Source organism: Berghia stephanieae, chromosome 5 (genome assembly GCF_034508935.2).
Source record: "Berghia stephanieae isolate SIO BIC M18660-M18661 chromosome 5, UCSD_Bste_1.3, whole genome shotgun sequence".
Taxonomy (NCBI): Eukaryota; Metazoa; Mollusca; class Gastropoda; order Nudibranchia; family Aeolidiidae; genus Berghia; species Berghia stephanieae.
In genome coordinates this window covers 71,624,009-71,677,122 of record NC_088364.1, presented here as the reverse complement: position 1 = coordinate 71,677,122, position 53,114 = coordinate 71,624,009, and the positions used below count along the sequence as shown (strand labels likewise).

The window sequence follows — 53,114 nt, the reverse complement described above, 5'->3', positions numbered from 1 at the left end:
ATTTGTCATCAAAGAGCTCAACAATCTGTTTGAAGATCCCGCTTCTTCTGCCGGGAATTTCCACCTGTCCAACATGTACCCGATGTGGGATAAACCCGAAACCGCAGAGCATCTAGTTGGACCGTGTGTTGTGACGGGCGGATTTGCGATTGTGCAAGAGTGTGGTGAGGAATTTGCTCATTGGGTCGATAGTCATAACATAGTAGTGTGAGCCCCATTAGAAGCTGCTGCTGCCCTCCCTTTTCTTGATGAATAAAACATAACACTGGTAATTAAGTGGATGCACAGTAATCAACACAAATTTTGCAGTTTGTCAATAGTATTGAACTATAGGACCCGTGTGTGTGGGTACACATTATGGTTATAAATCACTCATGACAAGAATATTTGACGTCTACTGTGTTTCAATCGGCTCTTGTTGGTAGTTAAATGACGTGCTCTTTCAAATCAGCCTGCCAATACACAGTGAAATTTATTTTGATATAAAAAGTACAAATAAAGATATTTAGGCCAATTTTTGAATACATATCAATTTCTCAAATTTTTTGGGTCTATGTCAACAACTTAGCGGTGGTTCCATAACACTGGTTGGTGCTATCAATATTGTTTTACTAAATGTGATTTGAAATTTTTGATCATCAGATAATCCTAACATCATCCTAACCTTAATATACAGTTAATTTATTATACTATTTACCTCCCTCTTTTTACGTTTAAAATACAGGGTACGATAAAAAGTGAAAGTTGACCCGATTGATGATGTTGTCTGCATTATAAGTAGATAACTACACGACTCAGAGTTAAATCTGTTTCATTGTCTTAAGAACAACCACTTTTGATCTAAGATTTAACATATACTAAATCAATCGAGGATGTAATCAATCTAACACTGTCACCTTCAATCTGTTGTTCGATTCCCAGTCGATGAAGACTGATTTTTTAGGGATGGTTATTTTTATCTTGTATTTTTCTTTCTTGCTTTGTCTGGCACTGTTCCACACACACTTTACAGATTTTTATCTTACACCAGTGCCTGCTCCTTAATTTCTAAAATCAAATACAGCTCTTTGAACAAATTTTATGAACATGATATTTGTAAATGTCCTCAATTGATGATCAAATGTTTTTTTTTTAATTTATCTACCGGTATCAATAAACATTCAAGTGTGAAAGTTTCCTAAAGCTCGAATTATTATCGTTTGTGATGTATTTCAAATAGAAATATAATGTATTGTTTTAAAGAGGTTTATTCTAATAAGGAAAATAGAACAATTCCAGGCACATTGGCCATCAGGAACAATACGCAAACACGAATGTTTATATGAAAGTGACAAATTAGTGAGTAGGCGCTAGTGTAAGATTTAGACATGAAAAATTGTGTATAAAATAGCGCCAGACAAAAAAAGAAAGAAAATACAAGAATAAAATAACATCCCCAAAAATCCCCATCGTCATCATGGAGATAGGCTGATTTTTTAATCTGTTTTTTTTATCTTTTATTTTTCTTTCTTGCTTTTTCTAACCCTGTTTCATATACACGTTTCCAAACTTAATATGGCAATTTTGTTCTATTTGCATAATAAACATTGGCATTGTGATGATATGTCATGGAGCCTGAGAATCACGGAGTCTAAGAACATAACTTTAGTTTGACTTACAACCGCAATCATGATCTCCAGGCACAGTCTGTTTTGCTTGGCATTTTACCTTAGGTCTGGACTATTCGTCAACTCAGCCACACCACAAAACGAAACTGTGTCCAGCAATTTTATAACCAAAAATCATTCTCAAGGAAATAGCCTGGGTACTAATTTGAATAGTAGTGACGCTGTAAAATTTTACAATAGAAGTGTCCATTTTACAGGAGTTCATCTTGAACCTGCCAAAACAATACTTGGTGGTTTAATGTTCAACAGAATTGAAAATGTAAAGAGAGATAAAACAAGATACAGCATTTTTACCCATTCCAACTTCGACGAAGTGCAGGAAAACATCAAGAGGCAACAAGATCTCCATCGGTCTGCCGGTATTTACAAACAAAATATAGATTACCCTCATTTGTCGATGTCACTGCCAATGCATGGTACACGAGAGGTGATTCAAAAATATCAGTTTAAACATTTGGTAAATACGATGAGGCATAAGCGCTTTGATCAATTAGGTCAAATTTTTTTGAAAACAATGATTTGATAATGCATGGTTTACAAACTTTTAGTAGGATAGATTTGCAAATGAGAGACAATTCACCCAATTTTACGGATCTCACATTTGTGGAGGATGAAGTGTGTAAGCGATATGCTTTGAAACATACCACATGTTTTGTAGACTATTGTGATAAAAGACCAGGCAGATGTGACATTTATGGGAACTGCTGCTCAGATTTTACAATAATCAGAAGAGGTCATGCAATAGGTCAAACTCCAAATGTGAACCGCAATGACAATATCAGTCCTGCTAATTGGGCTATGTCGCGTTTTAGAGGTGGACATGGTAGTTACTGTATGCAAAACAAAAGAACCGAGGAGGACAAATCTACTTTAGTTATTCGCAAATGTCCGCATTACTTTTCTGACGGCGAAAGAAGAAGATTGTGCGAAGAGAATCTTCCATTGGATGAGATCACGATGGAAACGTTTTCAATTGTAACTGACAAGAATACGAGTGTTAACTTCTTCAACAGATATTGTGCCGAGTGTAACGACATATCACCTGTAAGATACGAGTCCTTGATTTTTTATCATTGATTTTGGATAATGTCTTTAGGCTATAGTCTGATTGTTCAAATATCATCATCATCATCATCATCATCATCATCATCATCATCATCATCATCATCATCATCATCATCATCATCATCATCATTATCATCATCATCATCATCATCATCAGCATCATCATCATCATCATCATCATCATCATCATCATCATCATCATCATCATCATCAACAACATCATCACCATCATCACCATCATCATCATCATCATCATCATCATCATCATCATCATCATCATCATCATCATCACCATTATCATTGTTAACTCTCCTTCTATTCCTTTTTGTTATTTATCTCCATCTTTTCCCTAATCCTTGCTACACTACTAACGTTATACAAGCGACCACTTCATGGTTAGGATCCTGTCAGCAAATTGCTTGTTTACTAATATTTTAAAAAATGTTGCTTGAAGCTTTAATCCACACGAAAACAAAAATGACTTAATTCCTCTCTATGTGTTTGATACTTAAGCTGGAACATTTTGGAGGCATCTTCTTCTTCTTCTTCTTCTTCTTCTTCTTCTTCTTCTTCTTCTTCTTCTTCTTCTTCTTCTTCTTCTTCTTCTTCTTCTTCTTCTTCTTCTTCTTCTTCTTCTTCTTCCTCTTCTTCTTCTTCTTCTTCTTCTTCTTCTTCTTCTTCTTCTACTACTACTACTACTACTACTACTACTACTACTACTACTACTACTACTACTACTACTACTACTACTACCACTACTACTACTACTACTACTACTACTACTACTACTACTACTACTACTACTACTACTTCACCACCTCCTCCACCTCCTCCTCCTCCTCCTCTTCTTCTTCTTCTTCTTCTTCTTCTTCTTCTTCTTCTTCTTCTCCTCCTCCTCCCTCTTTTGCTTCTACTTCCTCTTCATGTAAGCTGACTAATTCAGTCAGAGTATTATATAGCTTATACGTTTTCCAAGAAATAATTAGTTGTATTGGATATTTAAGGGTTTTAATAAAGCTATATATATATATATATATATGTATGTGTGTGAATATATATATATATATATATATATATATATATATATAAATTATAAAAACAAAAAAAAATGAAATAATAGTGCTCAATATATTGATAACAGGGGCTATTTATAAAATATGTCAAGACGTTGATCATAATTATACTTGAAATATGATATTTATATATATATGATTCATTAAAGCAATAAGCATTGAATTTATTTTTCTTTGACCGAGTAAAACAGGACAATAATTAATCTTGTAAAGCGTCTTTCAATTATTGGGTATGTCCCCCACTGCCTCTCTATATTCACGTACACGAGAACACAACTTTCACTTCCTGATGGGAGAGAAAGCTCGAAACAATAGTTTGAAGCTTAACATATTTGAGAAAATGGTTTGTATTTTAATTGACAACATTTATTTGGTATTGACCTATTGGCCTCTAAAAGTCTAGTATCTATTTTATTATCTTAGAACTAGCTTGTACTTCATTATGAGGTTATCAAGCTGTATATTGATATCCTTTTGGAGTTACAACTATTCTATATCATTACAAATGGCTACCTATTGGGTGAATATGATATCATTCTAACCGAGCGTCATTCCCAAAGGTATTGAAAGCTATTTAGACGTCTAGTCACTGAAATAGTAGAAAATGGCCGCAATCGTCAATAGTGTAAATATCACTCTCAATCCTACATACAATTTCTAATCACATCCGGTTGATTTCAAAAGTAAACAAGTCTAACAAGTCAGTTATTTTGGAAAGATTTAAACTCCATTGACTTCAACAGACATTTCTGTTTTATTTAAGAGAGTTGCAATTAGTTAATGTTAAACATCAAAATATCATTCCATTGAGGGTCAATCGTTCTTGGTAAAACCCATTAAGAAATATCTGTCACCAGAGCAAAATCTGTTGCTTCATGTTAATGATAATCTGTCCTCTTGCTAATTATCATTAGAAATCAACCAGACCATTATGGTGATAAAAGAAACGAATGGGCACAAGTCGTGGAAGAGACTATAACATCTACATTATTATAAGTTGTTGAAAAAATTGAGCTTTTATATAGAGCATTATCCACTAAATGTGCTCAAAGCACATGTAGTTTTAACATGTAGGACGGGACATGACGCCTGTTAGGCGATATTACAATTTTTCGGACAATGACAACGCTGTTAACGGCCAGATACTCATTTTACACCTGAGTACGGTGAGAGAATGTGAGTAAAGAGCTTTTTTCCAAGGACTCAACTATGCGCTGAGCGCGAGGCTAGAACCCAGGACCTTCCGATCCGAAAGCGAGTGTCATACCACTAGACCTCTTGCTAATTATCATGAAAAAAAAAGAAAGGAATGGACACAAGTCGTGGAAGAGACTATAACATCTTCTACATTATTATAAGTTGTAAACACTTCCTTAACACCGATTTTCTTTTATATTCTTTTCTAAGACAATTTCTTGGAAAATAGGCTTGAATTGCCAGACCTACTTGTACGTCATGAGTGCTCTTAATGGGACAGAACTCATTCGTCTAAGCATGAGTGAAAAGTCAACTTGTACACAGTACCAGGAACCGCCTTTTTCCGACAACACTTCCTGTCTAATTCCATTTTTCTACGAAGATCGGTAAGTATATTCTGTGCAATCTGTTCCTGCTGTCCGGAAATAGTTGTCAAAGTAAGATAAAGTTCGTTTAATTTTTAAAATAATGTAAAAATTTAAAAAACAACAATTTGTTTCTTTAAAATAATTTTGCGTGTTGTGATTGTAAAATCTAGCACTCGTACAAAATCAATCAATTGTTATGTTCAGTAATCGTTTGACATCATCGTCACTTGTCCAGTCACTCACGCCATTTTGCTTGAATTTGTAAAAAGACAAAAATTTATCCAGTTAACGGTCGACGCGTATTTATAAAAGTTGGCCAGAAAACTCGTCCTTCAAATGTCGATCGATTCATCTAAACAATGGATATTTGAAGGACGATTTATGACCAAATTTTTAAATACGTGTCTCTCTAGACTATGGTAGTTGGCTTGTTAACAAAAGCTGGTATATATCAGGCTTAAAGAATTGATAGAAGTTGAATGAATAGTAACTTATGTTGGTGTTTTTAAGTAGTAGTAGAAGTAGTAGCGTATGGCTACACCTCCAAATGTATTTCGTCAACCCAGCTTCTAAAGTCCTCCTCCGCCCTAAGGACGGTTTCGTAGCCACCTTCAAGTTTACTGACTGGACAGTGGAGGATGATGTGATCGCTGGTCTCTGGGGCTGCCTGTTTTTTAAAACAAAGTTGTATGAAATGGATTTATGAATAACATTGGATTACAATAATAGCATATTGAGTTGAATATAGATAGAACGAAATTGACGCCACTCGGCTCTTTGTTATTGTTTTTAGTCACCTATTTTATGAAACGTTCTCACCTTCAAGGTTCCATATAGTTTTGTGTGTTGGAACGTAATATCCGGTTGATGGATGTTGTGATCTTTTTAACTAACCGCAATGCATCTTATGTCCCATCAGTGATATCGTCAGCTCATGCAATCTCACCGGTCATGAAATCATGGAATCAGAAAGTCACCAGGCTATTGAGTATGAATGTGAGAACTCGGAGATGGACTTGCTGCATCGTGTGCTTTCACGCTCGACCGTGTACAAGAATGTCTTCTGCCTCCTTTGCAACAGATTTCTTCTTAGGGTATGTTGTGGTCAAGATGTGTGACCCCCCCTCCCCAAATCAATCTTGATATTATGACAGAATGAAATATACTTTTATAATTTAACATTTTGAAAAGAATACTCTCTGTGATGTCGGTGATATTTTATACATCACATCTTGCCTCGCCTAAATTAGAAAATGCGCAAAATGCATCCCCTCGTGCCATTTCTGCGGACCCCCAAACCCTCCCCCCACAATTCTATTTCAATCCCCCTTCTAGTGAAGTTTGGCTAAAGGACACCCTCCCCCTCCCCCCCCCTTTTTTTTTCTATTATTACCCCCCCCCCCCCGCCCACCCCTCCTTCTATTGGATATACTAAAGTACTCTTTGCCGAAACCCTAAGTCGCTTAATTAACATGATCACTCGAATAAACATAACACTCACACCGTCCAAAGGCCACAATGAATTATACATGTTTTACTAAAATCAAACAAAAATGTCATAATTCGACATATGAAAAATAAAGCTAAAACGAATAAGTAACTAACCAAGCAGAAATATCTATGGTATATTTTGTTGTTGTTGAAAAGAGATGTCCTCCGGTTTTTCTTTAAATCCTCGACGGTACTTGCAAGTTTACTGACACAGGAAGCGAATGCCATGTACATAAAATCCACATGTTAGAAGGTCTGATAGCCGAACGTAATTGTGGGCTTGTTTTAACATTGTTGCAATGGACAATATTTTGCGTTGGTTAATTAGGAGAATTTCTCATAACAAAAAAAAAACGAGTCCATGGTGGTTTTAAATATCAGACCTGCAAATATTATGTAACGTTGCTCAAGTTTCAAAGACACTTTCTTTATTCAGGGACCGATACTGACACAACTGACGACAAACCCAGCCCCATTCAATTCTCTAGTTGGCTACCGGGACACAGAAGTTGAGAATCAGCCAACTTCTCAGGCTGCAATGAAGATGAATGGATGGATCCCGAGGTAATTTCATTATAGCATTCTTTGTGGTAACTTAGCCAGTGGAGCCATACATCGATGGCGAGAGAGGGTATGAGTTATAGGGGGACACGTCTCATTACGTTGATTACTTTGAAGACATATTTGAAGCGTAGCTGATGGTTTATACACTTAGAAAATCACATCTCGAGAGTGACACCCCAACAAATTTACCTTTTCATATTCCTTTATCAAATGATTTTGTTGTATTATTATTATATTCAATTGTCGATAGCTCACTTAAACAAAAGATCAGAAATAACATGTTTCAGAAACATAATCCCATAACATGTCTTACTGAAATTATGCCAAAAATTGAACTTGGGATCGATTTAGAGATTGATTTTTTTATCGATGGATAAACTTTTTTTTGAATGAATACCCAAGTGGAGGTGTTGCTATCTATGTTTTGGATTGCATTGATGCCAATATATTCTCTTTTGATCATCCTATAATTAGTGAAAGTGTATGGTGTGATTTTGAATAAAATAATTTACATATACGTGTAGGAAATATATATAGGTCTCATAATTCAGACAAATTAACTTTCATTGGGGATATAAAAGAAATCTTACAGTCAATAGGTAGTATGAAATTTGATTGCGTAGTCATTGTCGGAGATTACAATTTTCCTATCATTAAATGGACAGAACCATGTCGAACTTTTCCCGAATCTCTTTTTGTCGAGGCAATTAGGGAGGCTTACTTTATTCAGCTGGTGGCACAGGCTACGAGACACCGACTGAACCTACGGCAACCCGTTGTGTATGGCCAGTTAAAATATATACAATCCAGTTATATATATATTTTATATATATATATATATATATATATATATATATATATATATATTACCAGTAATCCCACAACCTTTAAGTTTTAAAAATAACCTTTGTGTGGCACAGAATCGAAAGCTTTCATGAAATCCATTATTAACTTTAAGTTTACCGTTAACATTCCTCCAAAACCCCTTTACATTTAACTTACTCTCAGACTCAATTTTTTCTCAAATGATTTAATCTTTTGTTTTATAACATGTTTTGTTATACGTATTAGATAGTTGGGTTTTTAAAATGCAATAATCGACCCACGAATTACAGCTATCTTAGTTTACATTAATGTGCGAGGATGATTACTGCTTCTTTATATAAGACTTTTTGATTCCTTAGCAGTATTGTATTCTATTAATGTTTTTATTAATTTATTTGTGTGAAATGACCATAGGGTAAATGTAGAAAGGTGTTGTGTACAGAAGGAAAACTCCTCAAGGAAAATCAATGCGTCACCGCTATGGAGGAAATCAAAGGCCTTCCCTACCACATCAGGCTTTGGTTAGTGCCAGAGGAAAATGAACAAGAAAAGAAAACACTCGATATTATGGATATAATATATCTGTGTTTTATTTTGAAGCATAGGTATGTGGCCATTACATGTTACATATACATTATGTTTGCAACGAAAATTAACACAAGATGAACAAGCAAACACTTAACGAGCGATAGCCTCAGCAATGGAAGACCTCTATCTGTCTCTTTCCAATGCGAACATCTTCAACAAGTTGGAAGTCTAGCCTATTCACTTTTGCCTCCAGTGTTTGCTTTTAAGCTTCTCTTAGCCCTTTCTCTCTCTCTCTCTCTCTCTCTCTCTCTCTCTCTCTCTCTCTCTCTCTCTCTCTCTTACCGAAACGATTCTTACAAAAGTTTTGAAAGAAGTTTCTCTCTCACGTATGCTCCATAATTGCCAACTAAATAAAAGACTAAAAACTACAACGTCTAACGATTTAATCCACATATTTGATTATGATTCTACCACTATTGAATACATTTATACGGCGCTAAAAACTTTTATAAAGTTAAAGTCATATTGAAATTCATAAAGAACATATTCATTCCTTGATATGAAAATATCTTAAGTTGCTTCTTAAAATTATTTCATTGTCTCATCTTCCTATAACTCCACTCATGCTTATTATACACTGTTTTCCTCGTCAACAGATCTTTAACATGATAAAGCAAATGAGCACTCACGTCATTTCTTTGGAAGTTGGTGCCATGGCGGACAATTACAACATATCATCAAAGAGTGTCCAAGAAAACCAGGATGTTAAGGCTACAGCATCTGTTAGTCATGAAACAGCCGAACCTAAATCAGTGGAATCGACTCCATATCAAGAGATACAATTGAAAATGCAATTCTACACCAACTAAACAACCACACTCTAAACATTGAAAATAGTAGAGAAAACTTCAGAAAACAGTTCACAACTTTATTAATGCACGGTGATGTATCGAATGAAGGCCTGTACCAAAAGTGTAAGGACTCGAAAGATGTATTATGTTTCATTACCGGATCTAAATTGGATCGTGACAAAACAAACATTCCACCCGCAGACTACGTTGAATGGCAACCGATTTTAACCTGTCCGTATATCGAGATACCTAAAGACCAAATAATTATTACTTTCACAAATAAATTGCTATCATCTTTATTTTTAATTTCCGTGAAAATTAAATTTGGCGATTTAACAATTGAACTTAAAGAACATTTTGAGATGAATCAGGTATCAAAAACTCGTGGTAAGGATGGGTCGGTTTACATTTGTCGAGATTTATTGGACTCCAAAAAAACAATGCAAGACGAATCCGGTTTAACTTAATAATAATGTATGTATTGAATACGGCCTTCGTGACAGCTTCCTTGATTTGTCTGCTTGTCACAGTGATAACCTATTGTCTTTTTCCAAGTCTTCGAACTGTTGCTGGCTGTAACACTTTGGGATTGAGCCTGAGTCTTCTGATTGCACAGCTGTTGGTTTTGGTGGCGAGTAACTTTCCAGATCTGGGGTGAGTATCTGATAATGCTCTCTCAATGTATGCTATCAACGACTCCAAATGGCTTTGTCCAGTGGCATTTCATCGATTCTATAGATTGTTGCAAAACTGAAGCGCGTGCATTTTGGCCTGTATTTTCAATTCGTTTGAAACTTAGCAACGTTGCTCCCATTACTAAAAAACCATCATGAATTTTTTTTGGACAATTAATCAATTTATTCAGGTATAAGTTAGCTTATGAACACCGTATAATAAACTCCGGGGGAACTCAACTACTTACTCTTCTTAGTTCAAAACTTACGCAGCTTTAGTTTGCCTGTTGAACACAACATAATATCATAATGTGTAAAGAAAGTGAACGCAACTTTTAGAATGTGGAGAAAAAATAAAATAAAATTCCACACTCCTTTCATATTCATAACCATCCCAATTTTCAGTTGCGTGTTGTCCTGCTTTGAATCATTTAAAGCAATGGGTTTTGAAATGTAAAATCAACACCGTGAAAAATATTGCTAAAAGACTGTTTTAGTATTTTAAATATGAAGCCAAACAAGGTTACTATTTCAGTGTATTGGAACTGTCATGTTAGAACTAACACATATAGGAAAAATAGGTAAAAACAAGAAATTAGGCTGCAGGGCTTTAGGGTTATGGGCCACCATTTTGAAACGTACTCTACAACATCATAGAAAATTGATAACATAATGTTATATTATTATAGTAATTACTGTAAAATTCTATTATTCAGGTATGATTAATCGAAAACACCTCCAACACAAAAGGAATTTGCGATAGCCTTTTAACTGATAAAGATATATATATATATATATATATATATATATATATATATATATACAAGTATATATATACAAATGTATATATATATTATATATATATATATATATATATATATATATATATATATATATATATATATATATATACAATATATATACAATTGCAAAAAAAAAAGTTAAGAAGGTGGGTTCGCAAGTCTATCGAAAAGTACTTTCCGCCAGATCTTTATAAACAAACAACCCAATCATTGCTGGTCCCTTTGCTCGCTCTACAAAGGACAGGAAATAAACTGTCATATGGATGGAACTGGAATATTCTAATTGGTCAATGCTTACTAACGTTCGAATTATTATAATTAACCTTACTCAGCCTCGAATTGATTATTCTACCTTCATGGTCTCATGACCTCTTGTTTTTGCAAGCTAAAGAAATGGACGCCATTTATTCTATTTTCTTATGACCATTCAATCATTGTCTTTATTCATTATCTGTTTTTTTCTTCTGACACCCATCTGAATACCCAACTGACCACGTGTCAATATGTATTCATTTATACTGTCAATTCACCCAGAAACACTCAAGAAATCCTTTGCATCTCCATCGCGATAAGCATTCATTTTGCTTGGCTGTCTTTCCTCACCTGGTCGTTTCTGTGCTGCCTCCACATGCTGCAAGTATTTACGGCGAGCATTCGATCATCCCGCCACAACAAACAAAAGAAAATCGTGAATTTAGTCGTGTCAATCTTGGTTCCAGCTTTTGCGGTTGTTGTCGTCATTGTGACGTCATACCTCATCAATGATAAGACCGATATCGGATATGGACAACGGCTATCGCGAGGATGCCTGTTCCATAATCGTGAGTTTTGCCTTTAACCATTTTAAAAATTTGCAGCGCGATACCATAATTTCAAAATGTTGTCTTGTGGTATCACACTCACCATCAATCTGTTTCTTTAATAATTTTTGTACCCGTAACACATTTAGTGACTCATCATAATCTTAAGTAAAGTCGAAGTGCAATAGTAAAGCAATTTGATTCGAGATTGAGACGTACTCTGAATTTTTTATCTCACTTCACCCTCGCAGAACTCCTGTGCGTGATATGAACACATTCGGGATATCGTTAAAATTCCTTTTTAAAATGTGTGATATGTTATGTATCTTCGTCATGGCGAGGAATAAATACGATTTCTTAAATTGCCACAATTCGAAATTCCTATTTCTTATCGTTGTAAATCCAAATTCATTTTTCGGAGTCCGATTCATCCCAGCGTAATTCCATTTTGAGATCGAGGGGGGGGGAGGTGGTGACACATTTAAGCTTGCATGGTTATATGTATTATTAGAGTCTGTTGCTTTACATTTCTTCCACTCATTCAATCCCCAGCGTTAGCAATCTATGTGCCCGTGATCACGGTGGTTGTCCTCAACACTGTGTTCTTCACCATTGTCATCGTCAAAATCCGGGCAGTCCGAAGTCTTCAAACCTGCGAAGATTTCCGGAAAGAAGATCGGAAAGACCTCTACATCTACATCAAGTTATCGGCCTTTATTGGAATGTTTTGGACTCTGACTATTCTGGCTGAAGTTTTGGACAGTGATATTTTACGGTCAGTAGTCACACACACAAGTTTCGGCACATATTATATAGTCATCGTCATCTCAATAAGATCACAACCACCACCATCATCATGATCACCATTATCTTCATCATCATAATTATCATCATCATCATCATCATCATCATCATCATCATCATCAAATTAATTTTTAAAAAATGATAAATCAACCCTCTTCTTTGAAGAAGAAAAAAAGACCAATAATTAATTATAACCGGGCAAACAAAATCATAAAATCATGAATCAAACAATCAATATATCGTTTCACCTTTTCATCTGTAACTACCTTCAGGTGCATGACTTAATAGAAGCTGGTAGAATGACATAGATGTGATGGGATAGGTTTAGATAACAGCAACAAAAAATGCTACACAAGAGAGAGAGAGAGAGAGAGAGAGAGAGAGAGAGAGAGAGAGAGAGAGAGAGAGAGAGAGAGAGAGAGATAGAGGGGCTTCAGGCGGCGAACTCTCATGTGGAAACATTATTTGTTGTTCTAGATTTACACAATTAGTGTCCAACGTTAAAAAAGAGCTTTATATAGTGCAATATCCACTAAATGTGCTCAAATCGCTTTACAAGGGGTCCCTGGTCAACAGCAACATTTAACATGTAGAACAGGACATGACGCCTCTTAGGCGATATTACAAATTTTAGGACAAAGACAACGCTGTTAACGGCTTGGTACTCATTTTACACCTGAGTACGATGAGAGAATGTGAGTAAAGAGCCTTTTCCAAGGGCTAAACTATGCGACGAGCGCGAGGCTCGAACCCTGGACCTTCCGTGAGTGTCATACCACAAGGCCACATTGATGGTGAGTGTCATACCACAAGACCACATAGCAACACATCTACTGACAAATACTGATCTCTATGAAAAAAACAGGGTCCAACGCCTGAGTACAATGATAGCTCGAACCCAGTAACTTCCGATCCAAAAGCGAGTGTCATACCACTAGACCACATAGCCGCACAAGGTATAGAAGTTAAGGCATTCTACAGCAACGAGACTTTAGAAAATAGATCACAAGATCAACAAGGCCTTGTATAATAGTAATGTATTGGTCTCCAGGGAAGACAAATCCAAAAACCAAAGGATACAAAGGTTTTTTTTAACGGTTGACGAAGTCTGAACGCAACAGACCATATAATGATGATAATGGTAATGATAAATATAATAGTATTGATATTATTATTATTATTATTATTATTATCATCATCATCATCATCATCATCATGATAATAATAATAATAATAATAATAATAATAATAATAATAATAATAATAATAATAATAATAATAATAATAATGATGATGATGATGATGATGATGATAATAATAATAATAATAATAATAATAATAATAATAATAATAATAATAATAATAATAATAATAATAATAATAATAATAATAATAATAATAATAATAATAATAATAATAATAATAATAATAATAATAATAATAATAATAATAATAATGATAATGGCGTCATTTACAACATGAGTTAGATGGAGGCCATCAATGGACTGTAAATGTAACGTAAGTTTGTATTCTGATACATATTATAATTCCATAAATATTCTATTCAAACAGGTACCCGTCCATCTTGATCAATGGGTCCCAGTGTGTTTTTATATTTGTCTCCTATATTTGGAACCAACGGATCTTGGATATGTATGCTAATCGGTTTGCATGTCTGTCCTTCTTGAAAAAAAGCGGGAACGTTCATTCCCAAACAGCAAGACCAAATAGACCAAGAACTGTCACAGAGTCAGTAACCGAGAACCAGATGTAAAGATTACACATCGTTTTTTTCTGGCTACATGGACGTTCAAGGTTGGAAGTTGGGACCCCAAAAACACATTTGTAATTATAGCCCTAGCTAAAGATGGTTGTAGTCATGGATGAACAAGAATAAACTGTCTTTATGATGCTAAGATCGAACTTTTTATGTGTGGAAGACCTAATGTACTCAACCTAGCAAAACAAAATGATAAGCATATTCCTTATAACACTCACGGTCATATGAGAATTATTACTTATCCTATTTAAATTATCTTGTTTTCATTAATCTAAACCTTTCAATGACAAATTAAATTGTTGATGCAGATAAACGCACGTGCATGAACTAGAAAAAGATTAGAGTTTTCAATGTTTGAAAGCTTTTAATATCTAAAAGTTCATAACTTTTGGTAGCTCTGAATTAAATGAATTTGGATTTACGTAATTCATTCATAGCCCAAATAACAAAGGATAAAAATCCAGTTTGTCCAGAGCAACGCTGCTATGCTGATAGTAACTGAAGGAAAAACACTCTATCACTCACCCTCCCTCTTTACACTAGTGTCATTGGTGTGGCTATGTTGTCTAGTGGTATGACACTCGCTTTCGGGTCGGAAGGTCCTGGGTTCGAACTTCGCTCGGCGCATAGTTTAGTTCTTGGAAAAGGCTCTTTACTCACATTCTCTCACCGTACTCAAGTATAAAATGAGTACCTGGTCGTTTAATGCGTTGTCTCTGTCCGAAAAAATGGTAGTATTGCCTAACATTCTTCATGTCCCGTCCTACATGTTCAGTGTTGCTATTGGCCAGGGGTCTTGTAAAGCGCTTTGAGCACGTTCAGTGTATACTGCGTTAAATAAGAGCTCAATTGGTTGCCGGTTGTAAAAAAAAAGAATAGCATATATTATGTTTCATCGCTTTCAAGACACTGAGTACGGAGTGCTGTCTATATCTGTGATCTTTCAAAAACATTTTCCTTTAAAGAAATCTGAGATCAAACAAGGATTTTATTAAAATTGTGTAAAATTATAATAAAATTGATAGGTAATAGCTTCACCTTTCGACGTCCCTCTTTTAACGTTATTAATAATAATGTGAAATTGAATGTAAGCTTCAATTTAATTACAAACACAGATCAAATGAACGTTTCGGGTTTCCCCTTTATCAACAAAGTTGGATAAATGAAACACCACAGAATTATTTATTTCTTCGAGCTTCGATCAGCAACATGTACATCACCTCTTTTAACGTTTGAAGCTCCTGTCCATTGCCTGTGAGAAGATCAGAGCTTTTGAATATCGGTTAGAATATTTCTTTTTCACGCTTTCAATGAATTCAATAGGGAATGAGATTAGCGGAAGAGTAGCGTCCCTTGATTGGACGTCACCGGTGGAGAAGTTATTTGTAAACAAACCAACTACAAGCCAAGCGCTCCAAATAAAAAAAATATTATTCATATTTCTGTACAAAAATGCATATCGTAATCAACGTTATGCATTTTTGTACAGAAATATGAATGATGAATTTTGTATTTGGAGCGCTTGGCTTGTAGTTGGTTTGTTTACAAATAACTTCTCCACCGGTGACGTCCAATCAAGGGACGCTACTCTTCCGCTAATCTCATTCCCTATTGTTTCTAACTTTAATTGCTTTCGTGTTTTCAATGATTTTGTTTAGATGTTGTAACGCGCTTACTGACTATTTTTTAAATAATTGAATTGATTGTGATAAGAATTCTATTAATTATTAATAAAAATCATTATAAAAATTGTTAAGTACCGTTGGTAAAGTGCAAAGCATTTAATAATAAATAATAGTTCATTTATCTAAGAGTGCAGATTATACAATTGATTATACAAATGACTACCAAAAAAAAATAGGGCACACAAAAGCTCATTGATTATTCTACCCCTCTCTCTAAATTGCAACGCGTAATGATATCATGTTTTCAATAATAATTTGTTACGTCAGATTATCAAGCGTAAATTTAATTAAAATTCGGTTGTTTTTTTTAAAAAGATTAATTAAGTGTTTTTAATATGTCTTTTATTCAAAGATGACGAAATAGGAATCGATTGAGGGGTAGAATAAATGATTTTTTACACTCTTGCGTTTTGGAATTCGAACTCTGTTCCAAAAGAGCACTCGCGTCCGGAATTCCAAAACACAAGAATGTAAGAACCGTATATTATATGATACGTTCAAAATCTTTCTGTCGTATTCATATGTTATTTAACGTGTTTTACTCCGACTCAAAAATGTACTTTGCTTTAATGTGAATTTTATTGTTCTTTGCTTTAATCTCTTTTAAATATTATTCACCTAGATAGTTTTAATAAACCAATTGGAAATAAATACTCCTTTGTTGTTGTATTTTTATTTGTATCAATTTCATATGAATTGTTATAGTTGTCTTCAGCTTATATAGCTTCTTCATAATAAACTATAGAGCTGTGCAATATTCGTTAAAAGATGATGTTAAGTATCGAGGTCCCGATAGCTCAGTTGGTAGAGTACTCGCTTCACAAGCAAAGGGGCCGAGGTCGATCCTGGGTGCAGTCGAGATTATTTTCTACCCCTCCTGTCCAACAACCGGTGATTGGGTAGCTGGATCTGTTATATCAGGCGGAAGGTACTTTGCGATAGACTAGCTTCCTTTCCAAAGGGTACAAGCTATATAAACCGGAATGAACTCCGACTCTATGGGTGTGATTACTTTGAAGGACTTGAAGCATTTAATACGTTATCAATTTAAGAGCCTACAAAACTATTGTTTTACATGAACACTTTGTTCAGTCTTACACATTTATAAGGAGCACGGTGTGTACAGGTCGACACCTGAGTATTGATTGACAGGTCACGTTGTCGTAGTTTGGGTTACAGACAAGACATGGACACAAGTCAAAGTGATACTAGCGGCTATGTGGTCTTCTGGTATGACACTCGCTTTCGGATCGGAAGGTCCAGGGTTCGAGCCTCGCGCTCGGCGCATAGTTGAGTCCTTGGAGAAGGCTCTTTACTCACATTCTCTCACCGTACTCAGGTGTAAAATGAGTACCTGGCCGTTAACAGCGTTGTCTGTGTCCGAAAATTGTAATATCGCCTAACAGGCGTCATATCCCGTCCTACATGTTAAATGTTGCTGTTGACCAGGGACCCCTTGTACAGCGCTTTGAGCACATTCAGTGGATATTGCGCTATATAAAGCTCAATTTATTATTACTAAGCTGCTAGAAGCTGTGGGCTGTTAAAAATAATAAAGAATGAATAACAGGTTTTAAAAAGATCATAATACCAAATACGGAACGTTTCGGGTGCACAACCCTTCTTCATCCAACAACGAAAAAAGTAAAAGCATAAATACATTAGTAAAATCAACGACAGTGAAAGATCGATACGTGAGAGAGTGAGAAAGAGAGAGAGAGAGAGAGAGAGAGAGAGAGAGAGAGAGAGAGAGAGAGAGAGGGATATATAGAAAGAAAAAGAGGAGCGAGAGGGGGAGGAGAGAAAGAGACTGCTTGTGCATTAAGAGGGCGGGAGGGAAATAGAGTAAAGATTGAAGACTGACTGTATAGTTGTTTGTGTGTGGGTGTGTGTGTGTGTGTGTGTGTGTGTACATGCCAATAATATCAACTATCCTAGAAGCTGGAATCTGAAAGTGAATCAATCCTAAACAGAATATATAAAAATTAACAGAAAATTTAAATGAATGGAAAAGTGTACGTAAACTAGGCAATTTGATCAACGAAAATGAAGATATCAGAAAACGAAAGCAGCTGGCCACCAATGCATTCAACCAACTCCAAAATTTATGGAATAGACATAACATAATCAGTGAGAATAAACCAATACAGATTTACGAGGCACTGATTATTCCTATATTGACATATAATTGTGGAACCTGGGGCCTCACAAAAAAAAGAACTTAGAAAGTCTCGATTCATACCACCGAAAACAATTGGATTCAGTAGTCTGATGTTACGCCGCCTGGCAACGGCGGCCATCTTGGTTCTAAACAAAGAAAATCGTTTCTTTTTATTATTCGTGCTGGCTAGAACTTTTCATATGTCTTGTGATCAGAATGTGTAAAAGTCAAAACATGATCACATTTATGTGTTTTTTTCCTCTGGATACGCTTTTATGCTTGCCGGAGAAATATTTCATACGGGCGTCCGCCATTGTTCCGATAGTTTAGAGCCAGTGTTACTAAGTTACCATGCGTCATTAGGAAGGAAGTGACGTTACGACTGTTGAAGAGTATTTCGTCGCGTAATCGGAATCTATTGGCCAGAGACAATCACAATTAATTGAGCTTTATATAGCGCAATATCCACTAAATGTGCTCAAAGCGCTTTACAAGGGGTCCCTGGTCAACAGCAACATTCAACATGTAGGAAAGGACATGACGCCTTTTAGGCGATATTACAATTTTAGGGACAAAGACAACGTTGTTAACGGCCAGGTACTCATTTTCCACCTGAGTACGGTGAGCGAATGTGAGTAAAGACCCTTCTCCACGGACTCAACTATGCGTCGAGCGCGAGGCTCGAACCCTGGACCTTCCGATCCGAAAGCGGTGTCATACCACAAGACCACATAGCAACACATCTACTGATCTCTATGAAAAAAACAGGGTCCAACGCATGAGTACAATAATAAATGAACAGCGATGGAGACTATTTGTGACCCTCCGCCTCGAAACGGTATTAAGTCGGATTTTTCAATTTTGAGTTTTTGGTACCCAATCATAGCTTATTTTATGCTTTGAAATTTGATACCAAATTTATAAAATTCTGATTCTTCATTGCCGAAATATGACCGTTCGAAGTAGGGAGGGTGTAAAAACCAAGTTTTGAGAAAATCGACTTTGATGTGAGGCCCCGTTTTCACGCACTGTCAAATAAATGGGCAAAGATAACTCCTTAGATACGGGCATTGGAAATTTGACGAGAATACTAAAATTTGCAGAGACGTCAATTTTCAGTTTGACTCAAAGGAATTTCAGGCACCGCTCGGAGGAATTTTTATGCCGAAAGAGGAATTTCCGCACACAAAAAAAGGAATTTGGATTATATTTGGTATCGTGCTTAAATATTGTATAGATCTTAATAGATAACTGATTAAAACTATATTATGATATATAAACACATTGCCAAATACAGCACCAGGGGCGATGTGATAATGGCAGTAGTAGTAGTAGCAGCAGCAGCAGTAGTAGTAGTAGTAGTAGTAGTAGTAGTAGTAGTAGTAGTAGTAGTAGTAGTAGTAGTAGTGGTAGTGACGATGATGTAGTGGTGGTGGTGGTGGTTGTAGTAGTAGTAGTAGTAGTAGTAGTAGTAGTAGTAGTAGTAGTAGTAGTAGTAGTAGTAGTAGTAGTAGTAGTAGTAGTAGTAGTAGTAGTAGTAGTAGTAGTAGTGATGATGTGGTGTGGGTGGTTGTAGTAGTAGTAGTGATGATGTAGTGGTGGTGGTTGTAGTAGTAGTGGTAGTGATGATGATGTGGTGGTGGTGATTGTAGTAGTAGTGGTAGTGATGATGTGGTGGTGGTGGTGGTGGTGGTGGCTGTAGTAGTAGTGGTCGTGATGAAAATATGGTGGTGGCGGTTGTAGTGTGTGTTTGTGTGTGTGTGTGTGTATGTGTGTGTGTGTTTGAGAAAGAGAGAGAGAGAGTGCTAAAAGTGCATCTTGTGATAAGTAGAGCAACACGAACTTTAAAAACTACGAGGCTAAAGTTTGAGGTTAACGTATTTGTGATCAACTATTATTGGCAAGTCCAGGAAGGTGAACATGAAACTTAATCCATTGACTGCAATTTATTGTGTGTGTGTGTGTGTGTGTGTGTGTTTGTTTGTGTGAAGAGAGAGAGAGTGAGAGAGAGAGAGAGAGAGAGAGAGAGAGAGAGAGAGATTTGAGCAAAATTTGTTTGAAGGGTTTTTACGGCGCTTGCAACACTGGTTGCAGTAGTATTGGTGGTGGTAGGGGTGGTTTTGTGGTGGTTGTAATAGTAGTTGCAGGGATGATGTGATGGTGGTGGTAACGATGAAGATTCAATGGTAGTTGTAGTGGTTATGTGGTGATTGTTGCATTAGTGGTAGGGATGGTGATGTTGTTGTAGTAGTAGTGGTAGTGATGGTTGTAGTAGTAGTGATGATGATGTGGTGGTGATGGTGGTTGTAGTTGAAGTACTGGCAGTAGTGATGATGATGATGTGGTGGTGGTGGTTGTAGTTGTAGTGGTAGTGATGACAGTGTGGTGGTGGTGGTTGTAGAAGTAGTGATAGTGATGATGATGTGGTGGTGATGGTTTTTGTTGTAGTGATTATGTTATTTTTATTCCATAAATTTTGGAGTTGGTTGAATGCATTGGTGGCCAGCTGCTTTCGTCTTCTGATGTCTTCATTTTCGTTGATCAAATTTCCTAGTTTACGTACATTTTTCCATTCATTTAAATTTCTGTTAATTTTTGTATATTCTGTTTAGGACTGATTCATTTTCAGATTCCATGCTTCTAGGGTAGTTGATATTATTGGCATGTATATATTTGCTTGATGTTCTGATTCAAAGATTAGGTCTGTATCATCTTCTTATTTTCAAAATGGCGGCGCTGAATAGCGACGCACAGTTACATCTATGTGATGAATTCTTTTGGTATTTATTTGTCTCATGACAACATTTCACTCATTTACGTATTAAACGTTGTATGATTGTTCGTATTAATGAATGGTATGTACTTCAAACTTTAACGTTTAGAGTTCTGCTTCAAATCCTCAGAAAAATCGTTCGTATCAATGTTTTTGTCTCAAGGAAATCGAAATGGCGGCGGCTATGTTTGCTTCCGACACAAAAGTGCACCGCTAATTTCATCTTATTTCGCGATTTGTTGATTGAAGACCTATCCTTAGCTTAATATTATATAAAGCGTTATATGATTATTTAGAATTACAAAGAGGCATCAAAAATAATAAACCATCCTCTTGATTTCATGGAAAAGCAATAGAAAGGAAAGCATTCTCAATTACCAACAATAAAAAACATATTTTATACCATGAATTTAGTATTTTACCATCTGGGAGAAGGTATTGTCAGATTAAATGTAGAACTAACAAGTATAAATCAACGTTGGTTCCATCAGCAATAAAAATTTTGAATATTTCATATGGTACAGCAAAACCAAGGATTGATGCGTTGACTGAATGACTGATTAATTTATTTAATGTTAGATTAGGTGACCAATTGATAATGATGATAATATTTGGTGTTGAATTGCCAAAAATGTAACGAATTGAAAATGAAATGAATATGTTTATGTTGTGTATATCGCACGCGTGAAAGAAAGAGAGGAAGAGAGAGAGAGAGAGAGAGAGAGAGAGAGAAAGAGAGAGAGGGAGAGAGAGAGAGAGAGAGAGAGAGAGAGAGAAAATAAGTAGGAGTGAAATATCTGTTCAATGTTGTAGTTATCATATAACGTTATAACAAGTGTAACTAAATGACAAATTGCCATATGTATGGACAATAAAGATCTATTATTATTATTGTTATTACTAGTAAAAAGCCCGCAATTTCGCGGGGAAAGAACTATTTTCATTCGATACTGTACTCACCATCATTTAATGAAGGCAGAAAAACAAACACCCTAGCACCTTTAATAACACTTATGACTAACCTCTCGAGCTAACCCTAATAGAAAAAAACAACTCTCGGGCTGCTTTGCACTACCTTTCAATACTTAACAAATCACAATGGCGGCCAAAAATCAAAACAATGGTCAAATTAGGAAATTTTAAACTTTCACAAATCTATCAAGGTTTGTTCTAGAGTTTTTAAAATACTTCTATATAATGACAAACTGAATAAATAAATGCCTGACAAAATATCAACGGTGAAAGTACAAATTTAAAGAATACTGGGGATGTAGGAACTTTCGGAATGTCTCCCCTTTACTTAACTTATGGAAAAACAAATACCCTAGCACCTTTAATAACACTTATGACTAACCTCTCGAGCTAACCCTAATAGTAAAAAAAGAATCAAAATGGCGACTGAAATACCTTCATGTGATCAAGTGAATAATATCACTATGAATGCCACGATTTGCTGAAAAATGCCAACACACCCACACATGTATACACCACACACAACAAACACACAAACATACACGCGATTAGAACATACTGCTACATAACAAAACTGATCACCGCTAAATCAACAACACAACGGAAGTAATAATAATACTTGATGTCATAAATAGATGACGCAAATTGACAACTTTTTACAGTGTCAAAATTAGTTGGTTTTGAGAGCCAAGTGTCGTCGGTACATATTTTATGATATTATCTGTTTGACTCAATGAACTTTCAAACTGACTTTAAATTATAAAAGGAAATCAAGTTATCTGTTTATCTATCTGTAAAAAATACATTTCTAATTTTCAAATCTTTCAGTAGAGTTGTGCGCCGTATCAATTTTTTTATTGACTAAATAAGCACAATTTCTCACAATGCTATATTTTTAAAGATAAGAATTTTAAATGTATATTTTTTAATGAATTATTATTATTATTATTATTATTATTATTATTATTATTATTATTATTATTATTATTATTATTATTATTATTATTATTATATCAATTCACGAGTGATCTTCTTTATTGGTGAACTTCCGTGATTGGAGTTCGGTCGGCCCCGTGTCGATAAAATGATCTACACTAGAATTGTGTGAATCTGCAAAGGATTCTGTTTATATATATATATATATATATATATATATATATATATATATATATATATATATATATATATATATGTATAAATATGTATATATAATTTGATAATAACTTTTATATGTAATATTCATTTTAAATTAGAAATTGCTTATCAAGCCGCTAGGTAATTAATATAGGGAAACCGTGACAAACATTTCGAACGGTTACAGTATTCCCTGATTAATTTGACCGACTCGTTTTTCTACCAGATCTTATACTTGGATGGATAATTAATAGACACAGTTGCATTGAGTAAAATAGTACACCAAAAAGGAAAACAAAGCGTATTAACGAAAAAATCCAAAACCAAAACACACACAAAACAACAACAACAACAACAACTACAACAGCAACAACAACAACAACAACAACAAAACCAACACAAACAAAACAAGCACAGAAGCAAACAAACAACCAAAAAACAAAAACAAAAAACCCAATAAAAAAAAATAAATATTTCGCCCTATTCCAACTTAAATTTTATGATATTTGTATTCCCTCTTTATGCATATCAATTATTCAATAATCAACTCTTTTTACCTCCGGGATTTGAGCCCCGTCCCAGGGTGTTCAGTAGTAGTGATTGAAATACAATTTGTTAAAACATAGACATCATTAATTTAGACGAATGATTTACATTCCACATAGATATAATTCTATTAAACAATAATGAAGTTTATGAATGGGTCTAGTGGATAATCCTTTTAGCAAAAACTTTGAATACACTGTTAAATTTTGCGTCATTGAAGTTCCTTAGTTACCAAAATGATTTTTTTTTCGATTTGTGACCAATCGCCTCAAAACGGTTATTATGTCGGCGTGAACATTATTCTTAACTCATTACTTCTCAATGTGCCTGATTGCGCCCGCTATAATCCAACATTGTGCTTCTTAACCCTCTCCTTACCACCTATTGTAAAATCGTCACTTTTCTCATCCAGATTTCATTTATTTTTGTTTTAGTTATAAAGCCTTGACATTTTGTAATAGAATTCATATTGTCGAACAATATTACGTATAGAATGTGCTTGTTGCTTTTCTGTTTGAGTAAGAAATGTTTGTTTTTGTGTTGGGTGGAAGTGAAGTTTTGGGGAAAATTCTGAAAATGGCTGGTAAGTAGAGGTTTATTGCGACCAAATGCGCCCGCTTAGGCTATGGACCAGGTTCAACGTTTTGAAGCTCAATTAAGGAAGGAGAACAACTTTGGTGGGTTTTAGCCAGTATTCCGGATGTAAAGGACTAGTGAAAGTGAAAGTAGCTGTTTACCGTTTCTAAAATAACTAGTATTGCAAGCCGAACTGTGATGTTAGTGAACTGAGACTGATTTTTTAATTCAAATCTAACTGAAACTTGAAAGATGGCATTTGATATTTTAAAATTATTTTGTTTTTGAAAGTACTTTAGATAAGACTGCAGTCAATACTGTTGATTCATATAGAAATAGTTCACAAATACATATAGACAAGTTTGAAATGGGCGACTAAAATTGTGTTTATTCTTTAGAGTCAAAATATCACAACAATCAGGTCTTACGTCATGCTTTAATTGCTATTGGCTACTATTTTTAGCTACAATACGCATTATATTTTCTTTTTTTTTTTAAACTAAAGTGTTTACAAAGCTTTTATTGCCAAATCTTCTCAGTTTGACAAGCTATGATGACTGCTGTTGTATTGCAGACTTTAATACTGATTTTATTTGCATCTTATTGTAAAATTATAAACAGTTACAATATTACAGACCTACGTGTACATAATATAAATAAGTGCACGTCTTTGCGGAAGGATAGACGAGCAGAGATGTAATGTATTTATATTCGTATTGTTTAACGTGTTCAATTGGTGCGCATTGATCTTCTTCCGTGTTCACTACTTCTACGAATGAACCCAAACATGACCGTTTGTCGATGATTCTTTACTAAAGTTTTGTACTGTTACTTCAAAGTTCGACTCGTCTTCTTCATGTAATATTATTTAAACAAATATTATAATACACAAAGGACACATCTCGGTGAATGCCGGTAACCGATGTTAACAGAGACAATTTTCCTTCTCTCTCTCTCTCTCTCTCTCTCTCTCTCTCTCTCTCTCTCTCTCTCTCTCTCTCTCTCTCTCTCTCTTTCTTTCTTTCTCTCACCCAAGTGATTTTGATTTCCGCAAATTTTAATCTTTGTTTTAAAATTAATTTCATGGTAAACAGGAATGAAAAATGAATGTGATGGCCACAAGAAGTCGGTAGCTGTTAAAATCATACTAGAATTTTATTTTCGTTGTCGCCATCAACATTCTCACCATCCTCCTCCTCCTACTTATGATCATCATCATCATCATCATCATCATCATCATCATCATCATCATCATCATCATCATAATCATAATCTTCATCATCATCATTGATCAGAAATTTTAAAAATCATTATGGTAACTAACGAATTTCAATGACGCAAAATTTAACAAATAAAGTTTCTGCTAAAAGGATTATCCACTAGACCCATCCATAAAATGCACTAGTGTTTAATAGAATTATATCTATGTGGAATGTAAATCATTCGTCTAAATTAATGATGTGTATGTTTTAACAAATTGTATTTCAATCACTACTACTGAACACTTTGGGATGGGGCACGTGTCCCTGGGGTAAAATGAGTTGATTATTGAATAATTGATATGCATAAAGAAGAAATACAAATATCATCAAATTGAAATTGGAATAGGGCGAAATATTTGGAGGGTTTTTTTTTGGGGGGGGGGGGGGGTTTGTTTGTTTGGGGTTTGTTTGTTTTTGTTTTGTTTTTTGTTTTTGTTTTTGATGTTGTTTTATTTTGTCTTTGTTGTTGTTGTTGTTGTTGTTGTTTTGTGTTTTTTTCGATGTTTTTTTCGTTAATACGCTTCGTTTTCCTTGTTGGTGTACTATTATACTCTATGCAACTGTGCCTATTAAAATTATCATCCAACCATCCGGTCGGGTGGAAAAACCAGCCGGTCAATTTAATCAGGGAATACTGTAACCGTTCCAAATGTTTGTCACAGTTTACCCAAATTAATTACCTTGCGGCTTGATTTATTTTTGTTAACGTTGGAAGAGCCAACTTGACATTCTATAATACATGAATCAAATACAGTTGTCTCCTACAGTAACAAAAAGTGCTGTCTATTTGGGACCCACAAGATATGGATGATTATGATGATAAAATGCTTCTTACAGCATTGTATTGGATCTACACACTCCGGTTGAAAATTGATTGTCAACTGCGATATATATATATATATATATATATATATATATATATATATATATATATATATATATATATATATATATATATGGGTGTGTCTATGTATGCATATATGTAAGTATGTATTATACATATATATATATAGATATATATATATTTCTCTCATCATTTGTTTTTTTTTCCTCCTACAACGCTGTTTCCCCAGTCTGCTGATATATAGATGGATTCTTCAGGGATGTATGCATATATATATACCAGGGGATGAAGGAAGCAGCGGAGTAGGAGGAAGAATAACAAATGAGGTGGGAGTAATAAATAAATCGCGCTGGAAAGAAACTGTCGACACTCTACGTGATTCAAGCCAATTCCCCTTAACCATATATATATATATATATATATATATATATATATATATATATATATATATATATATATATATATATATATATATATATATATGTGTGTGTGTGTGTGTGGTATGTGTGTGTGTTTCTGGATGTTTCTGTGCATGTATATATGTCGGACTAAAACCGTTCTTCAGTCAACAACAACAAAAAACAATAAAAATAAAAGCATAGATACATTAATAATTTTTTAAAAACCAGATGGACGACAGAAATATTCGGCACGTCCTCACCAAGATTTTTCTTCTACAGAGAGAACGTACCGATATTTCTCTGTCGTTGATCTGGGGTTTTTTTACTAATATATTTATGGTTTTACATTTTTTTTGTTGGATAAAGAAGGGTTTTGACATCGAAACGTTCCGTATTTGGTATTATGATCTTTTTAAAACCTGTTATATTCATTTTTTATTATTTTTAACAGCCCACAGCTTCTAGCAGCTTAGTATCAGTTTGAATTGTGTCCATGTCTTGTCTGTAACCCAAACTACGACAACATGACCTGTCAATCAATACTCAGGTGTCGACCTGTACACACCGTGCTCCTTATAAATGTGTAACACTGAATGAAGTGTCACTTTGACTTGTGTCCATGTCTTGTCTGTAACCCAAACTACGACAACATGACCTGTCCGCCAATACTCAGGTGTCGACCTGTACACACCGTGTCATGGTCTCAAGTGAGTAAAGAGCTACTCGACTATGCATAAAGATATATGTAGAATGAGGCCCCAGAATTTACTAGTTACTATAAATGAAAAACAATTAACGATTTGTTTACAATGAAATAAAATTAATGATGAAATTTAATTAAAAGAGATAAACAGTGATCGTGGCAGTTACAAATAGAGATATGAATATTTTACGTAACTTATAATAATATGTCAGGTTCATAAGTTTACGTTTCCAGGCAGTTGATGGGCTTGGATGATCTATTCCTCTGATAACAGGATTGGACTCGTAAAATTCCACTTCCAGGCAACTGGTAAGGAGTTATAATGTAGTACAGCGGGCTTGGGTTTGATCCTTGAAGATTATACAATCAAAGTTAAAAGCTCCGGCGTCTTAATGGTGTAGATATAATATCTACAAAGTCCCAAAAGATAAAAATCTTACAATATATATATATAGGAATAGAGCGACTGGCCGTCCGGCATAGATTGTGGAGAGAAAGTGAGTCTCGAATGTTAGACCTATCAGCTTTTATAATAAGTGGCTACGTGACAGAATGTAGAACGAAAAGTATTCACTAATTAGAAATTAATTCGAGGGAAGGCTATAAAAGGAAAGACGATCTAATATTAGAAGGTAAAGTTTATCTAGGCCTACCGAAATATAACTGGAGTGAGATGAATTCAGTTCTTAATAAAATAAAATTTAATAAGATAATTGTGAACAATCTTTACTGTGACACCCCCCACCCACGTTTAAAATATACTCTTTAACCATTATGGGAAAGATAGATTTTACAAACGGAAGTAAATTTACTATCATGATACTCTAGCATTAATCCATTGTTATGATTTGTGCTACAATTAAATTATTTATTAACTAGACATGGAAATGTTTATATTAACGTAGGTATATGAATGGGTGACAATAACAATGAAAGATTGTGATTACAAATCATTATGATGAACAACATGATGGCAATGTGATTACAAATCATTGTGATAAACAATAGTGATGGCAATGAAGCATGATTTAAGTCGATGATATGAAGGTAATTTACTGAATGAAATGAATGAAAATGTAAATGGAATATTGACATTTCAATTATTAATCATAAATGAGTGAAAATTCATAACAATGATAGATAAAGAGAAGATTTCCCAAATCATGAATGGGTATGGTATATATTATATATCCAAACAATACTCAATGTTACATTAAGTTGGGTCATCATGTTTACAAATAAAATTATCGAATTTGTGCGTTCTGATTTGGCATAATTTGCGAGGTAACTAACAGTATGCATGGGAGGTTAAGTTATACCCTTCTCACGTCATTACACTAATCGAGAAAGTAGGTCGGCGTGAATATTTTCACAACCTGGTATGTGAGAGATACTGAAAGTGTAATTTTGCAAAAATAGACTCCACCTTAGTACTCTACTGTTATTCATTTTGTTATTTCTTATGTACGTGAGTGGTTTATGGTCCGTTTCGACCACAAACTCTTTTAGCAGTAGATATCTGCTGAATGTCTTTAAAGCAAAGACGATGGCCAGCCCTTCACGCTCTATTACAGAGTATCGTGATTCTCTGTCCAATAATTTTCTGCTTGCATATAAGCAAGGCATTAGAGTTCCCTCATGCTCCTGTAATAGTACACCTGCGATGCCCTTATCAGACGCGTCAGTTCTTACAACAAATTCTTTTGATATGTCGGGTAATTTAAGAATTGGTTCTGAACAGAGTAATGCCTTTAATTGGTTAAAGCTATTCTGACACGCTTCTGTCCAAACAATTTTGTTCGGTGACCCATTCTTTGTCAGATTTGTTAGCGGTGTCGCGATGTGCGCGAAGTTGTAAATGTATTTCCTGTAAAAATTTAGGAGCCCAAGTACTTTGCGTACTTCTTTTTTTGTCTTAGGTGGTTGCAATTGTGCGATTTTTGTTTGTTTTTCTGTCTCGGGTGTCTGTGTCCCATGACCAACGGTATGACCGAGAAAATCAATTTCGTAAAATGCAACGCTTGTTTTTGACGGTTTTGTTGTTAAAGAATTACGTTTTAATGCTTCAAGCACTAATTCTAAGGTTGTCATGTGATCAGTCCATGAGTTTGAGAAAATACATGCGTCGTCGAAGTATGAGAGTGTAGACGGGATGTCTTTTAATAACATACGCATCATTCTTTGGAATGTCGATGCGGCTGTCGATAATCCAAATGGCATATAGTTAAATTCTAACAATCCTAATGGTGATTGAAATGCTGTGTATTTCTTACATGATTCTTTCAGTGGAATCTGCCAGTAACCTCTAGAAAGATCACATTTTGTCATGTATTTTGCTTGAGATAAGGCAGCAAATAAATTCTCTTGATTTGGTATTGGTTCTGCATCAAATACTGTTGCTTCATTTAATTTGCGAAAGTCGATACATAGCCTTATCGATCCGTCTTTCTTTTTCACTACTACTATTGGTGATGAGTATGGGCTTGAAGAATATCTAACTATTCCTGTATCTAGCATATCCTTAACTTCCTTTTCAACTTGTTCTCGTGCGTGAAATGGAATAGGATAGTTTTTCACGTTGATAGGGGTGGATGTGGTTAACTTTATGTCGTGTTCCACTAATGTTGTATGTCCGGGTGCGTCTGTAAAGACTGACTGGTACTTTTCTAATATTGACCTGATTTCTCGTTTCTGACATTCGTTTAGTTGAGGATTGATTGTGACGTCATTAATTGTACTATTTTTAGAGTTACCGTGTTGTGGGGTGTGTTGTAGTTCGACATCATCGCTGTGAGTTTCGATGATTAATCCTACATTTGCAGCTTCAACATGGTTAAATATTGGTTGTGATAATCTGTCTCTATCGAAATATTTTTTTAGCATGTTTGCATGGAATGTCTTTGTTGTGTTGTTAATTTGAATCTCGTAATTAACACCAGATCGTACTGCTAATACATTGAATGGTCCTTTCCATGTAGCTAAAAGTTTACTCGAGTCATCGGGTAAGAGTATTAGTACTTTGTCACCAATCTCAAATTTTCTTGACTTGCTTTTTCTATCGGAGTATTCCTTGTATTTCTCTGCTTTTTTAGTGACGGATTCCTGTGCTAGCTTACATGTATCCTCTATTCTGTCTTTCAGGTTTCTTACATATTCGTAAGCAAACATAATTTCGTTATTGTCCTCCTCATTCCCTTTACAAATGTCGGCTACTATATTGATCGGGCCGCGAGGTGATCGTCCATACATCAACTCAAATGGGGAGTAGCCTGTAGATTCTTGGGGTATTTCTCTATATGCAAATAGGATTGCTGGTAAGTATCTGTCCCAATCATCTGGTTTTTCTGCTGACACTTTTCTTAACATATTCTTTAGAGTGCCATTAAATCTTTCACAAAGACCATTTGCTTGGGGGTGGTAGGGAGTTGTGAATGAGTGTTGTATTCCCATGAGTTTCATGGTTTCATGCATCATATGTGATGTAAATTGGGGTCCATTGTCCGACAGTATCTCATTTGGTATGCCTATTCTAGTAAAAATTGTCATCAATGCTTCAGCTATGTGATCCGATGTAGTTGATTTCAATGCTATCGCTTCTGGCCACCTGGTTGCGTAATCGACTAGTGTTAGTATGTGTGTATGGTTTCTATCTGAATTTGTTAAAGGGCCTATAATGTCAATTGCAACTTTTTGAAAAACTTTTTCAATAACTGGGGTTGTCTCTAATGGCAATCTCGGTATTCTGCCTTTTGCGACTCTTCTTTGACATGTGTCACAAGATTTCACATATTCTCGGACGTCTTTAGTAATTCCAGGCCATGTGAAATTCTCGGATATTCTCTTCAATGTGGAAGAGCTCCCAAGATGTCCAGAGGTTATTGAATCGTGCGCTATTCCAAGGATTTTGTTTCTGTAAATACTCGGCGTGACCAGTTGTTTAGCTATTTTGTTTCTTTTCCTATGTAACCTGAACAGAATATCTTTTTCAATGATGTATTCAACTTTTGATTTCGTCCCTTTGTTTGCGATATTGAAATATGAAGTTAAAGTCGGGTCCTTTTTCTGTTCTTCAATGAACGTGTTCCTGTCGAATTGTTGTGGTTCAAGAGAAATAGTCATTGGCTTCTCTGTTGTCTTAGTCATCTTTCTTGTTTCTGCTAGACAAGCTGTTTCTTGGGTTAATGACCATTCTTTTACATCTGTTGGGTTGTCTTTAAGACCTTTTATATTGCCAACAATAACATCAGCGACGGGGTTGGGAAGTATACAGCATTCCACTATTCCTGTATAGTATGGGGTTTCTATGTACACATTAGCTGTTTCAAAGGTTTCGACTGTGCCACTGAATGTGATGCATTGTACCGTTTTTCCAGTTTTGTCTTCGTCATTGATCAAAGATGCTTTTATTCCTACTGTACTGCATCCTGTGTCTCTCAATATTTTGCAATCAGTTCCATTAGCTTTGCCTTCACAAAAAAATAGCGATCCTGATTTGTGAGTTTGTGTTAAAAGTGACATACCTTTCACGCAATACACATTTATATTTTCTCCTGACATTACTCGTGTCTGATTGTTTACACCTGTTTGGAGTGATGCATTTGCAGTTTCTTTTGGATATCCCACGATTTTGTAACATTTGTCTGCTGTGTGGCCTTTCATTCCACAATATTGACATTTAATTATAGGTTTGTTGGTTTTCTTATACTCAGTATTATTGTCAGTGCTATTTCTTGTTTTGTTTTGATAGGGTCGGCTATGGTCTCTATTGAACTGTTTGTTCCATGGTTTGTTACTATGGTCATCCTGTTTCACTTGCGTGTTCCGAGTGATTGATCGGCTCGTCCTATTTGAGTACTGAACTTTAGGTGTACCTGGACTCTGAGCAGCAGCAGCGTAGTATGGTTCCTTCAATGTTCTGCTAAGGGGTGTCAATGGATGTGCGCTGTTAAAGTTTTCTGCGTAGATTTTTAATTTGTCCAAGTTTTCTGGCTTTCTCTCTTTAAAGAATGCGACTAAATCTGGGTTGCAAGCTTGATAGATTCGATTCTTCAGCGTGAGATAGTAAAGGCCTGCAAAGTCGTCTTGTTTTACGTTTGCCAACTCAAGCCACCGATTTAGAAATTGAGTAATTCGGTTCACGAATGTATTAAAGTCTTCTCCACTTTCCGGTTTTGCAGTGTGAAACCTTTCCTGGTAACCATCTTCCGTTAATCTAAATCTTTTTAGTAGAGCGTCTTTAATTTTACCATAATCATCTGCATCTTCAGTTGTTAAGGTATAGAAAACTTTTAGCGGTTTCTCAGATAAGCAGTTAATCAAGGCTGTGGCCCATTTGCTTTCTGGCCAACGATAACCTTTAGCCTGAACTTCGAATCGGTGTAAGAAGGATTCTAGACAGTCTGAGCGTTCATCGTATGTTGGCATGCGTGGAAGTTTCACGAAAAATTCATCACTATTATTATGTTTTCTTTCATGACCGGTTTTTGTTTTTTCAATTTCCAGCATCATTTGGGTCCTTTTGGTTTCTTCTTCTGCTAAAGCTATTTGTCTTTTTAGTTCCCTTTCTTGGGCTCTTTCTTCTCGTTCTTCTCTGCGTATTCTTTCTTCGTGCTCTTTTTCTTCTCTACGAATTCTTTCTTCGTTTTCTTCTCTACGAATTCTTTCTTCATTTTCTTCTCTACGAATTCTTTCTTCATTTTCTTCTCTACGAATTCTTTCTTCTTTTTCTTCTTTTATTTTCTCTTCGCACCATGAAAATATCCTTTCCTGGGGTATTTCTAAGTCCTTTGCGAGACTTAAGTATCTTTTATATGCTTCCATTTTTGCAATAAATTAGTTACGATGTTTTATATATATTATATTGACAGGATACTGTTACTGACTGTTTTATTTATTTACACTTACTGGAATGAACTGTTCTATTTTTAGAAATCTCTCTCTCTCTTATTTCAACTTATTATGTATGTTGAATTTGATGCCTTTTATTGTTATATCTTATAAAGCAATGTGTCAATACAATGCGGAGTTATTATGACTTGTGTCAATAACAATGTGTCAATCGCGTGTACTCTAAACTATGTTACTACGAAAAAGGTATCACCAATGTGTGTGACTCGTCGTTAGTTTGTGTACAATTATTCGCAATGATGCTAATATACTAGAGTATGATAACAATAATAGGATGCCAAAATAATCCCAAGTTATCTATCACTAAATATAACACGACGGCTAGTAGACTCCTTTTATTATTATTTAGTTTTTAAAGACTCACTTTTCAGAACATAATATATAAGTGGTTTTCGGTAACAGTAATATGCCAAAAATGCATTTAAAACAAATCACTATGCAAAACAAATCACGATGTCTATAGTTACTATGTGATGCCCAACTCATGTAAAAGAGAATAATGAAGGATATATTTACCAACTCAGTTCGTGGCTGGGATCTCTCTCTTGTTCAATGGTTGTTCAACAATTGTAATTAGGCATTGAAGAGTGTTTAACAGTGATGTCTGAAATACAAAACAATAAAATATCGTAAGATTTACAATAGTTACAACATGTGTTCACAACACTGAGTGATTGGATGATAGGTGAATGAATCGTTATGGAATGTAAACATATTGAAAACAATTCATGAATGAGGCAAACAACAAAATGAAATGAGTGATATAATAACAAAGTGGACAAGGAATGAATGAATGAATGAAAAACTGAGTGAATAGATGAATGAATGAATGGATAATGTATGAATGAAAGAATGAAGGGAGGAATAAATGTATGAATGATTGGATAAATGAGTGAATAAACGAATGAATGGATGAATGAATGAATGAATGAATGAATGAATAAATGAATGAACAATGAATGAATGAATAATTTATAAACGAATAAATGAATGAAGGAATGAATCAATAAAATGCTATTCAATTTGAATGAAAGAATGAATGGATAAATTGCTATTCCATTTAAATGAAGAAATGAAAGGGAAAAAAAAATTAATCCTGTAAATAGGGAGTTCAATTAAAATATGATCAAGTGGGGCAATTAAGAGTTTTACAATTTAAACTTTAAGGTTAGATGAAATAGATATAAGTAACTAAATAAATTCAATTCTTTATATGTGTCCCCTCCAAAATGTCATGGTCTCAAGTGAGTAAAGAGCTACTCGACTATGCATAAAGATATATGTAGAATGAGGCCCCAGAATTTACTAGTTACTATAAATGAAAAACAATTAACGATTTGTTTACAATGAAATAAAATTAATGATGAAATTTAATTAAAAGAGATAAACAGTGATCGTGGCAGTTACAAATAGAGATATGAATATTTTACGTAACTTATAATAATATGTCAGGTTCATAAGTTTACGTTTCCAGGCAGTTGATGGGCTTGGATGATCTATTCCTCTGATAACAGGATTGGACTCGTAAAATTCCACTTCCAGGCAACTGGTAAGGAGTTATAATGTAGTACAGCGGGCTTGGGTTTGATCCTTGAAGATTATACAATCAAAGTTAAAAGCTCCGGCGTCTTAATGGTGTAGATATAATATCTACAAAGTCCCAAAAGATAAAAATCTTACAATATATATATATAGGAATAGAGCGACTGGCCGTCCGGCATAGATTGTGGAGAGAAAGTGAGTCTCGAATGTTAGACCTATCAGCTTTTATAATAAGTGGCTACGTGACAGAATGTAGAACGAAAAGTATTCACTAATTAGAAATTAATTCGAGGGAAGGCTATAAAAGGAAAGACGATCTAATATTAGAAGGTAAAGTTTATCTAGGCCTACCGAAATATAACTGGAGTGAGATGAATTCAGTTCTTAATAAAATAAAATTTAATAAGATAATTGTGAACAATCTTTACTGTGACACTTATAGGTGTGTAAGACTGAATGAAGTGTCACTTTGACTTGTGTCCATGTCTTGTCTGTAACCCAAACTACGACAACATGACCTGGCAGTCAATACTCAGGTGTCGACCTGTACACACCGTGTTCCTTATAGTTGTGTAAGACTGAATGAAGTGTCACTTTGACTTGTGTCCATGTCTTGTCTGTAACCCAAACTACGACAACATGACCTGTCAATCAATACTCAGGTGTCGACCTGTACACACCGTGTTCCTTTTAAATGTGTAACACTGAATAAAGTGTTCATGTCAAAACAATAGTTTTGTTAGCTCTTAAATTGATAAGATATTAAATGTGTCAAGTTCTTCAAAGTCATTACACCCATAGAGTCGGAGTTCATTCCGGTTTCTATAGCGTGAACTCTCTGGAAAGGACACTAGTCTATCGCAAAGTAGTTTCCGCCAGATCTAACAGAGTCAGCTACCCAATCACCGCTAGGTGGACAGGAGGGATCCGAAAAAAAATCTCTACCAACTGAGCTATCGGGACCTCGATTCTTAACATCATCCGCTAATGAATATTGCACAGCTCTGTATTTTATTATGATGAAGACAAATAAACTGAAGACGACTAATACAATTTGTATTAAATTGATACAAATAAAAATACAACGACAAAGGAATGTTTTTTCTGATTGATTTATTAAAACCATCTAGGTTAATTCATTTTTTATAATATTAGAGCAAAGAGCAATATAATTTACAGTAAAGCAAAGTAAATTTTTTAGTCAGAATAAAACTATAAAACACTTTATATATAAACAACATATGAATACGACATAAAGATTTTGAATATATCATATAATAATAAATGATTTCTTACACTCTTGCTTTTTGGAATTCCGGACGTGTTCCCAACCACTGCACAAGCTTGCAAGTGCGCTTTGGGAACAAAGTTCGAATTCCAAAACGCAAGAGTGTAAGAAATCGTTTATTCTACCCCTCAATCGATTCCTATTTTGTCATCTTTGAATAAAAGACATGTTTAAAAACACTTAGATAATATACTTGTTTTTTAAAATAGCCCGAAATTTAGTTAAATTTGCGCTTGATAATCTGACGTCACAAATTATTATTGTTAACATGATATCATTAGGCGTTACTATTTAGGGAGAGGGGTAGAATAATGAGCTTTTGTGTGCCCAATATTTTTTGTGATCAAACAGCACACTTTTCTTGTTGAAAATCAATAGGGAATGAGATTAGCGGAAGAGTAACTTCCTTGATTGGACGTCACCGGCGGAAAAGCTATTAGAGAGATAACGTCATGTCGGTTGTGCGCATGCGTCTCTCGTCCTCGCTTCCAGTGAAAGCGGCTTGAGACACTTCAGCGAAAGCGAGGACGAGAGAGACGCATGCGCAAAACCAAATTGACGTTCTCTCTGTAAGGTGACGTCCAATCAAGAGACACTACTCTTCCGCTAATCTCATTCCCTATTGTATAATCTGCACTTTTAGATAAATGAAATATGACTTATTATAAAATGATTTGAACTTTACCAACGATACTGAACAATTTTTATAAAGATTAATTAATAATTCATATAATTCTTATCGGAATCAATTCAATTTTTTAAAAAGACAGTAAGCGCGTTACAACATCTAAACAAAATCATCGAAAACACAATATACGAAAGCAAATAAAGTTAGAAACAATTGAATTCATTGAAGCGTGAAAATGAAATATTCTAACCGATATTCAAAATTTCTTATCTTCTCACAAGCAATGGACAGGAGCTTCAAACGTTAAAAGAGGTGATGTACATGTTGCTGCTCGGAGCTCGAAGAAATAAATAATTCTGTGGTGTTTCATTCATCCTGTTTTGTTGATAAAGGGGAAACCCGAAACGTTCATTTGATCTGTGTTTGTAATTAAATTGAAGCTTACATTCAATTTCACATTATTATTTATAACTCTAAAAGAGGGACGCCGAAAGGTGAAGCTATTGCCTATCAATTTTATTATAATTTTACACAATTTTAATAAAATCCTTGTTTGATCTCAGATTTCTTTAAAGGAAAATGTTTTTGAAAGATCACAGATATAGACAGCACTCCGTACTCAGTGTCTTGAAAGCGATGAAACATAATATATGCTATTCTTTTTTTTTACAACCGGCAACCAATTGAACTCTTATTTAGCATAATATCCAATGAGCGTGCTCAAAGCGCTTTACAAGGGGTCCCTTGACCACAGCAACAATGAACATGACACCTGTTAGGCAATATGTGACCCATCGCCTCAAAACGGTATTATGTCTGAACGAATCATATGCTTAAAAACCGAATTAAATGTTAAACTGGTCAAAAATATAAATTGTTGGCATTAGCACCCTAAAATATGGTATCCATTCTCCTCAATAAAACAAGTCTGATATTTTTGGTTATAAATTAAATTTTCAACATCTTAACCAACCCGACTTAATACCGTTTTGAGGCGAAGGGTCACATATTACAATTTTTGTCGGACAGAGACAACGGTGTTAACGGCCAAGTACTCAATTTACGCCTAAGTACTGTGAGAGAATGTGAGTAAATAGTCATTTCCAAGTACTCAACTATGCGCCGAGCTAAGCCCGAACCCAGGACCTTCCGACTCGAAAGCGAGCGTCATACCACTAGACCACAAAACCCCACCAATGGCACTGGTGTAAAGAGGGAGGGTGAGTGGTAGACTGTTTTTCCTTCAGTTACTATCAGCCTAGCAGAGTTGTTCTGGACAAACTGAAGGCGATCTAATTTTTATTTTTTTGTTATTTGGGCTATAAATGAATTGCAGACTTCCAAATTCATTTACTTCACAGCTACTAAAAGTTATGCATTTTTAGATATTAAAAATTTTCAAACTTTGAAAACTCCAATCTTTCTCTACTTTATGCACGTACGTTTGGTTTCATCAAAAACGGAATTTGTCGTTGAAAGGTTTGGATTAATGAAAACAAGATTATTTAAATATGATCAGTAATAATTCTAATTTGACCGTGAGTGTTATAAGGAATATGCTCATCATTTTGTTTCGCTAGGTTGAGTACATTCGGTCTTCCACACATAAAAAGTTCGATCTTAGCATCATAAATACAGTTTATTCTTGTTCATCCACGGCTACAACCATCTTTAGCCAGGGCTATAATTGCAAATGTGTTGGGGTCCCAACTTCCAAACTTGAACGTCCATGCAACCAGAAAAAAATCGATGTGTAATCTTTACAACTGGTTCTCGGTTACTGACTCTGTGACAGTTCTTGGTGTATTTGGTCTTGCTGTTTGGGAATGAACGTTCTCGCTTTTTTTCAAGAAGGACAGACATGCAAACCGATTAGCATACATATCCAAGATCCGTTGGTTGCAAATATAGGAGACAAATATAAAAACACCCTGGGACCCATTGATCAAGATGGACGGGTACCTGTTTGAATAGAATATTTATGGAATTATAATTGAGCTTTGATCTTTTTTTATATAGAGCAATATCTACAAAACGGACTCTAAGCGTTTTTCAATGTGTCCTAGCCAACAGCAATACTTAACATGTTGAACGAGACTGTTAGGCATTATTACAATTTTTTCGAACAGTGGCAACGGTGTTAACGGATAGGTACTCATTTTACACCTGAGTGCGGTGAGATAATGTGAGTAAAGAGTCTTTTCCAAGAACTCAACTATGCACCGATGAGGCTCGCACCCAGCACCGTCCGATCTGAAAGCGAGTGTCATACCACTAGACCACATAGCCGAGTCTCAGAAAATAAACTAACGTTACGTTTACAGTCCACTCATGGCCTCCATCTAACTCATATTGTAAATGACGCCATATATTGAATTCTACATGTTTGAAGATATGTCTGTCTGACAATAAACGTACTCTCCGTGCTGCCGTAGAGATTATTGGTAAGTTTATAGAAAGTAGTCTTGTTGTGATTGTTACAATGATAATAATAATAATAATAATAATAATAATAATAATAATAATAATAATAATAATAATAATAATAATAATAATAATAATAATAATAATAATAATAATAATATTAATAATAATAATAATAATAATAATAATAATAATAATAATAATAATAATAATAATGATGATGATGATGATGATGATGATGATTGTAGTTGTGGTGGAACTAGTGGTGGTGGTGGTGATCTTTTGGAGATGAAGATGACTAGATAATAATATGTGTGTGTGTGTCTACTGACCGTAAAATATCGCTGTCCAACACTTCAGCCAGAATAGTCAGAGTCCAAAACATTCCCGTAAAGGCCGATAACTTGATGTAGATGTAGAGGTCCTTCCGATCTTCTTTCCGGAAATCTTCGCTGGTTTGAAGACTTCGGACTGCCCGGATTTTGACGATGACAATGATGAAGAACACAGTATTGAGGACAACCACCGTGATCACGGGTACATAGATTGCTAACGCTGGGGATTGAATGAGTGGAAAAAAGTAACACAGCAAATTCTAATAATACATATAAATAAGCAAGCTTAAATTTGACACCCCCTCCCCACCTCCCATCTCAAAACGGAATTACGCCGGGGTGAACCGGACTCCGAAAAATGAATTCAGATTTACCTCTGTCCTTACCGATGATTTTCAGTATATTCCCAAAATGGCAGGCTTAACAATCAGAAAAATAGATTTTTAAAACTCAAACAAGCTCTCTACAAAACAACTTTATGTTCTTATTAATTGAAAAAAAAAATCATTCTTCAAAGTTTGTGAAGTACAAAATAAATCTGAATAAGAAAAATGTATATTGTGTCGTAACAAATGTGACGATTGTGATGTAGGTAGTAAGGAGAGGGTTAAGATGATAAGAAATAGGAATTTAGAATTGTGACAATGTAAGAAATCGTATTTATTCCCCGCCATGACGAAGATATACATCAAATAAACATTTTTAAAAGGAATTATAACGATATCCCGAATGTGTTCATATCACGCACATGAGTTCTGCGAGGGTGAAGTGAGATAAAAAAATTTAGAGTACGTCTCAATCTCGAATCAAATTGCTTTATTATTGCACTTCGACTTTACTTAAGATTATGATGAGTCACTAAATGTGTTACGTGTACAAAAATTATTAAAGAAACAGATTGATGGTGAGTGTCATACCACAAGGCCATATTGATGGTGAGTGTCATACTACAAGGCCACATTGATGGTGAGTGTCATACCACAAGACCACGTTGATGGTGAGTGTCATACCACAAGGCCACATTGATGGTGAGTGTCATACCACAAGGCCACATTGATGGTGAGTGTCATACCACAAGGACACATTGATGGTGAGTGGCATGCCACAAGGCCACATTGTTGGTGAGTGTCATACCACAAGACTACATTGATGGTGAGTGTTATACCACAAGGCCACATTGATGGTGAGTGTCATACCACAAGACTACATTGATGGTGAGTGTCATACCACAAGACTACATTGATGGTGAGTGTCATACCACAAGGCCACATTGATGGTGAGTGTCATACCACAAGACCACATTGATGGTGAGTGTCATACCACAGGGCCACATTGATGGTGAGTGTCATACCACAAGACCAAATTGATGGTGAGTGTCATACCACAAGACTACATTGATGGTGAGTGTCATACCACAAGACCACATTGATGGTGAGTGTCATACCACAAGGCCACATTGATGGTGAGTGTCATACCACAAGACTACATTGATGGTGAGTGTCATACCACAAGACCACATTGATGGTGAGTGTCATACCACAAGGCCACATTGATGGTGAGTGTCATACCACAAGGCCACATTGATTGTGAGTGTCATACGACAAGACCACATTGATGGTGAGTGTCTTACCACAAGACTACATTGATGGTGAGTGTCATACCACAAGACCACATTGATGGTGAGTGTCATACCACAAGGCCACATTGATGGTGAGTGTCATACCACAAGTCTACATTGATGGTGAGTGTCATACCACAAGACCACATTGATGGTGAGTGTCTTACCACAAGACTACATTGATGGTGATTGTCATTCCACAAGACCACATTGATGGTGAGTGTCATACTACAAGGCCACATTGATGGTGAGTGTCATACCACAAGACTACATTGATGGTGAGTGTCATACCACAAGACCACATTGATGGTGAGTGTCATACCACAAGACCACATTGATGGTGAGTGTCATACCACAAGACTACATTGATGGTGAGTGTCATACCAAAAGACTACATTGATGGTGAGTGTCATACCACAAGACTACATTGATGATGAGTGTCATACCACAAGGCGACATTGATGGTGAGTGTCATACCACAAGACCACATTGATGGTGAGTGTCATACCACAAGACCACATTGATGGTGAGTGTCATACTATAAGGCCACATTGATGGTGAGTGTCATACCACAAGGCCACATTGATGGTGAGTGTCATACCACAAGGCCACATTGATGGTGAGTGTCATACCACAAGACCACATTGATGGTGAGTGTCATACCACAAGACTACATTGATGGTGAGTGTCATACCACAAGATCACATTAATGGTGAGTGTCATACTACAAGGCCAAATTGATGGTGAGTGTCATACCACAAGGCCACATTGATGGTGAGTGTCATACCACAAGGCCACATTGATGGTGAGTGTCATACCACAAGGCCACATTGATGGTGAGTGTCATACCACAAGACTACATTGATGGTGAGTGTCATACCACAAGACCACATTGATGGTGAGTGTCATACCACAAGGCCACATTGATGGTGAGTGTCATACCACAAGGCCACATTGATGGTGAGTGTCATACCACAAGGCCACATTGATGGTGAGTGTCATACCACAAGACCACATTGATGGTGAGTGTCATACTACAAGGCCAAATTGATGGTGAGTGTCATACCACAAGGTCACATTGATGGTGAGTGTCATACCACAAGACTACATTGATGGTGAGTGTCATACCACAAGATTACATTGATGGTTAGTGTCATACCACAAGACTACATTGATGGTGAGTGTCATACCACAAGACTACATTGATGGTGAGTGTCATACCACAAGACTACATTGATGGTGAGTGTCATACCACAAGACTACATTGATGGTCAGTGTCATACCACAAGACCACATTGATGGTCAGTGTCATACCACAAGACCACATTGATGGTGAGTGTCATACCACAAGACCACATTGATGGTGAGTGTCATACCACAAGACCACATTGATGGTGAGTGTCATACCACAAGACCACATTGATGGTGAGTGTCATACTACAAGGCCACATTGACGGTGAGTGTCATACCACAAGACCACATTGATGGTGAGTGTCATACCACAAGACCACATTGATGGTGAGTGTCATACCACAAGGCCACATTGATGGTGAGTGTCATACGACAAGACCACATTGATGGTGAGTGTCATACCACAAGACGACATAGCCCCCATCGTTTGTCCCGATAAGAAGTGATAAAAAGTATTCTTCACTCACTCTGGATTCTAAGTAAATGATTACCACTTTGGTTGTTATTAATTTTAACTGAATAATGATTTGAGCCAAAAACATTATGTGTTAGGTTTATTTCTTATTTTATATCTTTAGTATTTTCATAATCATTTTTAAATTACATTTTCCAATTCATGGTTTCAAGCAGTTAAATATTCACTGTATTAAATTAAAAATATTGTTTCCATGTTGCCTGATTGAGAAGTTCCGTACATTTAAAACATTTTGAAATTATGGGACCGCGCTGTAAATTTATAAAAGCACATTTTAAAACAGAAAACATGATTGTTAAAATGGTTAAAGGCAAAACTCACGATTATGGAACAGACATCCTCGCGATAGCCGTTGTCCATATCCGATATCGGTCTTATCATTGATGAGGTATGACGTCACAATGACGACAACAACCACAAAAGCTGGAACCAAGATTGACACGACTAAATTCACGATTTTCTTTCGTTTGGTGTTTTGGGATGATCGAATGCTTGCCGTAAATACTTGCAACATGTGGAGGCAGCACAGAAACGACCAGGTGAGGAAAGACAGCCAAGCAAAATGAATGCTTATCGCGATGGAGATGCAAAGGATTTCTTGAGTGTTTCTGGGTGAATTGACAGTATAAATGAATACATATTGACTCGTGATCAGGTGGGTGAACAGATGGGTGTCAGAAGAAATAAACTGACAATGAATGAAAATAAAGACAATGATTGAATGATCATAAGATAATAGAATAAATGGCGTCCATTTCTTTAATTGCCAAACAAGAGGTCATGAGACCATGAAGGTAGAATAATCAATTCAAGGCTGAGTAAGGTCAATTATAATAATTCGAACGTTAGTAAGCATTGGCCAATCAGAATATTCCAGTTCCATCCATTTGACTGTTTATTTCCTGTCCTTTGTAGAGCGAGCAAGGAGACCAGCAATGATTGGGTTGTTTGTTTATAAAGATCTGTCGGAAAGTACTTTTCGATAGACTTGCGTCCTATCCAACTGACCCTAAAACGCTAGAAAAAACCCGGGATAAACCATCGCTCCATTCTTATGGCTATAATAGTCTAATTTGTTTCTACAGTGACTTATTTTGACTGACTTATTGCCGGTCGCTTCCTAATATTCGGACAGGACGCATTGGCAGCGTCTCTGATTTGTTGGGTGAGATCTATCGACTGATCACGGTTTGCTGCGATGGATCTCAGTCTAAATCCTTTTCGCATCTCAGTTCTTGTGTGCCACCGAGGCGCTTGAGGTCTTTATTTACCGTATAAGGCTCTATAGTTTTTTTTTCTCTTTTCAGTCTCCTTTCAAAATTTTACTGTGGCAAAGTAAAATCGAATTTAACAGATAACCGAAAAGATTTTAATTATAAATGAAGTTCCTGCAAACAAATGAATTTTATCGTCTTAGAGATGTGCGTGATAGTTTAAATGCGTCTTAGATTTAAAAGTGAACCTTGTGAATATTATTGAAGCAACAACACACAACAAACCAAACTCATGTAACACACAGTCCTGACGATGGCTGAAAAGGCCTGAAATATCAATGTAGACTGACTCCAAAATTGTTGTAAATATTAAAATAATAATTTGCTCCATTGCTCCATGCCGAGAACTTTTCGTACCATATTTGTATCCAACACGATTCAATTATATATATATATATATATATATATATATATATATATATATATATATATATATATATATATATATCTTTAACAGTTATTATGCAATCGCAAATTTCTTTTATTTTGGAGGTTTTCAATTAATCATTCCTGAATAATAGAATTTTACCGTAATGACCAGATAATATTACATAAAGTTATCAATTTTCTATGATGTATCAAAGTATGCTTCAAAACGGTGGCCCATAACCCTAAAGCTCTGCAGCCTAATTTCTTGTTTATACCTATTTACGTACCAATTTTTACCTATGTTAGAGAGTAGGGCGTAATCTGCTTTAGGTTAGAATTAAATAGATTAGGAGTCATGGCCAAATGTGACCCACGGCTCCCATCTGGTTTTATGTCGATTTGAACCAGATGCTGATAAGAAAATTTCAAATTGAAATAATAAGATATATAAATGTGTAGCTTTTCGTACGTATAGAAAATACTGTCACCCTCCCCAAGAAATCATCATATGAACTAAATCCAAATCTTATATTATTTAACTTCTAAACAATTCTGGCTTAAAACCGATTTCTTCTTCTTTTTCTTCTTCTTCTTCTTCTTCTTCTTCTTCTTCTTCTTCTTCTTCTTCTTCTTCTTCTTCTTCTTCTTCTTCTTCTTCTTCTAACGCTGCGTAAGTTTTGAACTAAGAAGAGTAAGTAGTTGAGTTCCCCCGGAGTTTATTATACGGTGTTCATAAGCTAACTTTCTAGATACCTAAATAAATTTATTAATTGTCCAAAAAAATTCATGACGGTTTTATGGTGATGGGAGCAACGTTGCTAAGTTTCAATCGAATTGAAAATACAGGCCAAAATGCACGCGCTTCAGTTTTGCAACAACTATAGAATCGAGTAAATGCCACTGGACAAAACTTTTTGGAGTCGTTGATAGCATACATTGAGAGAGCATTATCAGATACTCACCCCAGATCTGGAAAGTTACTCGCCACCAAAACCAACAGCTGTGCAATCAGAAGACTCAGGCTCAATCCCAAAGTGTTACAGCCAGCAACAGTTCGAAGACTTGGAAAAAGACAATAGGTTGTCACTGTGACAAGCAGACAAATCAAGGAAGCTGTCACGAAGGCCGTATTCAATACATACATTATTATTAAGTTTAAACCGGATTCGTCTTGCATTATTTTTTTGGACTCCAATAAATCTCGACAAATGTAAACCGACCCATCCTTACCACGAGTTTTTGATACCTGATTCATCTCAAAATGTTCTTTAAGTTCAATTGTTAAATCGCCAAATTTAATTTTCACGGAAATTAAAAATAAAGATGATAGCAATTTATTTGTGAAAGTAATAATTATTTGGTCTTTAGGTATCTCGATATACGGACAGGTTAAAATCGGTTGCCATTCAACGTAGTCTGCGGGTGGAATGTTTGTTTTGTCACGATCCAATTTAGATCCGGTAATGAAACATAATACATCTTTCGAGTCCTTACACTTTTGGTACAGGCCTTCATTCGATACATCATCGTGCATTAATAAAGTTGTGAACTGTTTTCTGAAGTTTTCTCTACTGTTTTCAATGTTTAGAGTGTGGTTGTTTAGTTGGTGTAGAATTGCAGTTTCAATTGTATCTCTTGATGAATTGTGTTTCCCGTGGATGTATGTATTTATCCAGACCAATGGAGTCGATTTCACTGATTTAGGTTCGCCTGTTTCATGACTAACAGATCCTGTAGCCTTAACGTCCTGGTTTTCTTGGACACTCTTTGCGGATATGTTGTAATTGTCCGCCATGACACCAACTTCCAAAGAAATGACGTCAGTGCTCACTTGCTTTATCATTTTAAAGATCTGTCGACGAGGAAAACAGTGTATAATAAGCATGAGTGGAGTTATAGGAAGATGAGACAATGAAATAATTTTAAGAAGCGACTTAAGTTATTTTCATATCAATAAATGAATATGTTCTTTATGAATTTGAATATGACTTTAACTTTATAAAAGTTTTAAGTGCCGTATAAATGTATCCAATAGTGGTAGAATCATAATCAAATATGTGGATTAAATCGTTAGACGTTGTAGTTTTTAGTCTTTCATTTAGTTGGCAACTGTGGAGTATACGTGAGAGAGAAACTTCTTGCAAAACATTTGTAAGAACCTTGTCGCTATGAGAGAGAGAGTGAGAAGGAAAGAAAGAGAGATAGATAGATAGATAGATAGATAGATAGATAGATAGATAGATAGATAGATAGATAGATAGATATATAGATAGATAGATAGATAGATAGATAGATAGATAGATAGATAGATAGATAGATAAAGAGAGAGAGAGAGAGAGAGAGACAGAGAGAGAGAGAGAGAAATGGCTAAGAGGAAGACCTAGAGAAACACAGAAGCAAACACTGGAGGCAAACGTGAATAAGAAATTACGCTAGACTTCCAACTTGTTGAAGATGTTCGTCATGGAAAGAGACAGATAGAGGTCTTCCATTGCTGAGCCTATCGGCCTAACGCTCGTTAAGTGTTTGCTTGTTCATCTTGTGTTAATTCTCATCGCAAACATAATGTATATGTAACATGTAATGGCCACATACCTCTTGCTTCAAAATAAAACACAGATATATTAAGTCAATAATATCGAGTGTTTTCTTTTCTTGTTCCTTTTCCTCTGGCACAAACGAAAGCCTGATGTGGTAGGGAAGACCTTTGATTTCCTCCATGGCGGTGACGCATTGATTTTCCTTGAGGAGTTTTCCTTCTGTACACAACACCTTTCTACATTTACCCTATGGTCATTTCACACAAATAAATTTTAAAAACATTAATAAAATACAATGCTGCTAAGGAATCAAAAAGTAAAGAAGGAGTAATCAGCCTCGCACATTAATATAAACTAAGATCGCTCTAATTCGTGGGTTGATTATTGCATTTTTAAAAGCCAACTAATACCTATGACAGAAAATGTTATAAAACAAAAGATTAAATCATTTGAGAAAAAAAAATGCGTCTGAGAGTAAGTTAAATGTAGAGGGGTTTTGGAGGAATGCTAATAGTAAACTTAAATTTAAAAACAGTATTGACAAACTGACTACCCCAGGCTGAAAACGGATAATGATAAAGTACACGCAGATGTTTTGAATACATTTTTTCAAGTGTATTGGCACAAGAAAACGTTGATAATATGCCTATATTTCATAGTAGAGTTATCCATTCTTGTTTGAATGATATTGTGTTGAATGAGGTTGATGTTTATAATAAATTAGTGAAACTTGATACAAATAAATATATGGGACCCAACGGTATACCTGTATATTAAAGGAATTTCAAAGGAAATAACATTTTCTGTCTGCTACATAGCAAATCTCTTTCTAGTTTTGTACTCCCTGATGATTGGAATTGGCAATATTCAAAAAAGGTGATCGATGTTATCCATCTAACTACAGACCAATAAGTCTAATGTGTATTCTTTGTAAAATCTTAGAGAGTTAAAGAGAAAATAGTTACTTTTCTTGAAATGAATCAATTACTAAATAATTGTCAACATGGATTTAGAAAGGTATGCTCTTGCATAACTCATACAAGATGTATTGATGAAAAATGCAATATTGATGTAATATATTTGAATTTCAGGAAAACTTTCGACTCTGTGCCACACAAAAGTTTATTTTTGACACGTAAAGGCTGTGAAATTACTAGTAATATATATATATATATATATATATATATATATATATATATATATATATATATATATATAACTGGATTGCATCTTTTTTAACTAGCCGTGCACAACAGATTGTCCTAGGTGAAAGTTATTCTGACTTCATATGCGCAACCAGTGGTGTTCCTACGGGCAGTGTACTTGGTTCCCTACTATTCATTATCTATATAAATGATCTGCCTGATACTATAAATTCTAAATGAAATTTTTATGCTGGTGACACCAAAATTTATACACCAACCTTAGATAAAGATTTCTTACAAAATTATAAAAATTTACTGTACAATTGGTCTGAAAATTGGCAGTTTTATTTTAATATTACTAAATGTAGAGTGTTGTACATTGGTAGGTCTAACCATTTATTCTCCTATCACATAGGTGACAATGATATGACTGTTATATCAGATACATGCTTAGAAAGGGACTGGGGGATCATCTTTGATAATAAATTATGTTTTGATGAACATATATGGAGCGAACAAGCTTGTGGGAATTATATACAGAAGCTTTAGCTATCCTGATTTAAAAGCGTTTAGCCAACTTTATAAGACCGTCATAAGACCTTGTCTTTAGTATGGAAATAGTATTTGGAGTCCATTATTTAAGCGACAGTCTTTTAACATTGAGAACGTATAAAGACGCGCTACGAGACTTTTACATGACATTTGACATCTATCTATTAAAGTATCAAAATTTGCCTTCAGTAAAAAAAATGTAGAATAAGAGGTGATCTTATTGATATATATATATATAGACACGTGCATGGTTCTTGCAATATAGATTATAATGATTTTTTTAAATTATTCGCATATTACAAACACAAGGGGACATAAGTTTAAGATATTTGTTGAAAGATGTAATTCGTCTATAGGGAAATATAATTTAATTCAAAGGACTGTAATCTAAAGTTTCAGACAAAACATTGTAATTCAAATAATAATTTTATGAATACCATTGATAAAAAGTTTACCAACATAATATTTGATTTTTACGAATAATGTAACATGACATTGGATATTTTGTATTTTGTATATCAATTAATTTAAACCCTCGAATGTACAAGTTGGACATGCCAAATGAATTTAAATAGAGTTAATTATACTACGAATATTGAATACGACACTTATTTATGTAATAGATATCTAATTCTCAATACTATCAATTAATTGACATTGAATATTATTTATATAATTGATAAATTGTATATATGCATAAAGGTTACACAGAGCATTTCAAGGTTTTTAGAAACTCTTAATAGTTCTTGAACAATACGATCCGATACGTATCATTTTGATTGTGTATATTTGTATCAACAATTCTATCTATAAGGAATATTTGCTAAATATATACATCTGAATCAAAATAAGAGACAGAATATGTAACGCAGAGCCTCGTTTGTTTGCTGGTGAGACGAAAAGCGTTACTTCCTGTGACACCTGATTGGGCGATGTTATAACTTGGGTGTGTAGGAGACGTTCACCCTTCATGGCGCGGGCAATATTAAGCTGTTTTGGACCATCGACTCAAAATCATTCAAAGAGCATTACCATAACAATCGCCAACCCGATCAAATCTTTTAAATTAAATTGAGCTTTTATATAGCGCAATATCCACTAAATGTGCTCAAAGCGCTTTACAAGGGGTCCCTGACCAACAGCAACACGTAACACGTAGAACGAGACATGACGCCTGTCAGGCGATATTACAATTTTTTACGGACAGAGACAACGCTGTTGACGGCCAGGTACTCATTTTACACATGAGTACGGTGAGAGAATGTGAGCAAAGAGCCTTTTCCAAGGACTCAACTATGCGCCGAGCGAGGCTCGAACTCAGGACCCTCCGATCCGAAAGCGAGTGTCATACCACTAGACCACATAGCCGCACATAGCCTGTATATAATTCCCACAAGCTTGTTCGCTCCATATATGTTCATCAATACATAATCTTGATTCGTATCTTATAATATTATGTTTAAATGTTATCTGTTGCTGACATCCATTCAGACATCTACCCATACTGCCCATTCTGTTTTAAGTTTCGATCATTCTATCTCGTAACGCTTATTTGATTCAGAATAAGCATATTATTTATTCTATTGCGCCTTCCCCTTCGGGTGTTCGTCATTTTTTTCAATTCGAGAATCGTTCTTTTTAAATGAAGAAATCAAGATAAATCGTTCTACATAGTTTGAACTTGATGCCTATACACAAGCTTGCAGTATCCAAAACTAGAGGTGCCTAAATGAGAGAGTAAAATAGAGAGAAAGATAAAATGAGTAAATGTGACTCATATATATATATAAGGGAACAACACAAAAATAACGTTTCCGCCCTTGGCCTTCATCAGGAGACCAAAAAAAAAAAAAAACAAATATGGAAGGTTACAAAATATTACATTTTGTCAGATGTGGACACTGATCTGTCAAAATGTAATACATTGTAACCTTACATATTTGTGTTTTGTTTTTTGTCTCCTGACGAAGGCCAAGGGCCGAAACGTTGTTTTTTGTGCTGTTCCCTTATATATGAGTCACATTTACTCACTCTATCTTTCTCTCCAACTTGCGGTATCCATCGATTGCGTGGAAAGGGATTTAAACAGTTATAAAATGTGACCGCAGAAGGTTTGCTACAAACTACCACAGAGTGGATATGGACCAATAATTTTTTACCTGTAGGTCAGCCCATTCGTCTTCATTGCAGTCCCCAGATGTATGCTGGTTCTTATTCTCTCCACCCTTGTTCCCAAATAAAAAGCTGAATGCTGGGGGACGACTGATTGTATCGATACCACCAACTTTCTGGTGGACAAAAATTGATTTAATTGATAGTTTAAACACACGATGGTTATTTGTCGCAAAAAGCAATATTTGTAGAATAAATAAAAGATGTTTAATGAATATCAGGGCTTTTATTTCATGACCAATATTTAAAACCTTTTTTGATACACGTTTTAACGACCATCAATGCAAGGTTGTGTTACAAGTAATGGAGTTTTTAAAATGCTTATCTATACATTTTTTTCTGCTTTCTATATAATATCACAAGTTTTTAAATTTATAAATTATGAGTGAAAATGAAAATGGATATTTTTATTTTGTCACCATTGTTCACATTCATTGCCGCTTTGTGGACTAAACGTTCCGCAAAGTGATTCATTCCATTCTTCACCATAATGATTTGACAAATATGGACATTAAGAAAAACAAAAGTTAAAAATCTAAAATGCGTGTATTTATTTTTTAAAAGCCTAACATTAACCAAAAAATTAACATTAGGTGAGTACAAGCTATAAAAATTGTCATGACAGACAGTTGAACCATCATCAATTTCCAAATGCGCCATTAATTATTATTTATAGGTGTACTTATTAATTTATTCATTTTTTGTATTTACTTGCTTGTGAATTTTTATATGGAAGTGTAATGTATCGATTAATAAATATGGTTGTATTTAAGTAATGTTTAGTTGCAAACTGCCAAGCATATTGTTTTTAGTGTCAGTTGAATAGAAACCTTTTTTTCAGAACATCATCTAAGAATCTTGTGTGTTGTTCCTTGAGGATTGACAAAATTATATTCGTTATTATTCTATCTAACACATTGTATAATACATTTGGCGCGGAGGTAGACTCAGTAAATCACCAACTTTTGTCAACTCTATTTTAATTTTATCATCATGGCCATATTGAACATTTGACCATCAGCTTTGCAACTTTAACGAATTCCTAGAGAGATTAAACTAATTCTTTAATGCAAATAAAATTATTGACGAAAACAAAAAGAAAGCTGTCTTTATCTCAGTGATAGGCCCAAAACATTTAATCTTCTGAGAGATTTGGGTTCACCAACTTCCATCCCGGCTAAACATTCGAGAAGATAAGACAAGCAAAAGTATTTCAAAATCATTTCGAGCCAAAACCACAAAAATTCGTAGCAACATGAATGACTCATATTATCATAATTCTGAAGCTGACTCAGACTAAGAATAAGCAATCACGGTTGATCTACAATGCCATGAACAACACATCACCTTTCAGCTGGACATCAGGGCAGCAGCATCTGCCATAAAGAAGCAAGAATTCGATAAACATTTAAACGATCATAATTTTTCCCTTACTACAAACTTACACTAGTGAAAATGTTCATATATTTGGGAAATGTGAAATGCTAATCAAAAATCAAAATCAAGCCAAAATGTTCCCATTGCACATCTTCCTGCAGGAATTAAAACTGGATTGGCAGCAACTGATTCGAAACAACAGCATCAACAACATCAATAACACTAGGAAAGACCTCGATAAAATACTTCAACAACATACTGAAGTTTTCAATGACAATGCAGGAACACTCAAGGACTACGTTACAAAATCAACTTAAAGAACAACACTCCTATTTAAAAAAAAAAGCAAAACATCCACCTTTTGCTTTGAGGAAGAAAATCTAAGCTGAATTTGATCGTTTAGATCGTGAGAAAATCATTCAGAAAGTAGAATAACCAGAATGGGCAACACCCATAGTACCAGTGATTTAAAATGACAAAACGCTAAGAATCTGTGGTGATTACAAAGTGACAGTAAACAAAGTGATCGCAAAGAAAGGTCACCCAGTTCCAAAACCGAAGACTTAGCTTTCCATCTGTCAGTTCAATTGAGTCAGTCATGCATTTACTAATCTTGCCTCCGACAAAGCTATACAAGAAATAAGAACAATTAACATTCACTGTGGACTGTACGCTATGTTAATATTGCCATATGGAATTCTTCCTTCTCAGCAATTTTCCAAAGGACACG

General features: G+C 35.1%; 1 protein-coding gene across 1 annotated transcript; it reads right to left on the bottom strand.

The window, feature by feature from the left end:
* Nucleotides 1-38,672: 38,672 nt before the first annotated feature.
* LOC144973816 (uncharacterized) lies at nucleotides 38,673-49,807 on the bottom strand. Its single transcript, XM_078916708.1, has 6 exons — nucleotides 49,745-49,807; nucleotides 47,194-47,385; nucleotides 45,561-46,450; nucleotides 43,277-43,563; nucleotides 39,669-39,891; nucleotides 38,673-38,874 (listed from the first exon to the last, which is right to left on the bottom strand). The coding sequence occupies exons 1-6, from the start codon at nucleotides 49,805-49,807 to the stop codon at nucleotides 38,673-38,675; spliced, it is 1,857 nt and encodes a 618-aa protein (XP_078772834.1).
* Nucleotides 49,808-53,114: the final 3,307 nt, after the last annotated feature.

What these genes read in the sequence shown, in the direction of transcription:
- LOC144973816 (XM_078916708.1), bottom strand. Translation starts at nt 49,807, where the DNA reads ATGAAGGGTGAACGTCTCCTACACACCCAAGTTATAACATCGCCCAAT. An exon ending in CCAATCAGGTGTCACAGGAA is followed by an intron (nt 47,386 to 49,744) that starts GTAACGCTTTTC and finishes AAATGACCATAG; the next exon opens with GGTAAATGTAGAAAGGTGTT. An exon ending in TTGGACAGCGATATTTTACG is followed by an intron (nt 38,875 to 39,668) that starts GTCAGTAGACAC and finishes CTATTCAAACAG; the next exon opens with GTACCCGTCCATCTTGATCA.